This window comes from Mus caroli, unplaced genomic scaffold, assembly GCF_978045245.1.
Source record: "Mus caroli unplaced genomic scaffold, Mus_caroli_1 scaffold_18, whole genome shotgun sequence".
NCBI classification, from domain to species: domain Eukaryota; kingdom Metazoa; phylum Chordata; class Mammalia; order Rodentia; family Muridae; genus Mus; species Mus caroli.
Window position 1 is genome coordinate 20872922 of NW_028227273.1, and position 72089 is coordinate 20945010.

Genomic DNA, 72089 nt, shown 5'->3' on the forward strand with positions numbered 1-72089 from the left:
TCCCCTTCCCCTTCCCCTTCCCCTTCCCCTTCCCCTTCCCCTTCCCCTTCCCCTTCCCCTTCCCCTTCCCCTTCCCCTTCCCCTTCCCCTTCCCCTTCCCCTTCCCCTTCCCCTTCCCCTTCCCCTTCCCCTTCCCCTTCCCCTTCCCCTTCCCCTTCCCCTTCCCCTTCCCCTTCCCCTTCCCCTTCCCCTTCCCCTTCCCCTTCCCCTTCCCCTTCCCCTTCCCCTTCCCCTTCCCCTTCCCCTTCCCCTTCCCCTTCCCCTTCCCCTTCCCCTTCCCCTTCCCCTTCCCCTTCCCCTTCCCCCTCCCCTCCCCTCCCCTTCCCCTTCCTTCCTTCCTTCCTTCCTTCCTTCCTTCCTTCCTTCCTTCCTTCCTTCCTTCCTTCCCCCTCTCCCTCCCTCTCTTTCTTTCCTTCCTTTCTTTCTCTCTTGAGACATAGTCTCTCACTAGCTTGGAACTTTTTGAGTAGGCTAAGCTGGCTGGTCAGCCAGACCCAAGCATCTGGCTATCCCTAGAACCAGGATTACAGTTGTACACCACTGCACATGACTTCTTTAAAACACAAAACAAGCAAAGAAAGAAACAAAAACCATGCATTCTGGGAATTGAACTCAGATCCTTATGTTTGCAAAGCACACCTTTTACCATCTGAGCTCTCTCTCTAAGCCCACCATATATCTTTAAAATTACCTTTATTTATTTTTATTGTGTGGTTGGAGAGAGGGCACATGTGTGGAGGTCAGCAAGCAACTGTAGAGAGCCAGTTTTCTCTTTTCACCTTTGTGTGGGGCTTAGGGAACAGAATACAGCTGCCAGGCTTTACCCACTGAGCCTGACCAGCCATCTCTATCTCTATATAGATTCCATCCATCCTATCAAACATTGTTCATCCAATGCTTGGTAATTCATTTCAAAGCCCTTATAAGGAGTTCCTTGCCAGGCATCAAGCAAATGGGGAACACCGTAGGCTAATGTTCTACAGACAGGCAAGCTAGGACTAGCACAGAAAGAGTGTTCTACTTGGCCAGAAGTCGTTTGGGAAGCTCAGCTTAAGGACAAACTGGCTGTCATTCATTTCTCCACAGCTTTCCCAGTGATCTCTGAAGATACCATTTTGAACAGGGCTTACATCACTCACTGCCTTGGTAGGGTCATTTTTGTTCCACATGAGGAAAACTGTCTACAAGAGGTACATTGAGAGAGAGAGAGAGAGAGAGAGAGAGAGAGAGAGAGAGAGAGAGAGAGAGAGAGAGAGAGAGAGAGAGAGAGAGAGAGAGAGGTGTCTCTAACACAGTGGACTTTTGTGGCTCTTCCTACTTTCAGAGCAAACCCCGGGCATGGGGACAAGCAAGGACTGCAGTAGCTCAAAGCTATAGTACTCCAATCTCACGTCACCCTTTGGTGACACCAGACCTCAGAGGGACATGATGGTGTGTTTTCAGTTCCAAACATGTTCCCAGAGGCTGGACATAAGTCAGGATTTCTCATGGTTCATTTGTCACCAGGAAAACAAATGCGGGGGGCCAAAGCAGAGACAAGCCACAGCAAGTAAACAAAGCTCTAGAGAAGTATTCCACTGCAGCCCCACGAATCTGCATGTCTATCACACCCAGAGCCTGTATCCTGGGTCTCTGGACTCTCTAGGGATGTGCTGAAAGCCTGGCTGTTCTTCCAGAAGGGACAGAAGTGCCACTAGCAAGAAAATCACCTCACCTGTGGCTCTCTAGGCCCCTTTCCACATTGGAGAGTTTGAGAAATCCTGAGACCATGTCTGACTACAAAGTACCACTGTCTTGAGTTTGTAATGCTCTTTTCTCTGGATTGGTGCCAGGATCCACCTCTGGGGGTGGGGGGAGAGCAGTGCGAATTGTTTCCCAGAGAAACCGCGCTTGGTTTCTTCTCTGTGTTGGATTCTTCAGGGTGGAGATCACTCTGGCCATGCATATTCAGATAACATCAACAGTCCTTTACTCTTAAGAAGCCATGGAGACTCCTCTTGCTGATTAAGCCAGCTCAGCCTCCTGTGGATGCTATGGCCCTGGGCACTGAGCCCAGCATCTGAACTTGTTCCTGGAGCAGAGGTTTGAGATGTCCACTTCTGAGGCCATTTACTTCTTTGTGGGCCACCAGCTGTTGGCACCAGTCTACCAATTGTTCTTTCTAAAATGGGAAAGACTCTTCCTTATTTTATTGTTTTTCTACTCAAAAAAATGTCAAAATATCATCTATTCTATGGGGACATTACAATGACAAATAATTTTTTTTAATTTTTAAAAAAAATTTTTATTAGGTATTGTCTTCATTTACATTTACAATGCTATCCCAAAAGTCCCCCATACCCTCCCCCCACTCCCTACCCACCCACCCCCACTTCTTGGCCCTGGCGTTCCTCTGTACTGAGGCATATAAAGTTTGCAAGACCAATGGGCCTCCCTTTCCAATGATGGCCGACTAGGCCATCTTCTAATACATATGCAGCTATAGGCATGAGCTTTGGGGGAGGGGGGGTACTGGTTAGTTCATATTGTTATTCCACCTATAGGGTTACAGACCTCTTTAGCTCCTTGGGTACTTTCTCTAGCTCCTCCATTGGGGGCCCTGTGATTCATCCAATAGCTGACTGTGAGCATCCACTTATGTGTTTGCTAGGCCCCAGCATAGCCTCACAAGAGACAGCTATATCTGGGTCCTTTCAGCAAAATCTTGCTAGTGTATGCAATGGTGTCAGTGTTTGGGGGCTGATTATGAGATGGATCCCCGGGTATGGCAGTCTCTAGATGGTCCATCATTTCGTCTCAGCTCCAAACTTTGTCTCTGTAACTCCTTCCAGGTGTTTTGTTCTCAGTTCTAAGAAGGGGCAAAGTGTCCACACTTTGGTCTTCATTCTTCTTGAGTTTCATGTGTTTTGCAAATTGTATCTTGTATCTTGGGTATTCTAAGTATCTGGGCTAATATCCACTTATCAGTGAGTACATATCATGTGAGTTCTTTTGTGATTGGGTTACCTCACTCAGGATGATGCCCTCCAGGTCCATCCATTTGCCTAGGAATTTCATAAATTCATCCTTTTTAATAGCTGAGTAGTACTCCATTGTATAAATGTACCACATTTTCTGTATCTATTCCTCTGTTGAGGGGCATCTGGGTTCTTTCCAGCTTCTGGCTATTATAAATAAGGCTGCTATGAACATAGTGGAGCATGTGTTCTTCTTATCAGTTGGAACATCTTCTGGATATATGCCCAGGAGAGGTATTGCTGGATCTACCAGTAGTACTATGTCCAATTTTCTGAGGAACCGCCAAACTGATTTCCAGAGTGGTTGTACCAGCTTGCAATCCCACCAACAATGGAGGAGTGTTCCTCTTTCTCCACATCCTCACCAGCATCTGCAGTCACCTGAATTTGTGATCTTATCCATTCTGAATGGTATGAGGTGGAATCTCAGGGTTGTTTTGATTTGCATTTCCCTGATGATTAAGGATGCTGAACATTTTTTCAGGTGCTTCTCAGCCATTTGGTATTCTTCAGTTGAGAATTCTTTGTTTAGCTCTGAACCCCATTTTTAATGGGGTTATTTGATTTTATGGAGTCCACCTTCTTGAGTTCTTTATATATATTGGATATTAGTCCCCTATCCGATTTGGGATAGGTAAAGATCCTTTCCCAATCTGTTGGTGGCCTTTTTGTCTTATTGACGGTGTCTTTTGCCTTACAGAAGCTTTGCAATTTTATGAGGTCCCATTTGTCAATTCTCAATCTTACAGCACAAGCCTTTGCTGTTATATTCAGGAATTTTCCCCCTGTGCCCATATCTTCAAGGATTTTCCCGACTTTCTCCTCTATAAGTTTCACTGTATCTGGTTTTATGTGGAGTTCTTTGATCCACTTAGATTTGACCTTAGTACAAGGAGATAGGAATGGATCAATTTGCATTCTTCTACATGATAACTGCCAGTTTTACCAGCACCATTTGTTGAAAATGCTGTCTTTTTTCCACTGGATGGTTTTAGCTCTCTTGTCAAAGATCAAGTGACCATAGGTGTGTGGGTTCATTTCTGGGTCTTAAATTCTATTCCATTGGTCTATTTGTCTGTTGCTATACCAGTACCATGCATTTTTTTTTTTATCACAATTGCTCTATAGTACAACTTTAGGTCAGGCATGGTGATTCCACCAGAGGTTCTTTTATCATTGAGAAGAGTTTTTGCTATCTTAGGTTTTTTGTTATTCCAGATGAATTTTCAGATTGCCCTTTCTAATTCTGTGAAGAATTGAGTTGGAATTTTGATGTGGATTGCATTGAATCTGTAGATTGCTTTTGGCAAGATAGCCATTTTTACTATATTGATCCTGCCAATCCATGAGCATGGGAGATCATTCCATCTTCTGAGATCTTCTTTAATTTCTTTCTTCAGAGACTTGAAGTTCTTATCATACAGATCTTTCACTTCCTTAGTTAGAGTCATGCCAAGGTATTTTATATTATTTGTGATTATTGTGAAGGCTGTTGTTTCCCTAATTTCTTTCTCAGCCTGTTTATCCTTTGTGTAGAGAAAGGCCATTGCCTTGTTTGAGTTAATTTTATATCCAGCTACTTCACTGAAGCTGTTTATCAGGTTTAGGAGTTCTCTGGTGGAATTTTTAGGGTCACTTATATATACTATCATATCATCTGCAAATAGTGATATTTTGACTTCTTCCTTTCCAATTTGTATCCCCTTGATCTTCTTTTGTTGTCGAATTGCTCTGGCTAGGACTTCAAGTACAACGTTGAATAGGTAGGGAGAAAGTGGGCAGCCTTGTCTAGTCCCTGATTTTAGTAGGATTGCTTCCATCTTCTCACCATTTACTTTGATGTTGGCTACTGGTTTGCTGTAGATTGCTTTTATCATGTTTATGTATGGGCCTTGAATTCCTGATCTTTCCAAGACTTTTATCATGAATGGGTGTTGGATTTTGTCAAACGCTTTCTCTGCATCTAACGATATGATCATGTAGTTTTTGTCTTTGAGTTTGTTTATATAATGGATTACGTTGATGGATTTCCGTATATCAAACCATCCCTGCATCCCTGGAATGAAACCTACTTGGTCAGGATGGATGATTATTTTGATGTGTTCTTGGATTCAGTTAGCGAGAATTTTATTGAGGATTTTTGCATCAATATTCATAAGGGAAATTGGTCTGAAGTTCTCTATTTTTGTTGGGTCTTTATGTGGTTTAGGTATCAGAGTAATTGTGGCTTCATAGAATGAATTGGGTAGAGTACCTTCTGCTTCTATTTTGTAGAATAGTTTGTGAAGAACTAGAATTCGGTCTTCTTTGAAGGTGTGATAGAACTCTGCACTAAATCCATCTGGTCCTGGGCTTTTTTTGGCTGGGAGACTATTACTGACTGCTTCTATTTCTTTCAGGGATATAGGACTGTTTAGATTATTTACCTGATCCTGATTTAACTTTGGTACTTGGTATCTGTCTAGAAATGTGTCCATTTCATCCAGGTTTTCCAGTTTTGTTGAGTATAGCCTTTTTTTTTTTTTTTTTTAAAAGGATCTGATGGTGTTTTGGATTTCTTCAGGATCTGTTGTTATGTCTTCCCTTTCTTTTTTTTTTTCCTTCTTTTTTTTAATTTATTTTTTTATTAGGTATTTTCCTCGTTTACATTTTCAATGCTATCCCAAAAGTTCCCCATACCCACCCCCCCCAACCCCCTATCCACCCACTCCCCCTTTTTGGCCCTGGGGTTCCCCTGTACTGGGGCATATAAAGTTTGCAAGTCCAATGGGCCTCTATTTGCAGTGATGGCTGACTAGGCCATCTTTTGATACATATACAGCTTTTTTTTTTTTTTTTTTTTTAACTTTGGTACTTGGTATCTGTCTAGAAATTTGTCCATTTCATCCAGGTCCAGGTTTTCCAGTTTTGTTGAGTATAGCCTTTTTTTTTTTAAAGGATCTGATGGTGTTTTGGATTTCTTCAGGATCTGTTGTTATGTCTCCCTTTTCATTTCTGATTTTGTTAATTAGGATGCTGTCCCTGTGCCCTCTAGTGAGTCTTGCTAAGGGTTTATCTATCTTATTGATTTCCTCAAAAAACCAGCTCCACCTTTGGTTGATTATTTGAATAGTTCTTCTTGTTTCCATTTGGTTGATTTAGCCCCTGAGTTTGATTATTTCCTGCCATCTACTCCTCTTGGGTGAATTTGCTTCCTTTTATTCTAGAGCTTTTAGATGTGTTGTCAAGCTGCAGGTGTGTGCTCTCTCTAGTTTCTTTTTGGAGGCACTCAGAGCTATGAGTTTTCCTCTTAGAAATGCTTTCATTATGTCCCATAAGTTTGGGTATGTTGTGGATTCATTTTAATTAAACTCTAAAAAGTCTTTAATTTCTTTCTTCCTTCCTTGACCAAGGTATCATTGAGAAGAGTGTTGTTCAGTTTCCACGTGAGTGTTGACTTTCTATTATTTATGTTGTTATTGAAGATCAGCCTTAGTCCGTGGTGATCTGATAGGATGTATGGGGCCATTTCAATATATTTGTATCTGTTGAGGCATGTTTTGTGACTAATTATATGGTTAATTTTGGAGAAGGTACCACGAGGTGCTGAGAAGAAGGTATATCCTTTTGTTTTAGGATAAAATGTTCTGTAGATATCTGTTAAATCCATTTGTTTCATACCTTCTGTTAGTTTCACTGTGTCCCTGTTTAGTTTCTGTTTCCACAATCTGTCCATTGATTGAAAGTGGTGTGTTGAAGTCTCCCACTATTATTGTGTGAGGTGCAATGTGTGCTTTGAGCTTTACTAAAGTATCTTTAATGAATGTGGATGCCCTTGCATTTGGAGCATAGATATTCAGAATTGAGAGTTCCTCTTGGAAGATTTTACCTTCGATGAGTATGAAGTGTCCCTCCTTGTCTTTTTTGATAACTTTGGGTTGGAAGTCAATTTTATTAGATATTAGAATGGCTACTCCAGCTTGTTTCTTCAGACCATTTGCTTGGAAAATTGTTTTCCAGCCTTTCATTCTGAGGTAGTGTCTGTCTTTTTCCCTGAGATGGGTTTCCTGTAAGTAGCAAAATCCTGTCCTGTTTATGTAGCCAGTCTGTTAGTCTATGTCTTTTTATTGGGGAATTGAGTCCATTGATATTAAGAGATATTAAGGAAAAGTAATTGTTGCTTCCTATTATTTTTGTTGTTAGCGTTGGCATTCTGTTCTTGTGGCTGTCTTCTTTTAGGTTTGTTGAAGGATTACTTTCTTGCTTTTTCTAGGGCGTGGTTTCCGTCCTTGTATTTTTTTTTTTTTTTCTGTTGTTATCCTTTGAAAGGCTGGATTTGTGGAAGGATAATGTGTGAATTTGCTTTTGTCGTGGAAAACTTTGGTTTCTCCATCTATGGTAATTGAAAGTTTGGCTGGGTATAGTAGCCTGGGCTGGCATTTGTGTTCTCTTAGTGTCTGTATAACATCTGTCCAGGATCTTCTGGCTTTCATAGTCTCTGGTGAAAAGTCTGGTGTAATTCTGATAGGCCTGCCTTTATATGTTACTTGACCTTTTTCCCTTACTGCTTTTAATTTTCTATCTTCATTTAGTGCATTTGTTGTTCTGATTATTATGTGTCTGGAGGAATTTCTTTTCTGGTCCAGTCTATTTGGAGTTCTGTAGGCTTCTTGTATGTTCAAGGGCATCTCTTTCTTTAGGTTTGGGAAGTTTTCTTCTATATTTTTGTTGAGATATTTGCTGGCCCTTTAAGTTGAAAATCTTCATTCTCATCTACTCCTATTATCCATAGGTTTGGTCTTCTCATTGTGTCCTGTATTTCCTGGATGTTTTGAGTTAGGATCATTTTGCGTTTTGTATTTTCTTTGATTGTTGTGCCGTTGTTCTCTATGGAATCTTCTGCACCTGAGATTCTCTCTTCCATCTCTTGTATTCTGTTGCTGATGCTCGCATCTATGCTTCCTGATTTCTTTCCTAGGGTTTCTATCTCCAGTGTTGTCTCACTTTGGGTTTTCTTTATTGTTTCTACTTCCCTTTTTAGGTCTTGGATGGTTTTGTTCACTTCCATCCTCTGTTTGGATGTGTTTTCCTGTTTTTCTTTAAGGACTTCTACCTGTTTGGTTTGTTTTCCTGTTTTTCTTTAAGAACTTGTAACTCTTTAGCAGTGTTCTCCTGTATTTCTTTAAGTGAGTTATTAAAGTCCTTCATCACGAGATATGCTTTTAAATCTGGGTCTAGCTTTTTGGGTGTGTTGGGGTGTCCAGGACTGGATGAGTTGGGCGTGCTGTGTTCTGATGATGGTGAGTCGTCTTGGTTTCTGTTAGTAAGATTCTTAAGTTTGCCTTTTGCCATCTGGTAATCTCTGGAGTTAGTTGTTATAGTTGTTTCTGGTTAGAGCTTGTTCCTCTCGTGATTTTGTTAGCCTCTGTCAGCAGACCTGGGAGACTAGCTCTTTCCTGAGTTTCAGTGGTCAGAGCACTCACTGCAGGCAAGCTCTCCTCTTGCAGGGAAGGTTCACAGATACCTGGCGTTCGGACCTGCCTCCTGGCAGAAGATGAAGGCCCGAAACAGGGCCTGTCCCAGAAGCTGTTAGCTTCTGTATCACACTCTCACCTGTGCAGACTAGTCTCAGAGGGATCCAGAAAACAAGATGGCTCCCCCACGTGCTCCAGCAAAGCCCTCCCGGGTAGGGAGGACACCTCTCCTCTGGCAGGGAAGCTGCCCGGATGTCTGGAGCCCAAAACGGGGTCTGCCTCAGAAGCTGTCCTCTAGGGACCTTGGGTGTGTCCGCCAACTCCTCGCCCAAGGTGACCAGGTGCTGGTGCCTACCGGAAGGGACTTGTGACCCAAAAATATTTGTATCTACTTAACAAAGCAAAAGTTTGTAGCTCTTGGGTCCTCATCGTAAAAAAATTAAATTTAGTTGTGAAATTAAAAAAAAAATCTGTTAACCATTGTTTTTGTTATTCTAAGGGAAAATTAATCACTGAGACCCTGGATTAGGTGTTTCTAATTTTAATTGTAATTTCTTTATTTTAGAAGAGAGGAAGGCAAAGTTTATTGGTCATTGGAGCTCTTTGCTTCTAAACACTTTTTGTTCCCCATCCCTACATGCTGTGTTCTTTCCTGAAGCCTCATCTGGCCCAAGCCTTAACCCAGTTTCTTCATCATGCATCCTACTTTTTGAAAAACACCGTGAACTTGGCCCACGAGAACTGGGGTCTATGTCCACCTCTGTGGCTCACATACTTTGATGTTTACCCTTCTGTGTGACTAATGGCCAGTTCACTCTTCATGACACAGAAAGGGTTGTCACTTGTCTTTTCTTAATGATATTTTTGGATATTTTAGTTAGGAGGAAAGATTACATTTAAAACACGAATGTCTCATGGAGTAGATTCTAATTTGGTAACACGATTTGCAAGGTCTGTGCAACCCTCGAAGAGTCTTTTAGAATTATCTGCTACCTTGTCTTAAACCCTAACTCATTTTCTAATGCTCCTCCAGAAAAAAAATTAAACTTGGAAGTGGTAGAAAATTGGCTTAGGTTAATAGAACCCTGTAGCCCTATGATTATGAAAGACTTTATTTGATCGTCGTCTTATTTCTTATAACGTATCCTAGGGCCCTGGACTGGGTGGGTGCATTTTGATTCCATATGAAATAGTGTGAATGGTTATTAGGGTTGTCTTGTCTAACTCCTTGGGTTTCCATTCTGAGTAGAGTAGGTTGCTGACAAGATTTAGTATGTATGTAAGTGTTGTTGTCTCTCAAAGATAGGAAGGCTATGGGATATAAATAAGACAGCAGGGGCTAAAGGAAGGTATTGCATGCAAGCCATAAAATAAAGCTGTCCTGTTTCAGCATTTTATGGAGGGCTAAACGTCGGGATAGGCAATGGCTCTGCCCCTAACATCTGTGGAACTAGGTAGGTTCAACTCCTGATTTCCTATGTCTAGATATTTATAAATTATAAATAAAGCCAATGAAATATTATGTATAATGTGTTCTTTGCACTCAACTTGATAGCTATTTACCAGTCTACATCACCCGTGGATTTTATACTGTTGTATCTGACTACTTATCTTTATTCATTCATGACCATGGACAGAGTGTGGAAAGTTGAATTGCCTAAGTGTGTGCTTCCACCTTAGGCAACATGGTAGACTCTGCCTTTTTGCTTCAGATCTCTTACTCTTATAGACACTTTCTTTGTGTGGTCCTTTAAAAATATTTACTTACTTAATGTATGTGTGTGTGCCCAGATATATGTATGTATACCACATGCACATAGGGCTTGTGGAAGTCAGAAGGTGGCATCAAATCTCCTGGAACTGGAGTTACAGACAATCATGAGTCTTAATATGGATGGATGCTGGGAACTGAACACAGGTCCTTTGCAAGAGCAGTTAGATACTCTGAACTGAGAGCCATCTTTCTGGTGCTCCATATATATATGGAGACAGAACTAAAAAATGTATATTGAACTATAGTTTGTATCTGATTGGCACTTATCAAAATAGCAAAGCTCACCAGATATTGATTATATTGATTTGTGAACCCAGAAGCCTCCAGAGGTTCACAAAATGATACAGAGTATTGCCACTACTCTTGGCGGTGCGCAGAACTAGACAGTTAAAACTTATTAGTAAAGTCACCACACACGCTGGATTCAGGACACAGAGAAATCAAGCTGGAACTGAGCTGGCAGCCCCCTCCCTACTTACTAGTTCTGGAAAGTATTGAGGTTGCTGGTGGAGACAAGTCATTTACAGTGTCACCCAGCTTTGGATCTTGCATGTCAAACTACTGACCTGTCAGGCATAACATGCATAGTGGTGCAATCATTGCATGAATCTTCTGGAGCTAACCAACCGCTGTCTAATTGAGGCCGACTCTATAGAAAGGAATACATGCCTGGTATTTATAGCTGGACTTTCTTGGGCCTGGCAGTGGACATGGAGACTTACTGATTTTATCATAGCTTAGGTCTTATCTTAGGCTATCTCCCAGCTAGTTCATTGAACTTAATTAACTCAACTATTCTAGTCCTGCCATGTGGCCTTCACCTCTCTTTCACCCTGGGTACATCTGACCTCCTTCATGTCCCACTGGCAAATCTTCCTACCTCTGATTCTCCTCACAGAGACCCCTTCTCTCTCATCCTCCTTTCCTCCACTGCCTAACTATTGGCTGTCAGTTCTTTATTAAGCCAATCAAAACGTGAGAGAGGAAGAACATTTACAAAATATGATACTGGTGATGAGCCATCAGAATAACAATACCAAAGTTGGACAGTACTCAGCTTTCTGCAGGCATAGGATTAAAAATTGATTAATACAAAGACAACCTTCAAACAACAAGTAAATGTAGACCTGGTCAAAGACCTGATAGCAAGGGAGGTCACAGAAAATAGTAAACTAAGTAAAGTGTAATAGATTTGTTTAAATACTCTGAAAATACATGAGATAGTTGATAGAATATAAGTAACAGTAAGTACAGGGGAGACACAGTTAATGTAGTTTAAAAGATATATAAATTCTGTTTACTTAAAGTGTAAATATTTCCTTCACCTTTTACAGTCACTCAAAACAGTGTGCTTGATTGTTTTAATTATATGTTAATTATATATGATAATTAACATATAATTATATCTAATTATATGTTAATGCAAATTTTGCATTAGATACAAGATGGCTAATAGTTTTGATATTATCCATGAGTTCTAGGATGGATTTACCAGCTCTTCTTCTCTCCTGAAGACTGTTGTCCTGCCTATGCCCAGACCCATCTACATCAGATCTGACGTGTGAGTCTTCCAAACTATGAAGGACATATTATAATATTCAATAAACAATCTGTGGCCTCCATATGCACAGAATGTGATGCTGGGCAAACAGAGAGCTCTGAGCAAAAGTCCTAAGAAAGAAAGTCTTCTAATGGAAATGTCTGCAAGCCCGATTAACTGATTTGAACCTCAGTGACTATGAAGAGTTTGGAATGTTACAGGTCCAGGGTCTATTTACAATTCATCTTGGGTAATCTTTAGCTCTCTAAGTAGCCATTCTTTCCTTATATTGGTGTGAGCCTAACATTCTGTGCCTAACAGATTAAAAAGTCTTTTGGAATGTAGTAAATCTGTGGCTTCCACCAATTGAAAGACTGAGTGTCATCAGGTAGTACCTGAGCCCTACAGTCAATACTTCCCTGCATCTTTTCACTAATGTACCTGAAGACTGCTTTGATCTTTTTAGTTTTTTTGTTCTGTTACAATAAACTAATTCCACATTGGAACATGGAATTTGACACTACACCTGTGTTCCCAGGCTATGGTCACTCTTATTTGGTTCTGGAATAAATTGAAATGAGATGTGTGCTTCTGCATCAACATTAAATTTTGTGGTGATAACCATTACCCAAAGTGGTTCGCAAAAGGTTTTATCTTGGCTGGGCAAATCACAGTGGTGGGGGAGACAAGTCAAGGGATACTGGAGAAAGAAGCTGAGAGATTCCATCTTCAACCACATGCAGAAAGCAGAGTGTAAGGCCTGGAAATGGGGCCAGGCTATAACCCCCCAAAGCCCATCCACAGTTCTGCAAGGAAAACTTCCATCCATGACCTTGCCAGACAATGCTGGTCGCTGGGGACTGATGGTGAAGTCCATGAGTCAGTGGAGGAACATTTCTTGTTCAAACCATCACACCATATAAATTTGAGAGACACTAACATTAAATCTATAACATAAGAGTTAAAGAAGTCCTTCCTGTCTGGGCCAGTGCCCCAAGCAGACCTTGGGTACAAACTCCATAGCCAGTCCCACAACACCCAGAGGAAGTTCCACTCCCAAGAGCTCTAACACACCCAGGATCATAGGATCAGAGGTGAGGAGGACACACCGTCTGCCCCAACACAGGGAGTAACTGGGACCAGCGGGACCCAGACATCCAGGAACTCCACCCGACCACTGGCACAGGTTACTTCTTGTTTGAGTGGGTGCCCTGAGCAAACCTTGGGCAATAACCCTGCAGCCAGTCCCACAACACCCAGAAAAAACTCCACCCCCAGGTGTTCCAAAATTGACCATATAATTGGCCATAAAACAGGCCTTAACAGATATAAGAAGATTGAAATAATCACACGCAACCTATCAGATCACCACGGACTAAGGCTGGTCTTAAATACCAACAAAAACAACAGAAAGCACACATACACATGGAAGCTGAACAATGATCTACTCAATGATAACTTGGTCAAGGAAGAAATAAGAAAGAAATTAAAGGCTTTCTAGAATTTAATGAAAATGAAGACACATCATACTAAAACTTATGGGACACAATGAAGGCAGTGGTAAGAGGAAAACTCATAGCTCTAAGTGCCTCAAAAAAAAAAAAAAAAAAAAAACCGTGAAAAGAGCTTACACTAGCAGCTTAACAGTACACCTGAAAGCTTTAGAACAAAAAGAAGCAAATTCACTCAAGAGGAGTAGACAGCAGGAAATAATCAAACTCAGGGCTGAAATCAACCAAATAGAAACAAAAAGAATTATACAAAGAATCAACAAAACCAGGAGCTGGTTCTTTGAGAAAATCAACAAGATAGATAAACCCTTAGCCAGACTAACCAGAGGGCACAGAGACAGTATCCAAATTAATAAAATCAGAAATGAAAAGGGAAACATAATGTATTAAGATATATCTTAAAATATAAGACATTAATTTATAAGACATTATATTAAAGACAATTTATAAGATATTAAAATATAAGACATTATATTTAAGATATATCTTTTTTTTTTTTTTTTTTTTTGGTTTTTCGAGACAGGGTTTCTCTGTATAGCCCTGGCTGTCCTGGAACTCACTTTGTAGACCAGGCTGGCCTCGAACTCAGAAATCTGCCTGCCTCTGCCTCCCGAGTGCTGGGATTAAAGGCGTGCGCCACCACGCCCAGCTAAGATATATCTTAAAATAATTATTCTGTTTGTTGAATATTAACAGTTGAAAATATTAAAATCATGTTCTACAAAAAAAAAGAGTTAAAGAATAAGAATATTGTTGAGTATCATGGCTCATGCCTATAATCCTAGCCCATAGGAGGCAGAGGATCAATGCAAATTGGGGATTGCTTGTGTTAACTAGTAAATTCCAGGTCAGCTGAATCCACAGACCTGTCTCAATTTGTGTGTGTGTGTGTGTGCGCGCGCGCGTGCGCGCTGTAATTAGACATACATTCTGATGTGTTAGATTTCTTTTGAAGGCCACATTTTCATTAGACATCCATCTTTTAGCCAGAAAAATAATTCCTTACTACTTATTTTATTGTGGTCCTTAATTCTATTAGAACTTTATTTTAAAAAATATTTTGTCTCATTTATTGAGTAACATTTTTATTGAATATAGGAAGAATTATGGGGTGATACTTATTTGATCACTAAAGCACTCTTTTAAAAAAATTAAAAAAAATGTGTGCCTTCCTTCATGAGCTCATGTGAACCACCCTATGTGCAGGTGGCTGCAGAGACCAGAAGAAAGCCTCGGATCCCTTGGAACTGGAGTTACAGACAATTATGGACCACTCAGTGTAGGTGCTGAGAACAAACCACAGGTCCTCTGAAAAAGTAGCCAGTGGTCTAAACCACTGGGTGTAAGCCACCTGTAGCCGCCTGCAGCCACACTAACTGGGTTCCTGAGTGGGAGGCCGGAGCTGTATGGGAGAAATAATGTATGAGAGAAATAATGGAGGCCAAGACACGTTTCTGTTCAAGGCCCCCAAAGTTTACTAAAAGTCTGTGCTTATAAAGGGGGGAGGCCCATCCCCCGCCAATCCATTCTTGGTGCCTGTTGCCAGTCTGCTGGATGGCTGTCTCCAGAATATCTCCAGGGCCTCTCAGCAGGTAGCAGTGTCTTGGAGAAGAGCAGTGGCAGGTGACAGAACAATAGAGCCATCTAAGTCGGAAGGTTCCACCCCAGGTGCTCTCATTCTCAGTGGCTGCTAGGTCAAAGTCTGAATCTGCCTGCTTCAAGGCTGGGGGAGACTACAACTGGGCCATTTCCCCAGCTTCTCCTTGGGCATTTTCGAAAGTGTTTTGTTCTCTTTTATGCTGCAATTTTTTCTTTTTCTGAGAAGTTCTAGACTGTGGCTCTCCAGAGAAGATATTTTGCTGTTATAGCTTTTAAGATTTGCTGGCTGCTTCCAGCCTCTTATAAATTATATGTACTATGCCTCAGTGTGGAATGACTTGGGTTTTTGTTGTTGTGTGTTTGTTTATTCTCTGCTTGTTATTTTCATTAAGATGCTTGAATTTATGAAGATAAGCCCTTTGTCAACCTGGGGGGTATTTCAGTTATTATTGGTTTGCTTACTTTTAATGTTTTACCTCTGTTAATACCAATTTTATATACATTTGATTATTTGATTTCACCTCCATGTTCTCTCCTTTTTAAAAAAATGAATATTTTATTTATTTAAATTTCAAATGTTATCCCCTTTCTCGGTTTCCCCTCTGAGACCCCCCTATCCCATCCCCACTTACCCTGCTTCTATGAGGGTGCTCCCCTACCCACCCATCAACTTCCACCTCACTGCCCTAGCATTCCTCTACACTGGGGCATCAAGCCCTCACAGGACCAAGGGCCACTCCTCCTACTGATGCCAGATAAGGCCCCTTTAGCTCCTTCAGTCATTCTCCTAACTCCTGCATTTGAGTCCCTGTGCTCAGTCTGATGGTTGGCTGTGAGCATCCGCATCTGTACTGGTCAGGATCAGGCAGAGCCTCTCAGGAGACAGCTGTTTCAGGCTCATGTCAGTAAGCACTTCTTGGCATCAGTAATAGTGTCTGAATTTGGTGTCTGCAGGTTGGGCAGTCTCTGGATGGCCTTCCCTTCAGTCTCTGCTCCACTCTTTGTCCCTGTATTTCCTTTAGACAGAAGCAATTCTGGGTTAAAATTTTGGAGACGAGTGAATGGCCCCATCCCCCAAACTGGGAGGCAATGCTTGACCTCTGGATATGGTCTTGACAGGTTCTCCCTCCCCTTTATGGGGTAATTCAGCTAATGCCATCCCCATGGGGTCCTGGGAGGCTCTTGCTTTCCTGGTATCTGGGACTTTCTGGTTGCTACTCCCAGTTCCCTACCCCCCATTTCTACACACCTCTGTTCAATTTTCTGACCCTCTGTACATCTCCTCCATCTCCTACCATACCTGATTCTTCTCCTCTTTTCCCCTCCCCCTCTTCTCTTCCTCCCAAGTTCCTCCCACCCTCTACTTTCCTTGATTATTTTGTTCCCCCTTCTATGCATGACTGAAGCAGTCACTCTTTGGTCTTCCTTCCTTTTGAGCTTCATGTGGTCCATGAGTTGTATGGTGGGTATTCCACACTCTTTGCCTAATATCCACTTATCAGTGAGTATATACCATGGACCCCTCCTTAAAATATTTTTTTTATAACCTGCTGATACCAGCTAGTGCTGCCTGCTGGAACATTGGTCTTGTTGGCTTGATCCTGTGCAGGAAGCCATGTCTACCGTGTGTTCTTAAATTTGTGCAATGACCATGTCATGTTCAGACCACATCATGTTGCAGACAATAGTCACTCCCATCTTCCAGCTTTCACATTCTCTCCTTCCCATCTTATAGGATGTTTTCTTAATCTTTCGAGGGTTGATACAGATGTTCCTTTTAGGACTGAGCCAAGGCTAGTCTGGAACTCATCATGTATAGCCGGCTGGCTTTGAACTTACAAATATCTGCCTGCCTCTGTCTCCACAGTATTGTGATTTTTAATTTTTATTGAACACTGTGTTCCATTTTTGGTCTTTTTGTTTTTGAATGGTGAGAATGTGTCTTTCAGTTGTTTTTAAAAAAGAAATACATTTGTGTTCTGATATTGCCATGAGCCTTATAGGGCGAGGTAAAAAAAATTAAGATTTAGTGATGTTTATGTCAAGTTGAAAAGGGGTAGACTTGAGATTAATTTTCATTGTTAAGGTGACTGGATTTGGAATCATCTGGGTGACACACCCCTGGGCAAACCTATGACCACCCTGGATAGAGCCAGCACCAGAGTATGTGTGGCTTGGATCCAGGACTGGAAGATAGGAGACTGAAATTTAAGTATCAGTATTCATTTGTGTTTCCTAAGTGCCTTGCAGTTTGACCAGCCATCTCAGGGTCTTGCCACAATGTTTTCCCTGCCACCCCCGCCCCAGGCTCAGATTGTGAGATTAAATAAACTTTGTCTTTCTTATGTTAGTTACTTTTTTTGTCAGTTGGAAAGAATGTACTCTCTTAAGTGAATATTACACTTTGAGAACTAACAAGTCACAACTATTTGCAACAATGTGTAACACACACACACACACACACACACACACACACACAACTAATCATGTCCTGCTGACAAGGCAGGGATTTCACAACATAATTTCTCCGAAATTTTAAATGACTCTGGTATACCTTTATTAAGCAAGCCAAACCATCTTGCATTGGGTTTTCAAGTTCTGGCTACTATGTGTTATTTTAATTATCCCAGGGTCAAGAGATAGACAACCAGTGTTAGCCTCTTTACCACTGGACATAAAGTAGTCTTTCCTTATTCTGCCTCGTCTGTTTAGTCTTGATGCTTTCTGGTGGGCCCTGCTGTTTCTTAGATAGGCTTGTGTGGCTTGCTGTGTCTCTGGTTTCTAAGGATGTAAGAATATCAATGTTTCCCCTCATGGCTATTATTTCTCTGTCTGTGTGTCTGACAGTCAGTCACAGAGTAAAACAAATTCCAAGGACCATTAAAACACACACAAAAGCAAATACTGTCTGATCCCATTTAAATGAAGTTCAGAAGCAGGAAAAGCTAATTTATGGTACTCCAAGTTAGGGCAGTGGTTATTCGGTAAGGAGGTGGGAGGGGAGTCCCCAGAATGTTTTGAGTTTGTCTCTTGACCTAGGTACAGGTTATGAGAACATATTCCCTTTATGAGAACCAATCAAGCTTGACATTTGCAATTTGATCCTCTCTCTCTTTTGTGTATTTAATTCATTCAGTTGCCTTTTTAAATTCAATTCTCTCTTTATATCTCTTTGCCCTTTGCTGTGTAACTTTGCAATAAGTCTCCTACAGTGGGAATGAATCAGCCATGTGATTTTATTTGGCCAATTGGATGATTAGGAAGCAAGAGTAGGCTGGGTCTTGTGCTATTTCTTGTATTTTTGTAAAAGTTATTATTTCTATTGACATTACATAGAATGGTGGGTCTAGCCCACTCATTCCAGGATGAGAGCCTGGGCTAAGGATCTTTCCTGTTTAAAGCTGTGCTGAGGTAGTTCACAGAGCAATGTATCAACAAAGCCAAAGATCAGCTAGGTTTGGCTGGATCAGATAGTGTTGGCCAAGCCCCAGATACACAGGCTGGTGATGTTTTCATTGTAAGGTTGACTTTAAGTATGGGTTGTTAATTGGCAAACAGTTGCTATAGGAGTGGGAATACAAAGGAGAGTGAACATTCCAATTTGACAAAGCTATACAAAAGGACAGGAAGGAATTGAGATGGACACATTTCATTTTTTTTCACAGTTATTTCATTGAGTTGGTTAGAAAAGCTACACCAAGGTTCTGGTTATGACACCATGACTTCCATAGCTCTCTGAGCCAGCAAGCCAGCCTCCTAAGGTGACTATGGTTGCTGAAGGTAGAGAAGAGGTAGCAATCAAGACCCAGAGGGAGAATGTGGGTAAAGTGTAGGAGAAGGTGAATGGGTTAAATCGGAAGCCTTTGGAAGGCATCTGAGTGTTGAGTGCAGTTCTGACACTTGGGGTTTCTGCTGACAATCTAGATATGAGCATCTTTAAGGAACAGGTAGGAACTCAGAAGTTGGGGTCAAACTTATAGAAAACCTGTTTAAACTGCAGGGAGCTGCTGAGCTATCAACACCTGGCTATTTCCTGGAAAGTGCTCCAGTCAGCCTGAGTGTTTCCTGCGTGATGATCGGTTTCAAGAAAACATGATTGTTATTTTAGTTTTAATGCAGCAGGGCGATGGTTATTACTTCTTGGTCAGCAAGCAGAGGATGCCCTGGATCAATAATGAATTCCCATCTGTCAGAGGAAACTTCCCTAATCTGGAACAGACCGATATATGCATTGTTTCAACCAGTTCCAGGACTGGTTGGAGTGGATGGGGAAGTAAGAGCGATCCTACAATAGGCGAGCTGGAATTAAGGAGTGAGAAATAAGGGGACGGGTGGGGGTGGGGTGGAGGAGGCAGGGCAGAGAAAGCGTGGTGAGCTGTGCCCCCAACAGGGACCGGGGGTGGGGGGGACAGGTCCTAAGAAATCAAAGATGAGACAAGAAGATGGAAGACTGAAGGGAACAGCAGTATGGGAAGGGGCTGTGGGGTGAGAAGAGGTTAGGTCAAAATAGAGAGCAGAGGAAGGAGGGGAGTGGGGAAGAAGGAGCAGCTAAGGAGGGCTGTCTCGGAAGCAAAATAGAGATAGGGGAATGGAAGTGGGTTGGGGTGTCTGGAGGTTGGGGAAAGAGTGGGAAAAACGTAAGAGTGGGAAAAGAATCCCGACCGGTGTGCGGAATGCTGTGTGCTAGGCGCTTAGAGAGCATCCTCACCATTCTATAGAATCCAGCTCAAGAGCTTCCGAAAGTGGGAAAAGGTGTCTCTCTAGAGAATACCGAAACTTTAGGCAGAGTTTGTGCCAGCTTTGGAGGAGCCTGGGGATGGGGCGGGGTGTTCTATGAGTTCTCAGAATCGTTGCCACAGGGCTAACCAAAACATTTGAGGGACTAACTTTTCTCCAAGGCCGGCGACCCTGAGACCCAGGAGGAATTTGGGCGTTTACCCTAAAAGCTGGCTGGCACCTGCCTGAGAGGTGGACGGAAGGTCGTGGCCGGAGCTAGCAGGCGTGCAGAGTAACAGAGGAGAGGAGAGGAGATCCCAGTACATAGAGAGAATGGTGGGGTTTTTCAAAGTACCAGAATTCCAAGCCCAGGGCGGGAGGAAGGATCTGGCTTTGGATAGAAACTGAGGGGAGTGGAGAAGCATGGACAACTGCGGCAGGTGGGAAGTCCTGCCAGGGCGATCCATGGTGGGTGGGCACTGCCTGGCGACAGAGCTGAGGGTGTGCGTAAAGGATGGAGAAGCCCCGGTGTTTTGGTGAACGAGGATCAAGGCAACTTAGGGCCACATAGGGAGGACAAGAGCTAAAATCAAAGCAGACAGCGGGCACAGGTGGAGAGGGGAAGCCCCCCAAAACACTTTCTGTCTCTACAAAAGTTTCAGTTCTGTGTCCCAGCTGAAGTCAAAAGAACCAGACGGGAGAAATGGGCATTGCTGCTAAGCAGAGACAGGGCGGGCTGCGCCAAGGTGGGAAGCACGTGGAAGGGGGGTGGGGGGGTGGGGGAGAGGCTAGAATGGGGAGGGAACCCTGGTCCGAGGGGCGGACACGGGGTGGCGTCTGGCGCTCCATAAAGGGGCCCGCACTCTCCACCAGGCGGGCAGCAGCTACCAGCTGTGAACACAGGCGAGATGCCGATTGTGTGCCATCAGGTCCCGGTGCTGGCAGGTAGCGCCACATTGGCCACCATGGGGACCCTGATCCTGTGCTGTGGGAAACCCGCCAGTTACGGGAAACACAGCAAGAGTGTGTCGCCGGGAGTTCCCCTCCTGCCCGCACGCCTAGCCTGGTTCCTGCAGGAGCTGCCTTCCTTTGTGGTGTCAGTAGGGATGCTCGCTTGGCAGCCGCGCTCCCTCTTTGGACCTCCGGGGAATGTGCTGCTGGGTCTCTTCTCCGCGCATTACTTCCACAGGTTAGCGTTTTTCTCCACAGAGCATACCTCCCTGCTCGGCTCCAGCGCGTGGACTAACGTCGAGGGGTAGCGCGGAGTGGGGAGGAGCGCTGAGTAAGGCAGGTTTGGAGCTCCAGGCGGGGACTTCAGGCTGGAATCCCCAGGGTTGGGAAGCACCAGCGGCACAGGAGATGCCTTCGAAGTCTCCTGGGCGCCCCTCGGATGCTCTAGTAGCTGCGAGGATGGGTGGATGAAGCTGGGGAACTCAGTTTGGGCAGATGCCATTGGCCAGGGTCCTTCCCTTTCCAACTGTGCGCCTTGCTCTGTCTCGTAGACCTCACCTTTCTCTGATAATGCCACGTCCGGTTGGTTCAGGGACTCGGGGAGGTGATAAGCTCTGGAACTCTCAGGAGTTCTTCAGATCAGTTTGGTCTTTGTGTGACTGAGGAAGGAAGTGGGCAGAGTCCACCTCCCATCTATAGACGAGAAGAGGATAGATGGGGATTCTGTTTAGACAGGACCCCTAAGAAGCTGAGCTCACTGACGATTGATTTACTTTCCCAAGTCCTTCAGGACTTAAAAGTGAGCCAGGCAAAGCTGACCGAGAGCTCAAGCGTTCTAGATGAAAAACAAAAAACAAAAAACAAAAAAACTGAGTTCAGAAATGTGCCTTTTTGGTGTGGGAGGGAAAGACAGGAAAGCGATTAAAGAGATACCGAGAGTCCAAGGACTGTGCAATCTCCAGAAAGAGACCCCAGGGCAAGTAGGCGGACCGCTGAAGCACCTCTGTGACCTGTTAGCATCTGTCCTCTTGTTTGGGTTCACTGAAAAAGTGGGAGATGTCTTTGATATGCCCACTGGACAGTCAAAGAAACCAAGGCTCAGAAAGGTTATGTAATTGAAGGTGACACCCCTGATATCTGTCAGGATTACCAGCTAATTCCCAAGGAATACCTTCCGTTCCAGGCCCCCAGTCCTAGATAGATTCTTCACACAGGTAACTAACAGGGGAGGGATCGTGAGCAGCGAAGAGCTGCCAAAGGCTCACTGTGCCTTCTGGAGCAGAGAATTCCTCCCTCCGGTCGGAAGATCAGATCAATTTAGATAAGAAATTAGATTTAAAAGGAAAAGAAAAAAGTCTATGGGGACCTAAGGCAGAATTTTCTCTCCATTAACACATCATTTCTAGGAAAGGAGGAGCCAAAAGTACAAATTTCAACCTGCCTCTCTTAGCCCCCATCCTGAGGATCTTTATTGGTCAATATTTAGTAATTATGCAGTGTTAATATGGAATTCTCATTCGTTTAAAAAGGTAAGTATTGACAAGTAATAATACATTTATGTATTAGTTATCCAATAAATATTTACAAAAAGCCTCTTGTGTACAGAGACCCAGGGTAGTTATCATTTTATTTGATACAGATGTACAGAGAGAAGGATCCAGGTTGCAGGAGATAAAAAGGCAAGCATTTGATTTTGCTTGTTTGGAAATAGATATTGAACAAGAAAATGCGGTTTTATGGACATCTATTCTTTTTTTTAAGATTTATTTTATTTATATGAGTACACTGTAGCTGTCTTCAGACACACACCAGAAGACTGCACCAGATCTCATTACAGATGGTTGTGAGCCATCATGTAGTTGCTGGGAATTGCTCTGGAAGAGTAGTCAGCGCTCTTAACCACCGAGCCATCTCTCCAACCCCTGGACATCTATTCTTATCTCCAAATATACTACTGTCAGCTTTACAGACACTTTTGTTTTTAGCCAGGGTTTCACTATGTAGCCCTTATTAGCCTGGGCTTGATAAATAAGAACCTCCTGTCTCTGCCTCTATAGTGCTGGTATTAAAGGCATATGCCATCACAGCCTGGCTATAAAGTCTTTATAATGAGGCCATTTCATATAGAAAAATGATGCACGCTTTCTGAAAACCCTATGAACATAATTTTTAGATAAAAAAGGCTTTTTGTGCAACAAAAATATGACCAGTGCCCTTTAAAATAAACGAGGAAATAATTGTCCGTAAAACAAATATGTACACGTTGTCCCTCATCTTCAGAGGAACTTCTAAATGTCTTAGTGAAGACTTTGGGGCATGATTCTGTCTGAGACAGCTGTGGTTCCTGACTTACTTGTCTCTAACTCACCAGGACGGGATACTTGTGGACTTTTCCACCCATGTTTCTGCTCTTCTTCTGAGGCCCCTGAGAACTTCCTAGATATTAGACTCTGCAGCTAACAGTCCATGTGATGTAGGTATTGGTCCTTATACCAACCGGTTAGGTGGGGACTGCAGTCACCTCCATTCTGCAGATGGGACACTGGAACAAAAGGCAGGCTATGTTCAGTAAGCTGCCCCAGCCACACGGTAGTTTTGGAGACCCAGAGCTGACACTTGGGCTCTCACTACAGTGGCAGACTTTTTCTTGATTTTTAAAAGCCATAGGCTTCACACCATTCTTGGTTTAGTCACACAAGGCGGTGGATGCTTGCCCAAGCCAAGACTGGACATTCGAAGAGTAGAAGTACACTTTTAATATGTAAGTGCATTATTCATGTAAAAAAAAAACCATGTCCGTCATTCTTTATAGTTGTTAACATTATTTCACATAAGCTTCCTCTGTTGAAATATATAGTCCTGCCTGATTAACAGTTTGGTACTTTCAAAATGAATGGTGTGTGTGTTTCTTGCAAGGCATACTCCAGACTAGCTGGGCCAAGAACGTGTAGGAAATTCTGTCCCTACCTCATCTTAAGTTAGGGTTCTGAATTACAGATATTACTGCATTGGCTTTTTATGTGGGTTCATAAGACGCAAACTCAGGGTAATCAGATTTATGTCCTACTGACCCATCTTCAGAGACTTGCTAACATTTTACAATATATATCTCTCTACATTGTTACACATTCTTAGAGCATATTTTCCTAGTGTCTGTTTTGCATTTAACCTCAGCTAAAAGCCATGATTAACCTACCTACTCCCTGACAGCTGAACGACTAACTTGACTCCATTTGGAGATAGGTTAGATGAAAAAGCTGCACATTTTCCACCTAAATTCATTTCAGTAGCTAACTTAGTCAGTGAGCTCCGGCTTGGAATTTGTGAAGTTCTGAATTCAAATTGAAGCACCGAAGGAAAAATAAAAAATAATGACAATTAAAAAAAAAAGAATTCCAGAAGTTAGAACTCTGTGAAGAGTCTTTGGGCTCCTGGTACAAATATTCCTGGAGGATTCAGGATTCATCGGCTTGGGAACAAGAATGAAGTTCTTAGGAGGATGAAAGGTTTAGGTTTGGTTCAAGTTCTTTTGCAAAGTGTCCCTTGGGGACTGTTCAGTACCATAAGCTATTCTACGGCGTGGGTGTTAAAGCCCAGTCCACTTCCCTTAGTAGAAGGGTATCGCATTAGAATAAATCCCACGAGGACAGGCTCTTACTTTCCTTCTGTATCATTTCTTTGCACGCTGTGCTCCTGGGGCAAAGTGTTGGCACATAGCAGACACTGAATGGATGAATGAGCTCCTCTGACCGGCAGCAACACATGGCATTGTGGGAGTGCTGGCAATCACTGAGGAATCGTTATCGCTGAAGTTGCATAACCAGGTCACTTTATTTCAGTCTATTGTGGTGAGTGTTTAGCCACGTGGAAATGACTGCTGCCTAAGCATGCTGTCTGACCCCACTGGCAGAGCTGTCTCACCTCCTGCTGACCTCCATGCCAGCCTTGGAATGGCTCTTTGTCCAATTTCTTGTATTAGTATTCTCTTTCTCAAGAACACTTGGTCTCCTACACTGTAGCCTGTGCTATACTTAAGTACCTGTCATAGCTGGTACCCTTTTGAAGATTTGCAGGTAACCTCAATAGGAATAAAGTGACTGAAAAAGAGAAAAGAATTCCCCCCCCCCCACCCAAAAGGTTAGAAGGAGCCGGGTAAGATGGTGTCTGCCTTGAATCTTAGCATTTGGGAGGCAGAAGCAGGAAGCTCTCTTGGTGTTTAAGATCACTCTGGTTGAGGCCAGCCAGGGCTGCAGTGTTCTCAAAACAAAACAAAACAACAATAACCAAGGTTAGAACCTGTTGGGTTGTGACATGCACACATTAGAGTCTTTGGAATTCCAAGAGATTTGAGACTGTTTCCCCAGTCAGCTAAGTAATAAAATCTTTAATAAAGTCCTTGTTGCTTTTTCCACTGATTCCCCGGCAGTACAAATGTCTCTTTGATGAGAGACTCAGGCTAGGCATTATTTCTTCCAAGAAGTTGCACCTGAGCCACTATTTGCCTGTGAACCTATTCTGACTCTTCCCAAAGGCCCTTTGCACATGGATGAAAATCCATCCTAAGGGGCTGGTGAGATGGCTCAGTGGGTAAGAGCACCCGACTGCTCTTCCAAAGGTCCGGAGTTCAAATCCCAGCAACCACATGGTGGCTCACAATCATCCATAACGAGATCTGACGCCCTCTTCTGGCGTGTCTTAAGACAGCTACAGTGTACTCACATATAATAAATAAATAAATCTTTAAAAAAAAAAGTTAAAAAAATCCATCCTAAGAAGACTTAGTCCTCATCTCTCCAACTCTCATAACCGCCGCCTCTGCTTCCTAACATCTACGTTTTACAGCAGCCATGCACCAGGGGTTGAGCTGCCGAGCAGCAAAGTGAGGTTTTGACCCCAGTCTTCCTGGCTATGTCAGTGGGTCACTTGTCATCTGTGAGGTGTAGAGGGTCTCGGTGTTCAGAAGCAAGCAGCCTAAGGAGACTTTTCACCGGCTGAGAATCAGTGAAGATGAATGTCTATTGATGATGATAGACAAATCCCCGTTCTTCCAGATTAAAGAGATGTAAGTGAGATAAGCATGTTCATGGTTAGGTGCTGAGAAGATTTGTAACATGTAATATTTCCTAGTTAACATTCATTGAAGGAATATTTAGAATGAGAATCGGCAGACTTTATTTATGTTTTAATTCCTAATTTTTAGACAAAATCTTAAGGTGGCTCACACTCCTGCCTCAGCCTCTTGAGTGCTGTGAGTATTGCTGGCCCATCTCTGACCACAGCCAACTTGAAAGTCAGATTGTAATCAGTTTAGGTGTTGCAGCTGTTTGGTCCTTCTGTTACAATAGATGGCCCCCTGTTTGCAGTGTATCAAAAAGCAGCTGAGGTGGATATTCTGTGAGCAAATGAGTGTATGTGCTTGTATCCCAGTAAAACTTTGCAAAACCAGGTGGTGGTTCAGATTTGGCCTTTGGGCACGATTTAGCAACCCTTAAGTAAACAATGGGAGGTATAGGTTTCCATTCAGTGCCGTGGTAATTCTGTAGTAAAATTTGGTTGAATTCTATAGCAAAATGTTGGGTGAGTTTAAGAAAGTGCTTGCTACGTTTATTTAGAGACTTGGTAGTAAATGCCATTTTCTGAGAGTTATTGGCTCCGGGTCCTTTATGTGAATGCCCTCAGGAGAGACCAGAGTTCCTGGAATTTTCCTTTTAAAAGGGATGATATCATAAGCACATCCGAAGAAATATACAGCTATGTTTACCAAAATGTAAACAAGCCATGGAGTTCTTGATTCACTGGTACGCATGGCAGACCAACTCCTTGCTTGTGTTAAATCTAACTTAGGTCACTGAAAAAGAACAAGCAAAGATGGGCAACAGGGACCCAGATGCATCGAGGTGATGGGTACCAAGTTACATACATGACAAGGAAGGGAAGAACAGGGCTTGAACTCCTGTCATTTACCAGATCCTTGACTGTCCCTACACATGCTATGTCTTATGATAGTCAAAAAGAACTACAGTGCTGGGTGCTTACCTCCTGGAGAAAACCAGGTAAGGGCTCTGAGTGCATGCTTGCCACTACTTCTGGATGGAAACTTGGGTGGTAGCAATATCAATATGAAAGGGTCTGAGTTGGGGGACCTATGTTTGAATAGATTGTGGGTGTTTGAAGGGGGTCCCAAGCAGCTCCACTGTTGCCTACCGGACAGCAGTGGGAACTGAGCAATAAGAGATAGTTCATCACACTTCTTACTGACAAAGCAGGTTTAGGGGAAAGTGAGAAAATCGGAATCAGGTGAGTCTTCTAACTGTATCTTCAGAATGCTATAACAACCATGGCTGGACAACTGGGGGGTCTCCTCCAAGTCATATTTGCTCTGAGAAGATGGAAGGGCTCAAACTGTGCTTTGAGAGATCCTACCCTTACACTGAATAATTCAAAAGGAATAATAGGCCAAGGACAGTTGGAGAGGGAGGCATACATTTGTTTTGTTCTGTTGTTATTACACAGGATACATACATTTTCTATCTTAGGAGTTTGGTCAGGATGTGGCATCTTGCATCTGTATTAATGGGGTAGGGACGGGGTGGGGTAGGAGGGTGGAGCTTCAAGTCAAGACTCAAGGTTTTTCAAATGTTTCTGTTCTCAACCGAGGAGTCTCTAATGATACTCAGACCAACACAGGAGCTCTAAAATTTAAAAACCTCTGAATTAGGGCCAACAGTGCAATTTGCCTTCCATTTGGTTATGGAAGTGAGGTTGGGAGGAGGGGGGTGGAGAAGCCACTATTTATTGGGCTCTGGGTGTTCTGGGCATTATGTTAATGATTTACACAGGTCATCTCATTATTCTTTCTTATGCTACTCCTCAGTGAGTACATGGGGAGCAGTGGGGGAGCAGAGGGGCCCTGGACAGGCAAGTGCACAAACTGCTCTCTAAAGGATGCTCTGTCCAGATCTGTGGGTGGAAAGGTGATATTCTGTCAGGAAAGGGGCCCCATCTGGAGACCCTGGCTTAGGACCACCCTGCACTCTCTACACCCAGTCTTGGACAATCTTTCTACTTTTTAAATTCTAATTTAATTGTCTGTACCTATGACCTACTAGTTGGTTCAAGCCTCATGTCAGGCACGAGGCCATGTTCAAAACTCTTCCATTTTAAAAATTGTTCCATTACATATGATCCACATTGTCCAGGCTGGCCCTTTGTTACAAAACAGGGTACCTGGTTTTTTGAACTTCCTTGAAGAACCTCTAGATCCCTGTTTCCCACCACATTTTTAACAACAGGTAATTGTGTTTCTGTGCCTCCAAATTTGCCTATTCTGTGTGCCCATCTCTCAGGGAAGGCCCTCTGCCTGCCTAAAGTTACATATTTCATCAACAAATCTAAATAGTAGTCTATTCAATTGTTTTCTTGCTAAACTTTAAGGTTATTTATATATTCTGAACACAAATATCGTGCCAGGTAGGCACTAAGCAAGTATTTTTCTCCCAGTTTGTGGTTTTCTTTTCTAATTCTCGAGCTATCTTCTGAAAACATTAACATTTAACTTAGCCGCTCTAGTTTCCCCATTTGTCCATGAGCCTCAGCTGTTGTTTCTAAGAAGTCTTTGCCTAAGCTTCGGTAGCAAGGGTCCTCTCTTGTACTTCTTCCTAGATGATGTATAGTTTTGGGTTTTGCATTTAGGCCTATGATTCATTTTTGAGTGACTGATCTCTAGTGTTAGAAGTATGAATCAAAATTCCTTCTGAGTATGGACAGCCAGATGCTGTAGTGCTGCTTGCCGAAAACATGGTTCTCCTCTAATAATTGACTTCACACCTTACCTTTTTAAAATGGGAAAATTACATAGATACATATCTTACCCAAGAAAATAGCAGAAAGCCAAATAAGAACACAAAGAGATTCTCATCATGAAATAGCTAGAAAAATGAAAATTGAACCATGATATCATTAGGAAGCTACTAAGCGAGCTAAAAGAGCATGTAGCCATACTACTCACACACACATTGCTGGTTGAAATGTGAAATGATAAATATGTTTGAAAATAGTTTGACAGTGGTTGAAAAAAATTAAATGTTGAAAAAGTTTCAGAAAGTCAGTGCTTACATGCTTTTGGGTTCATGATATTTCATTTCTAGATATCCTCTGCCCTCAGTAAAAGCACGTACTCATAGGAAGACTTATGTGGAAATATTTGCAGTGTCTCCTTTGGGGGAATCTCTGAACTGGAAATAATTCAAATGTTGGTCAATCGGTGAAAGTAATAAACTGTGGTATAAATATATAATGAAGCATTACTCAAGAAATAAAAAGAATGGAATATTGGCACATGTTAGAGTGTGGAAAGGGGGTGAAATAATTCTAGGTAAAGGGAATCAAGCCCAAAAGAATGCATGCTTTATTATTTTATTTTTATAACGTCCAAATAGCACATGGTGATATAAGAGACACCCAGTGGTTTCCTGAAGATACAGAGGAACAAAAGATCTCTTGGCAGTGATGGATGTATTTGCTCTGATATGGTATCATAGATATGTGCACACCTGAAACATCAGATTGTGCAGTTTAAGTGCATGCATTCATATTAAATATACACACATGTCACTAAATGTTATTCAAGTTTTCTAGGAAAACAATCTGCTAATGTTTAACAGGATCTGAAAAGCAATTCATTTTGGGGGAAGGGGAGAGAGAGAGAGAGAGAGAGAGAGAGAGAGAGAGAGAGAGAGAGAGAGAGCGAGCACTTGAAAACTGATCTGAAGGGAAATGTTAAGAGGAGACACCCCAAAAGAAAAAAAAAGTTACATAGATACAAGACTTAAAAAAAAATCTAAAAAAAAAAAATCTGATCACTTAACTGTTCTACAATCAGAGCCAATTATAATTGGGCTGTTATCATCATCATCATCGTCGTTGTCGTCATCGTCGTCAATTTGATACAAGCTAGAATTTCCTGGGAAGAAGAAGAAGCCTCAACTGAGGAATTATCTCCATCTCATGGGTCTGTTGGTCAGCTGATAGAAGAGGGCCTGGCCCACTGTGGGCAATGCCTGGGTGGGATGGGCCTGGAGTGTAAAAGATAAGCAGCTGAGAAAGCCAGAATAAGCAAGCCAGCAAGCACATCCTTTTATGGTTTTTAGCCAAGTGGATCTGTTCCTTCCTAACTATAGTTTTCATCCATAGAAGTCTGAACTTACAAAAAAAGAGAAAACTTTCATGTCTTGGCTTAATTTTAAAAACATATGGAATGTAGTTACAATAGTCACTTTAATATCATTGTCTCCTATACTCTAATATCAATGTGGTGGTTTTGTTTTTGTTTTTATTTTTGTTTTTATTTTTAGTTTTCTTTTTTCTTCTTTCCCTTTTCTGTATGCATATGTGTGTGGAGGTCAGAAGACAACCTGTGGGAGTTGTTTCTTTCCTCTCCCATATGGATCCCAGGATGGGACTCAGGCCATCTGACTTGATGGTGAATGTCTTAATTCCCTGAAACAATTACCGACTCTTCCATATAATTTATTTATCACTTTTGATTGATTATTATTCCAGTTATGGACAATGTTTACTCACATTTTTTGCATGTGTTAGACCACATTTCGCATGTGTCAGAAATTGTAGCTTTTTAAAGTCAGATGGGATGGTTAATCACCATCATCCTATACTGAGGCAGGAAGATTATGAGTTTAAGCCTTAGCTACAGATGAAGATCCAGATCAGGGTGGAGTACATAACAAACCCAGCTTCTAAAAAAACAAAAACAAAAACAAAACAAAAAAACCCAGTAAGACAACAAAAGAAGAAATTATAGAGTTGAAGGCTAGGAATCTTTACATTTCTATAAATATTCTTTATCTTCATCCTAGATGTAGCTGAGCTATTTGGAAACAATTCAATCCTTTCAGACATTACATGGATTATGTGGTTCCAGAGAGAGCTGGGTCTAGCTAGGGCTAATTAATCTTCTTTAAAATAAGATCTTTTTGAGCATTCTAGCAGTGTCTCAGGGGTTATGAGTTTTGGTGAAAATGCACCCTATTCCTGGTCAAGTAGAAGTACTGGGTACTGTTCTTAAATTTGGGGGATGATTCTTTTCTTACACAAATTCACTAATTAACTGGCTACCTGAAGAAGACCCTCTTCAGTACTTTGTGTTTTTTTTTTTTTTCTCTTCAGTAATGTACTCTGTAATGAGAGTTATACACATCTTGATCTCATGACTCAAGAATCTTGGAGCATGGGCTGGAGAAATGGCTCAGTGGTTAAGAACACTGACTAATCTTCCGAAGGTCCTGAGTTCAAATCCCAGTAACTACATGGTGGCTCACAACCACCTGTAATGAGATCTGACGCCCTCTTCTGGTGTGTCTGAGAACAGCTACAGTGTACTTACATATAACAATAAATAAATCTTAAAAAAAAAAAAAAGAATCTTGTAACGTTAACTTAGAATCCCCTTCTTATTACTTCAGCCTAGACATTCTCTCAAAATAGCAATCTGGGTTAGTTTTAAAGTTCACACATTTTTTTTTTCTTGTTTCTCAGAGATCCCTGTATGTGATGGTTAGTGTTCATTGTCAGCTAAGAAAAATGTAGAATCACCTGTGAGATGGGCCTATGATATGTCAGTGGGGGGCGATCTTGATTATCTTAACTGAGATGAGAAGACCTGCCCCCTGTTGGTGGTGCTATTCCCTAGGCAGTGCACTCTGGACTGTATATGTCCATGGAGAAAATGACCTGAGCACTAGTGTGTGTATATTTATTGCTATCTGTCTCTATGGCTTCCCTGCTCTGGTGCACTATGACCTAGAACCAAGAACTCAATAACTCTGTCCTCCATTAAGGTGCTTTTGAGAGACTACTTTATTGCAGTAGTGGGAAAATAATCGAAGATACTGTCTTTCACTGTCTAATACTTTTTGTTTCATATAGTTTGTCTTGCTTATTTACAGTCTGGAAAATAAATCCAGTCCCCATTACTCCAAATTTACTGGAAGTATCTCCAGTAGAGTTTATAATTAATTCATCTTTGCTAATTTGTCCATCTCCACTACTGGTGGGTTTAAGTGGTTTCTGCTTATACTCACTCAATGTTACTCACTCATGTCACCATTGCTTGTATTTCTGAGCTGAGTATTCGTTTTCCCATGGTATCTATTATTTCCCCTTGTTTTCCTTCCCTTTATTTCTTTAAAAATCGTTTAGTGTGTGTGTGTGTGTATGTGTGTGTGTGTGTGTGTGTGTGCATGCCAAGTGTGTGCAGGTGCTCCCAGAAGCCACAAGGTGGCAGCAGATCTCCTGGTGCTGAGTTGTAGGTAGTCATAGGCCACCTGCTGTGGATGCAGGAAAGAACCCATATTGAGTCCTCTGGAAGAGCAGCAAGTGCTCTGAGAATTCTCTCCCGTGCCTTACCAGAATCCATCCTCGTGAGTCTTGTTTCTTCTGTTTAATGTGATCACCTCCAATGCATCCATTTTTCCTTCATGTCAGAAAGAAACGCCATCATGTATATGATGTACCACATTTTAAAAATTCTTTAATCATTGACAGACAGCAGAACTGGTCCCACAATGACTACTGCAAACAATGCTATGATATCCTGGGGTTATAGTATATGTGGTACTGTTCCTTAGCCTGCATTCCCAAGAGTGATGTAAATGGATCACTTAATAGTTCTATTATTATTATTATTATTATTATTATTATTATTATTATTATTTTAAGGACCTTCCATACTTATCCCCAGAGTGGCTTCAGCTCTTTGCACTCCCATCAGCAGTTAACGAGTCTTCTTCTTTCCCTGTGTGCTTGCTAGCAGTTGTTGTTTGTTTGTTTGATCTACTTATTGTTAATTTTATATGTATGACTGTTTTGCCTATGTGTATGCCTGTATGACGCTTGCACGTATTGTGTCTGCAGAGGCCGGAAGAGGGAATCTGATCCCTGAGAACTAGACTTACAGATGGTTGTGTGTCTCCATGTGGTGACTGTGAATCAAGCCTACATCCTCCGCAAGAGTAACTAACTAGTGTGCTTAACTACTGTCTTAGTTGGAGTTACCATTGCTGTGTCAAATCACCGTGACTGGAGCAACTCAGGGGGGAAAGGCTTTAGTTGACTTACACTTCCATATCACTGTCCATCATCGAAGGAAGTAAGGACAGAAGCTGAACAAGGGCAGGAACCTGGAGGCAGGAGCTGATGCAGAGGCCATGGTTGGATGCTGCTTACTGGCTTGCTCCCATGGCTTGCTTGACTTGCTTCCTTATAGAACTCGTGACCACCAGCCCAGGGATGGCACTACCCACATTGGGCTGGGCCCTTCCCCATCAATCACTACCTAAGAAAATATAGTATAGGCTTGCATACAGCCTGATCCTATGAATGTTTTTTCTTAACTGAGGCTCCCTCCTCTCAGGTGAGTAGCCCATGTCAGGATTTAGTATCAATATCTCGTCACACTGATCTAGCTAAGGATATGGGAGAGTCACCCCATTCCTGCCAGGTGTGGGCAGAAGGCCAGGTTATCTTAGTGTGAAGATTCCTCGTTACGGTTGCAGGGGGTGGGAGTTCTGGGTTCATACTTGCTCTCCACTGACCACTGCCTGCCTGGCACCTGTGTTTCCTTTCTCCTCCCAGGCAGTCTCTCCCAGCAATCCCTGTAGGAGTGAGCAGCCTCCACTCTCCACTCAGCCATCTCTAAATACCATCCAGACCAGGATAAGGACTAGGGTCAGGATGAACAGACTCCCCACAAGATCTCACCTTGCACAGAGAGAATATGGAAAACCTTAAAGTCCTGGCTTCCTTTTAGCTCTCTGACAACTGGACAAGGCTTCAAGTGCTTTTCCCAGCTCAGTGGTGGTGTGGGAGAATTTTCTCTGATTTTTTTTTTTGTTTGATAGGAGTGAGATTACATTTTCTTTTTCTTGGTCTCTGGGTGAGAAAAGGGGGGGCATTGTAGGGGAAGAGGGAGAGGGAAAGATTGAGGAAGGGAGGGAGAAAGGGCAGAGGGAGGGGGAGAAGGGAAGGGGGGAAGGGAGGAAGATATGAGGGAGAGAAAGGTGTGTTTCAGGGAAGGTGATGTGGTCCAGCTTAGGGCATAACTGGGTTTGCCACAGAGGGAGAAGAGACTGCAGTGGAAGCAGTGTGAGTGTCAAGTGCAAAGGATTTTGCAAACTTCTTCAGGAGGATTTTAGTGCTGATTTGAATTCAAGGGTTGTGGAGTGGGTGAGATATGGCTGAGTTTTGGAAGTAAGGTTCTACCATAGAGGTGATGGCATTTGCTAATCAATTTACCTGAGGTGGGGGGAGAGGTAGAGGGAGAGGGAGGGAGAGAGAAGAAAGGAAGGAGGATGATGGGAGGGAAGTAGAGAGGGAGAAAGAGAGGAAGGGAGGGGGAAGGGCGAGGGGGGAGAGGGAAGGAGAGAGGGATAGGGGGAGGGAGAGGGATGGGGGAGGGAGAGGGAGAGGGAGAGGGGGAGGGGGAGGGAGAGGGAGAGGGAGAGGGGGAGGGAGAGGGGGAGGGAGAGGGGGAGGGGGAGGGGAGGGAGAGGAAGAGAGATCCTTAGACTGGAATTGGGATGAGAAAGCCTTAAGGATGCCCAGGTTTGGGGAGAGTGGGGGATCAGGGATCTTGTTTGGGGTGTGTTAAGATGGAAATCTTCATGACATCCATGACATGAAGCATGTAGCATGAAACTACCAGTGAGTGGTCCATGAGTGAATGATGATCCATCAGGGTGGATGCCTGCCTCACTTTGCTCATGCTTCTAGGACAGCGCTTTGTAAGAGGTGTGAATTTAGCCCTCACCGTTCCTGAGGCTGGGGATTCAGTATCAAGGCGGTGGCATCTGGCAAGGACCTTCTTGTAGTGGTTCCACATATTAGAACTTAGAAAGGCAAGAACAAGCAGCCACCCCTGTAAACCCTTCCATAGAGGAGTCTGTCTGTCCACTAGGATAGAGCACTCAAAACCTAAACACATTCCTAAAGCCTAAAGCCTTCTCCAGTGCTATGCATGGAGACCAAGGGTGAACCACAATCAGACCACAGTGACCCTACTTCATATCATTTGAGGAGATGCCATCACACAGATGTCTGAGACATATGGGGCATCAATATTTGGAGGACAAAGGGTTGAGAATAACCCCACAAAGGAAAGGCAGGACAGACGAATGAAGCTGAAGAATCAAGGGAGTGTGGTGCCCAAGGGAGTGTGGTACCCAAGAGAGTGTGGTAAGTTTTCTGGCACTGTTTCCAGGAGGCGGGGATGGGTCTGTCCAGCCTGAAGAGGCCTGACTCTGACCTTGGTCTGGAAATATGACCTTGCCAGGACTTGCATCTGTGGGGACAGAGGCACTAGAGGAGAAAACAGCATAGAGATGGTAAGTGTGGGCTGCTCTGCAGAGGAGGTCTGTTGCAAAATGAACCAGAGATATGGGACAGTGACTGACAGAGGGCACGAGGTCACTATATAGAAGAGCCAAGTGCAACACAGGGAAGTTTTCTATGTATTTGCAGAACTTGAATTTATCTTGATTGACAATCAAGTCTCAAATTTCATATAGTGAAAAGTCTTCAATTGGCTTGATAATCTTAGCAATAGCACTTATATTTGAAGAAGATTTAGTTAAATATGAGTTGGTGACACAAGATGTGTTATTTCTAAAATTTTTCCCCTTTGGGTTTAATCTGGATCTGCAATTTCAGTTAACCCTTTCCAATGAGAGTGCCATCACCCCCTCCACCTCCCGGTGAACATTTACTTAGTGGTGACAGAAAGCCTCACATTTACAGAATACTTAGACTCTATCCGAATGAGCATAAAATATTTAAAATTGACATCAGCAGCACAGGAAGAAATTAAAGAGACATGGTTCCAGACCATGGACAAAGCCACAAAAGGTAGGTAGGGCATAGCATGCTATCTTCGTTTCTTCTCCTGTTGCTGTAGTAAAACTACTCAGGGTGGAGAGATGGCTCAGTGACTAAGAGCAATGGCTGTCCTTCAGGGGACCTGGGTTCAATTCCCAGCACCCACATGTCAGCTCACAACCATGTAAAACTCCACTTATAGGGGATCTAATGCCCTCTTCTGGCTTCTGTGGGCCATGCATGCAGGTAGTGCACATACATACATACATACATACATACATACATACATACACATACTGTGATGGTTTGTATATGACTGGCTCAGGAAGTGGTACTATTAGGAGGTGTGGCCTTATTGGAGTAGGCCAATAGGAGTGTTACTGTGGGCATGTGCTTAAAACCCTCATCCTAGCTGCCTGAAAGTCTTCTAGCAGCCTTCAGATGTAGATGTAGAACTCTCAGCAACTCCTGCACCATGCTTGCCTGGATGTTGCTATGCTCCCGTCTTGCTGATAATGGACTGAACCTCTGAACCTGTACCCCAGCCCCAATTAAATGTTGTCCTTATAGGCGTTGTCTTAGTCATAGTGTCTGTTCACAGCGGTAAAACCCTAAGCCATATACCCATACACACAAAATAATAATAAAAGTTTCAGATAAAATAATCTGACAAAGTAATTTAAGGGAGAAGGGCTTGATTTATTCTGCTCATCGTTCCAGGGTACAGTCAGTCACAGTGAAGTCGTCAAGGCAGTGGGAACTTGAAGTAGCTGGTCACTTCACACCCACAGTCAGGAAGCAGAGAAGAATAAATGCATCCATGCTAATGCCCAGTTTGGGTTCCCAGCTCAGGGAATGACAATTAAGATGGATCTTCCCACATCAATTTATGTAGTCAAGATAGTTTCTCACAGGCATGGTAAAGGCTCATTTTCTAGGGAATTCTAGATTCTTGTCAGGTTGATAAACAGCACCAACCATACAGAGCTGAAGGAGAAATTGTGTCCAAGTCCCTGGTTTTGATTTGCAGTCTTGTGAACCAACTAACTCTCTTACCCCTCTCTTCATCATTTTTTAATCTTTTTTTTTTCAACATGGAGACATAAACTGTTTTGAATTGCTTCCAGCTTTCCAAAGCAAAGCCATTTATGTCCTAAGAGCCATGTTTGTTCCCTAGGACTTCTGGCTCCTCACTGTTCTCCATGTTTACGGATTTCTTTCCCTTTTCCCTTCTGGTTGCATGGGGATGAAGGGACGAGGGTGGGAATAATATTCTCTATTCCGAAGACCCACAGAGTCTCAGTAAAATCCACAGAGCCATCCACATTCTCTTGTGTTTGCTCATCTACACACCTAAGACTCCTGGAAGAGTCTGGGTCCTGAATGGCTACACATCAGCCCGTCATGGCTGTACACCAGCTGTGCTGTGCATGAACAACTAAGGGGCGTCCAGCATCTCAGACCTCTGCCACTTTGTGGCTGCAGATAGCCTGCTCTGACACATCCCTTTGGTTAAGAAACAAGGATGATTGATGTAGGAGGCCGTAAGCTTGGATTGGGTTCATGGTTTACTTTGGAAGCCCCATAAGCTGAGTATTTGGTCTCATTTAGGGAACAAAGGTACACTGTCAAGAGGCAGTGATATCTGGAAATATCAATATGGATGGAGTGCCAGAAAAACAGCACTCTCTGAGGTCTAGGAGTAACAATTCACCAGCAGCAACAGGCAACCAGGCCTTCGTCCATCAATACCACTCCCCTCAGGAAGCCAGGGCATCATGAAGAAGTAGCTACTCACACATCAGAGGCAGGGAGGATGCAAGGGATGGCAAGGATCCTTTATTGTGTTGGAAAGTAAGGGAACAATTGAAGAGAAAGGGAGACAGGAGGTTGCCCAACTGCTCCACTAGACCTACTTGTGATAAACAGGGTGTGGAAAAGAATAATGGCTCTAGATGCTAGTGAATATTGGATAAACAAAGTTCTATAACTTCATATTAATTCATATATACATATATATACACACACATATATGTATGTGTATACACACACATATATATGTATACACACATATATGTATATATATATATATATATATATATATATATATATATATATACCTTTGTCACTAGAAGTTACTATTCCTTACTCTGATAAAATGTAACTAGAAGGACAACTAAGCATTTCTCCTACATCCTGTGCTTTGACTTGCCTTCTTGTGTGAGGTCTGTACCATAAAAGAAGGGGAAACAGGCAGTGCCCTCACTCACAATCCTGCCCGGAGGGATTCTTTTACTCTTTTGCACTTAGCAGCTCTTTTTAAAAAGTCATGGAAAGATGACTCAGCCTGTGGGTGATTTTGGAGTCCCTTGAACAATAATAGCCTTTCTGATGGTAGCAGTTACTTGTTGCTGTTTTATTGAGAAGAAGAGCTTTTGGTCATCAGTTGAAGACCCTTGCCATCCCTTGCATTCTCTCTGCCTCTGATGTGTGAGTAGCTACTTCTTCATGATGCCCTGGCTTCCTGAGGGGAGCGGTGTTGATGGACGAAGGCCTGGTTGCCTGTTGCTGCTGGTGAATTGTTACTCCTAGACCTCAGAGTGTGCTGTTTTTCTGGTGCTCCATCCATATTTTCAGACACCACTTTCCCCAGGAATACACCTGAGTGTTATAAAACTCCTGAGACCATCTCATTCCCTAGCTTTTCCTTGTAAACTTTCATATAGTTTATCTTTACCCCTGTGGTAAGGATCCCAGGGTCCCAAGCTGTGGAAACACTCAAAGCACTGTTCTCTAAATCATTCAGCATTGTGTGACCCATTGAGCAGAGCAGAGCTTTGCAGGTAGAGTAAAGGATTCTATTAGAGAGCGTGAAAGAGCCATGCCCCTCCTTACTCTCCACAACACTGGAACGTGAGCTATCAGCTTTAAGGCTGCAGAGAGCGTGAGTGTGGTAAATGGGTCTATCTAGGGTGAACTGATGTCACAGGGTTGGTTGCGTTTGATGTCACCCAGCCTTTCCTTTATCAGATTGCTGCAGGTTGCTGCAAACTTTTAGTTCATATTCAAATTTCTGAAAAAAGGCATAATCCTGACATGTTTGTGGAGCCAATTTTTATTCCCTCGATTTGTATGGGGGTGATAATTCTTTTAGTTGTCCCTCTGTCATCAGCTGCTAAATGGGGATGCTGTCTACCTTCTGTAAATAAAACAAGACACCAAATGGGTAGCTTCTATGCATTTTAACATTGTAAGACAAACAAACAAGTAAAAAAAACCAAAATGACAACAACCAAACCAAACCACCACCAGTAGAACAAAACAGAACACAAGCAAAAAAATCGTTCTTGATAGACACCTAGCTTATTTCAAGTCTTCTGGCAGTGAGATATTGAATATCTATCTATCTATCTATCTATCTATCTATCTATCTATCTATCTATCTATCTATCTATCTATCTATCTATTTATTTTTTTGAGACAGGATTTCTTTGTGTAACAGCCCTGGCTGTCCTTGAACTCACAGAGACCCACCTGACTTTGCCTCCCAAGTACTGGGATTAAAGGGGTACACTACTCACATCTAGCTGAGATATTGAAATCTTACGAGAATATAACCAAAAGTAGTGTGCTTGGAACATTTAAGAAATATATTTGTAGCCTTTTACAAAACTGCCATGCTGAACTAAATCACTAGCTATGGATTACACATGGAGGGACCTATGGCTCCAGCTGTATATGTAGCAGAGGATGGCCTTATCTGGCATCAATGGGAGAAGAGGCCCTTGGTCCCAGGAAGGCTCAGATGCCCCAGTGTAGGGCAATGCCAGGGCAGGGAGGCAAGAGTGGGTGGGTGGGTGGTGGAACACCCTCATAAAAACAGGGGGAGGGAGGATGGGTTAGGGGGTTTCTGGAGGAAAAAACGGGAAAGGGGATAACATTTGAAATGTAAATAAATAAAATGTCCAATAAAAATTTAAAAAAGAAATTTTCTGATTGTATGAAAAAAATTATGTAGAAACAGACAGTTACCTCCATTTAATGCACATCTTTGTGTACGCTGTGCTGGGCATACAAGGGCATGCCACCACGGCAGGCAAAAAAACAAAACAAAACCAAACAAAAAACAGAAAAGAAAAAGAAAAAGAAACAACAAAGACAAATTCCGATAGACTGTGAAATCAAACTCAGGTCCTCAAGGTTGCAAGCCAAACACGTTATTGACTGGGCCAAAATTAATGGGAGAGTGTTTGCAACTCGTAGTATCATTATCTCGTTGGACTATTTTGTGGTTTGCCCTCTCTCTCCCTGCTTGCTCCCGGCTCCCTCCCCTTCCCTTCTTTCTTTCCTCAGTAATGACTCTTAATCACTTTCTTCTTCCTAGGACATTTATTTACTCATTGCTCACCAGAGGAAGGCCTTTATCAGCGGTGATCTTTCTGAAAGCCACTGCCTTCTGCATAGGGAACGGACTCCTGCAAGCCTACTACCTGGTTTATTGCGCGGAATACCCCGAGGAGTGGTACACAGACATGCGGTTTAGCGTCGGTGAGTGACTGACTGTCTCCTATCCCTTCCCAGGTAACACCAGTCCCACCGGGTCAGTCACAGTTGTCTCTTCTCCGCCTCTTCACAATCTCTCTTCCCACTCATAACCCGACTCTGGTCTTTCCCTGTAAGGCAGCCCGGGAGATTGTTCAAACACTGCCATTTCCCGTCTCAAAAGGGTCCAATAGATTTCTACCATGCCCAAGAAGCAGGCTTCGCTGCTTATACAAACCAAATGTTCCCAGTCTTTTCAACTTAGCAGTTTTTCTTGCTCCCTTTATCCCTGCTTTCTGTGGTATCTCCAGAAACCTTGCTCCGGGGATTCCGTCACGCCTGTTCTGTCCAGGATGCTATGTATTCCTAGGATGTTCTGCCACTCTGAGCTTTGAGGCTTGCCCCTTTCCTTTGCTTCGTTCATCTCTCTACCAATTTACCCCTCCTCAAAGAGACCGTTCCAAAACACCTTATCTGAGATAATTGAAGAACTTGATAGTTAAAAATGTCCTCTATTTTCCGTGAAAGAGGATGTGGAAAGAGGGTAAGCACCAGAGGGGATGCAGACACTAAGAAACCAAAGTGCTCTAAATCAGCACGAGCTAAGCTCATATGAACTCTCAGAGATCGAAGCAGCAAGCACAGGGCCAACACGGGTCTGCACCAGGTCCTTTGTGCGTATTTTATGGCTTCCACGGATTCCTGAGTGTGTAAACAAGTGGGTCTCTGATTCCTGTGACTTCTCTTGGGTTCCTTACCTTCTGTTGGCTTGTCTCATCCAACTTCAGTGTGACAGTTTTTGCTTTATATTATACTATATAATATATTATATTAAATATATATATTTTATATTTTATATCTTATATATTTTGTCATATTTAAAATGAATGAATGAAGGAATGGATGAAAATCTAGCCACTAGGGTAAAGGTTAACAACTGAGCTGTCATTCATATCTGCTGGATGAGGGACAATTGGTTTCTCCAATGGAGTGACTCTAGGCATATCAACCACTCCAGGATAGGCCTCATGTTCAGGAGTAGTTGACCAACATATAATAGATACAACAGAGTCCACAGTTTTGTTTGTTTTTGTTTTTGTTTTGTCTGTGTATATGTGCTTTCATTTGGCTACAGCTTGGCATATTTCTTTGGGAGGTGTTTTTGTCTTGATTTTAGGAGGGGGTTGTAGTAAGTTTTTGTTTTTTTGAGAAAGAACTTAAAGTTGGGTGGGTAGAGAGGGGGAGAGGGTCTGGAGGAACTTGGAGGAGGGAAAGAATTTAATTAGAATATATTTAAATTTAAAAGTCATCTTGAATAAGAAAAGATATGATAAAAATGTCCCCCTACTTTATTTGTGTGTATGTGTGCATGTTTCTGTGTGTCTGTATGTGGGTGCACATGGAGGCTAGAGATGAATTGTGGGAGCTGTTCCTTGGGACAGCTATCTGCAGTGTTTTCTGAGACAAGGTCTCTTGCTAAAATTAGACTGGTTTATATGTCTACATATACGATGTATAATTATAATGTATGTGATATATAATGTATACTACATATAATATATGTAATTATATGTTTAGGGCAGGGAGTACCATGGATCTGCATCTATGTCCCCTTTGCTGGGTCTGCAAATGTGTGTCACCATGAGGGCTTTTGAAAGGAGGAAACTCAGGTCCTCATGCCTGTAAGCCACTTTACAGACAGAGCCATTTGTCTGGTACCCTCCCGTCCTGTTTGTAAGGAGAATCTAGGTCCAGGATGTTCAGGACATTGGAGCGCTTTGTTTAGTATCTTGGCTCATGATAAACAACAGTCCGTCACTAGAGCACAGGCTTGATCCTTATGAATGTCCCAAGTCACAGTCTGCCTAGTGGCTCACTACTCCTGGCTGTCTTTAGCACTAGTTCCTGCTGGACTCTCCTCTCCCTAGCTACACTACCTTTTGGCTTACACTAAGCTGTTAAGCCATAGTTATGTCTATGCTGGATGTCTGCAGTCAGTAACCCCTGCACTGAGAATCCGGCCCCAAAACTAAACTAAAACCCAAACCAAAATGAACCAAAAGAACAAAACAATAAAATATCCAAAACCCAAAACTAAACACAAAACCAACCAACCAACCAAACAAACAAAACCAACAACAATAACAAAACAGACAAACAAGTAAACAAATAACCCCCAACAACCTATCTTGTGTGATAAATACCAAGTTAAAACAAATCTTTTGACCTGCCTCCTTTTCCTCTTTGCCAAGGTGTCTTCCTCTTTATTCTGGGGATGGGGATCAACATCCACAGTGACTGCATGCTGCGCCAGCTCAGGAAGCCCGGAGAGGTCATCTACAGGATCCCACGAGGTAAGGCCTCCCCTGACACCAAGATTCCCGTTGTCCAATGGAGCCTGTCCCAGTGATTAACAAAGGGGGTGGGTCTGTGACAGCACAGCCATGCACTGGATACACTTTGGCTGCTGCCTGTCCTTCTCTGCATACTCTGTCCCATCTATGGAACCCAAGAAAGCTCCAAGAGGGCTGAGGCTGTCGCTGAGTCGGTAGAGTGCTTGCCTAGCATGCTTAAAACCCTGCGTTACGTCTCCAGGAACAGTTAACTCCAGGCATGGTGCACATGTCTATGACCCCAACACTTAGGAGGGGAGGTAGGAAGATCAGGGGTTTAAGGTTATTCTTTAGTATACAGTGAGTTCAGGGTTAGCCTTGTTACACACACACACACACACACACACACACACACACACACACACTCACAGAGGGAGAGACAGAGACCAAGAACCACAAGAGACTTCCCTCCCACCCAAGGAAAGAAGATCATAGTGCCCTCAAGGTGACAGAGGGCACTAGGCTTGCATATAAGCAATGAGGAATAGGTTACAGCCTAGGACTTAAGCCTATCCGTTTACCTCCCTGTGTTAGCAGCAAAGCTGAGGGTTTCATTGTTATGTAAGCATCACAGCCTTCTTACACAAACCTGCACTGGCAGCCTCCAGCACACCTAGGTTATAGAGTGCAGCCTATTCTGAAATTTTTGAATTACAAAAAACAGTCTTGCTAAAATCTAAAAGGCAAACCGATCTCAGCCGAGGCCTATATATGATTCCCGTCATCAACATTGTGTATTTTACCTTCCTGCCTACTGGAAGTTTCCCAGAGCAGCATGGGGTTGTCTTACGGTTCATTTTTTTCTAAGCAGAAGAATTATGTTGTAACAATGACTGGCATAATAAACCATAACACAGACACTTAATATAACTCTGTAATAATCAGAGATTAAATACTATATTCAATCATACGCTGTACTTTCTCCCTTAAAATTATTTTTTAAATTATGAATTTTGTCTTGCATGTATGTAGGTGCTTGCAAGTATCCACATGAGGCGAGTTTGAAGTCAGGTGTCGCCTTCAGTTTCACTTTTACCTTCTTTTGTTGATGTAGTCTCTCCCTGAACCTAGCACTTGCTGATCCAGCCAGGTGGCCACAGAGCCCCCAGGACCCCCCTGTTCCTGCTTCCTCAGCACTGTGAAAATAGGCATGCACCGCTGTGCCTGGCTTTAATGTGGGTACCGGGGATTGAACTTGTGTCCTCAGGCATGGTAATGACTGGGCCTGGGCTTTCACACCATGGACACCATGCGGTGTTGACACTGTGATAGCTGTGGTGTTCCTCAGTGGCGAATGTTCAAGGCCTGTTACAGTCTAAGTGGCTCGCCATGGTGTGTACAGTCTGCTGTTGACGGACATGCTACGTGCAGCACACAACTGTGCCGCTTTGGAGACCCAGAAAGCTTGCAGCTGTACCCAGTCCCAAGAAAGTAGGAGTGTGAGTCTGACCAATAACGTTTGACAAAGAATCAGACCAGGTGACCCACACACCAAGTGGACAGTGTTCCCATCCTTCCTTCTGGATGTAAACAGAGACCTTGCTTGCAGTAAAAATGATCTGGATTATTTGATGTTGGTGTAGACTGACAACTACTGATTAATGATGACAAAGCTTTTGTGATTAGTGGGTAATTATTATCTGAAAAATAATAATTGGTATCCGAAGAACTAAGTTAGACCGTTCGTGATATTCATGGCTAATCAGACCCTTTGCAATAGACAAGGGTCCTTCACACAGTCAAAGGTATCATGGGCAGAACGGTAGGGGAACAGGGTTATCTTTAAAAAAAGCAATAGAAAGAAGCTCGCTTCTTGTGCCAGCTTGCACACAGCTGGGACAAAGTTACTGGACAGAGTGACATCAGCTCACAGCGTCCAAGTGGGGAAGCTCAGGCGAGGAAGCCTTGTCATACTAGGGGAGTTCTTGTCATTGGTGGCAGGAACATGGGGTGACTTTCTTCAATCTCCATAGCAGCTAGAGAGTGGAGAACTTGGGCAGGAACCAGGCTGTCTTTCTCTTTCTATAGTCCATACCTGATAGCCTTCCACCTGCCAGCAAGGGCCCATGGCTGAAAGGTTCTATACCCCTCTGAAACATTTCACCAGCTGGGGACAAAGTGTCCACAAGAATCTGTGGGCAGCACTCACATTCTAACCACAGCAACACTTTAAAACTTCGGCTTAATAATTACGTAAAGATGAGCAGAGACAGTTCTTACAAAACCAGACTGCCAAGGTCAGTTTTTAACCGAGTTATGAGACCGAGATAGAATGACTTAAAAGCACAATGTAATGTAATTATAGAAGGAGAAAAGCCGTTTTGGTCACAACTTTCCTAGTTTAATATGGCTCATAAAGTTTGAGTGTGGGTATAATGGATGTCATTGGACATAGCTTGATTTCTAGATAGTTCTGAGAGAGGAAATATCTTGTGGGGTATCTCAGCAGCAGCTGAGTTTTCCCAACCCAAATATTCTCTGCTTTCAACTTGAACAGTGTATAGTGTAGGGGGGCCGGGTAGTGGACAATCAGAGGGTCAGACAAGAATCACATCACTCACACATGTTAAGTCTCACTTTGTGGGGCTGGAACGCACCATTAGCGGTTGACATTTGACCTTGCCAGGAAAGGCTTAGGAAGGAGCTGCCTGAAGAGGTCCTTTCATAGAATGAGACAAAAAGCAGGTCTTCGGCACCTCTTGCTTGTCTTGCTTGAAGCTGGTGGTCCGTTGTAAAGAAACCGGCAGGAAGCCCCTCGGGGAGATAGGGCCAGTCCTCAGGATTCCAGAACATTCTCCAGGCAAGGGGCTGTTTCCCCCACATCTCTGCAAAGCTTCCTCTGAATGCTGGCTGTGGAAGGAGCCTCCCGCTTATGTTCCTTTGCCTGTCTTTGTGAGTTGTGGAATAAGACACAGGGATGCAGTGTCACGGTATCGCTGTTCTGAGTGCCGTCTTTTTTTGATTCTTTTGCACACAGGTGGCTTGTTTACATATGTGTCTGGAGCCAATTTCCTGGGCGAGATAATTGAATGGATGGGCTACGCTTTGGCCACTTGGTCTGTTCCAGCCTTTGCTTTTGCATTTTTCACACTTTGTTTCCTGGGGATGCAAGCTTTTTACCACCACAGGTAAACCTTTAACAGAGAGGTCTGCCTTAGTTTTGTTTCCTGTTGATCTGTTAGTGTTTTACAACAAAACAACGTAAGAAAGAAAGGGCCCGTTTGGCTCCATCTTCCGGGCTATGCACGTCAAGGTGGCTGGAACTTGAAGCAGCCCGTCACATTGCCTTCACAGTCAAAAGTAGAAAGCAAAACAAATCAATGCATACATAACATATATGCTCTGTTTGCCCCTCTTCATTTAGACAGTCCAGGGTCCCTCATCAGGGAAATAAGTCTTGCCAAAATTAAGACGGGTCTTCCTACATCAATGGACTTAATCAGGACAACCCTTCACAGGAATTTCTCTGAGGCTATCCTTAATATAAACAGTCCCTCACAGGTATGACCAGACTACCTCCTAAGGGTAGTTGACAATTAATAGTGTCACAAGGTCGTTGCATCTACATAGTAGTATTCGTCTCCAAATAAGATTTATTACCACCTGGCTGGAAACTTCAGATAGTGGGTTAAGAGGTGAAAGAAATGTCACGTGTCAGTTCAGTTCTCTTCCATTGTATTTCTTGATGTGTCTGTTCTCCAGGGATGAGACCATTGCCAGCCATCACCAAGCAAGGAAAGCAGGTGAGCCCCGAGTGCTCCATCTGCTGGTCCATGTTGGAACTGCAGGCAGTTAAGGTCCCATTACGCCACACCCCTACCCTCACTCCGCCCCCTTGGAGGGTTGGTCTACAAATCGTTAATCCCTTAGCCAGGGGTAGAGAGGGGCTAGGGATCATTGAAACCCTGTCCCTCTCAAGGTAGGAGGTGATAGATAGGACATCATCTGCTTACTTTCAAGTAACTTTTGTAGAAAGATGAATGCCTAGAGACCAAGAAGGAACACATGGATTAAAGGACTGAGCTGAGCGCATCTTAATTTTTCTCCTCGGTGTTTCTGCCTCACCTCAGTGTTTTTGTCTGGCTAATGATTTTTCTAATAGCTTTTAGGATTAAATGAGGCACAAGCTCCTTTTGAATAGTAACTGAGACCAGTTTGGAAATAGGCAAAGCAGCGATTTCTCCTGTGACCTAATCCTACCACTTCCTGTCTCAAAAGGGACAGGGTTTCAAGGTTCACAGCCTTTGAGAGACATGGCAACAGCCCATTTCAGGAGAACCTGCTGCCCATCAGAGGCAGTAAACGAATGGCAGAAGTCAGGGCATTGCCTGGTACATGGAGCGTCTCTGAAGAGCATAGACAGAGTTCTCTGTCAATATTTCCACCAGAAGTTTCCAGCTGGTGCAATGTCAAAATCAAATTGAGGCCTTCTGGTTATATTCCTCCGGGAGGGAGAGCCAGGGGTGTCTCTTTTACTAGGACCAAGAGGGCTTTGTGACGGTGCTCCTGAAGCAATGGCAGGCGTTGGCGGGGGAGACGGAGCACACAGGGTCTTTTCAAGCCAAAGCAGGGCAGACCGGGCTCTTCTGGCACACATGATCGCTTTTGTCTTCCAGTTCAAACCCAAAGCACTTTAGCAGAGAGCATTTTGTCTTTATTATGCCTCAAGGGCCATTAGTTTCAACCAGTTAAGAGGACAACTTGGTCAGCATTAATTTCCTCAGGCTGTCACAGGAAAGGACCCCAGCTGCATGGTTTAGAGCAAGGGGGAAAAAAAAATATCTATCTTTTCAGAATTCTGGAGACCAGAGGTTTGGCCTTAAGGTATAGGCAGGGCTGTGCTCTCTGGAATGGCTTGCTTCCTTGCTTCTTTCTGTTCAGTTCTGGTGGAGACTAGCTGTTCTTGGTTCTCCATGGCTGGGGTAGACTCATTCCAATCTCTGCCAGTGTTTCTGTGACCTTCTCATCCCATATATCTCCTGCATGTCTCTTTTCAGATCTGTGGGATTAAGGGTCCACCCTGCATCAGTATGGGCTATTTCAGTTCATTACATATGCAATGACTGTATCTTCAGGTGTTGGGAGTTAGGACTGCAACCTACCTTTTAGAGGGCAAAATGAGATCCATCCTTGTAGTTGCATCCCCAAACTCCTGGAAAGGATATTTTCAAAAGATGCTGCAGATTCTCTGAAGTTAATGTTGTCCATGCTTTTTGTAAATTTTATTTGTTGTAAGCAGGTGTTTAGTTAGACACAATAATGAGCCTCGTGGCATTTTCATAATTTATAATGTGTTTTTATTATATGCGTCTTTTATTCCTATTTTGTTTTCCTCTTGCTCTTACATGTTTTTATCTTATTTTCAAAGGTATACTTTAATTTACATGTGGGGTGTGTGTGTGTTTGTATGCATATGTGTGTGTGCGGACACTCAGAAGACAGCATCAGATACTGGAGCTGAGTTACCGGCAAGGATTTACAAACCTCTGGACATGTGTGCTGGGAACCAAATTTGGGTTCTCTAGAAGTGCAACAGAGCTTTTGACTGCTGAGCCCTCCTGTTAGCCTTACTGACTTGACCTTTCATGACTGAGGGAGCCTCATTAGAGTTGGTTACAGGGTCCTTGGTAAGGAATTATTTACAAGAACATGGTGTCCTTACTGGTGGCCACACCACCGGAGGAAGAAGACATCTCTCCCTCCCCAGCAACTATTAGCTGCCTACAGGTCCTCAGGGAGGTGTTGTCCCTGTGAACTCCTTCCTTCTAGCTATGATTACCTGCCTGTAGGTCCTAGCGGGGAGGGTCTCAGCAGGACATTGACAGGTTTTATGTGACAGGTTTTAATCTTGTGCAGGTTTTATGTGCAGGTAGACTCAGGAGTGCGATGGTGATGTCATGTTCTATAGCCAGCTGTCTACTTCACTGCATTCCGTCTCTCACATCCCTCCTGTCCCAGTTTCTGTGGTGCTCCTGAGCCTTGGAGAGGGTGATCCACTCATGGCAGGGGGCTTAGCAGTTCCTGATTCTCAGTCCTGTGACTCATTATGAGTCTTTGCCGTTATTGCTGCCCATTGCAAAAAGGAGCTTCTCTGGGCAAAGCTGACAGTAGCACTGATCTGTGTGTATAAACAGAGTCATTAGACAGCGCTTTGATGGGCACAGCTTCTCCATTTAGCAAAAACAGTTGCAGTAACTTCCCCACTCAGGCTGTGACCTTCCCAGCTATGGGTTTTTGCACCGGTTTTTAGAGTTGCAGATGTGGGCCTCCTCCTGTCGAGCAGCCCTCAGGTCCACCCGGAGAGAGATTGGTTATCTTTATTACCGACTTTTGCCGCTATTACACCAGTTGGCCAAAGTTTTTGGGAGGCTTTGACTTCCTGTAGTTTTCAGCAAAGTGAGCTCAAAGGAGTACTTTCTTTTTGTGTATTAGAAAATCTGGTGAACTATACATATCATAAAATCTACCACTTTAACAGTTTTTAAATGTAAACTTGAGTGTTAGCAAGTATGTTCGTAAAATTGTATAACCGTCACCTCTGGATATAATTTTGTATTTATCTGCACACAAATTACCAACGTTGACAAGGAACAGACTGGAGGAAGTGGGTGGATGCTAGGCGCGGGGTCCCCAGGAATGATCAGCTGCTAAGTAACTGAGTTGACTTGTGTTGGTTATGTTGGTCACTACGCTGTTGCACTTATAATGATTCCTTCCTTTCTTGTCTTCTCAGGTTCTACCTCAAGATGTTTAAGGATTACCCCAAATCTAGGAAAGCCCTCATTCCATTCATCTTTTAAAGAACCCTAACTTTAAGGAACAAAGCTTCTATGGAGAAACTGCCCAGCTGCTGAAACTATAAACTGTAAACTATAACTGAACAGTGTCTTGCTTGCGTATATATATCTGATGATGTATGTGTTAATAGGTCTCCTGTTATTCCAGTTGCTTGAGGCATGCACAGTCATGGCTGTTCAGCCTATACTCCTGTCTGCCCAGAGAGCTCTAACCTAATTTCCTTTCGGAGACTCATAGGGGCCATTTTATTCTTAGCTATCCCATCTAGAAGCTTCCCTGTTCTCTATTTTTTTTCCAATGTCAGATCTGAAGATAGGACTTTTTTCTTATTCTTTGTCACTTTGGGGAAGTTCTGCAGTCAAAACCTTTGGGCTGACAAAATGAAAAATGAAATGATAACATTTTCAGGAAAGTGGGCAGAACTGGAAATTATTATATTAAGCAACCTAATCCTGACTCAGAAAGACAAATACTGCATGATTTTTTTCATATGCAGGTTCTAGATTTTAATGTGTATATATGTATCTGCATCTGTTCATATGTGTATGTTGAGGGTCATATAGTTCATTGATTTAGAAAGGAGATCATTAGGAGGGGAAAAGAGGTCTTGTGGAGAAGGAAGAAGAGGGAAATAAACTTTGTGTGGCATGAAAGCAGAGAGGGAGGAAGGGACGCAGCAGGGGAAATGTAGGCGAGCAGGGGAGGAGGATTGGCAAAAATAAAATATGCATGAAAATGCCATAATAAAACCAATTACTTTGTATGTTTGTTTTAAACAACCAACCAACCAACCAACCAACCAACTTATCAACTAACTAATCAATCAGCAAGCCAGCCAACCAATCAACCAACCAATCAACCAACCAACCAAAAATGAATGTCTGGGCTGAGGGCAGTGCTTAAAGAAGTAATTAAAAGAATACCTTTTGTATGCCTACAGAGTGGCAAAGATTTACAAGTTTAAGCACCATAGACCCCAGAGCATGCTTAAATGAAAGACTGGTCCCGGCTTCCTCTGCATTAGTTAATTAGGAATATATATATATATATATATATATATATATATATATATATAAGCTTTAATAATGGAATTCCCTTTTTGGACCTAAGTCCAAATGTACAGCGTCTCAGCCAGTGATCACCGGGTATTCTAGGAGGTTTCACAATTAGAGCTACCATAACTTCATTCACAACACTGCTATGGATTTTCTTGATTGTCAGGTTTTATGGAGTACAAAGAAAAAGATACAGCCATGAGTGGCTCCTGAGAGAATAAAGAATTGTGTTGCAACAGACAGTGTGAACACCTATCAGGAACACTTCTAAGTATGAGAAGTTCATGTGTAAGACAGTAGACCATTCAAATTGAAGAGCTGTGTGCAATGATGTGAAGGAGAAGCTCTGAGCAAGTTTCTTCTGGAATTTCTTCCTTATGATCCTTGAGACATATTTTAGAAGATGTGTCCCAGTGGTAGGTTGAACATCAGCTCTCAGTCCCAATGGCAGATGCAAGATCTGCATGATCTGCCCAGATAGATGCTCATCTGGGTAGAAAACCCCTTTCATCCAGTTCAGACGGGTTTCACACTTAGTTTTATTTTACTTTATCTTACACTTCAAGCTTCAAATTGTAAAAATTAGGAGGTTTCTACATAAACTGAAGCCCTGGTGTTCTTTTAAAATGGTTACTCTCCATCTTCCTAACAGGGAGTTCCTCATGTTGTGGTGATTCCAACCATAAAATTACCTTTGTTGCTACTTCATAACTGCAATTTTGCTACTATTATGAACCATAAAGTAAATATCTGTGTTTTCCAATGGTCTTAGGTAGCCCCTTGGGAAAATATCATATGCCACCCAAAGGGGTCATGACCCACAGGTTGAGAACCCAGGCCTTTAAAAGTTGGGAGGAGAGACATAAGAGACAGAAGATAATGGGAGGGTGAATATAATCAAAGTGCTATACCCAAATCAGAAGGTTTAGTGAGATGATGAATGCAGGTCACTGGTTCTCCACCTTCCTAACGCTGTGACCCTTTAATCCAGTTCCTCATATTCTGGTGACCCCCCAACCATAGAAGTATTTTGTTGTTACTTCATGGCTATAATTTGGCTATTGTTAAAAATTGTAATGTAAATATCTTATCTGCAGGAAATATGATATCTGACCACCAAAAGGGTCAAGAGCCCCAGGCTGAGAACTGCTGGTATATGCTGACCTCAGCATTCTGAGCCTGGTTCCTGTGTGAGCGAGCCCGAGAACTGGGTTGTACATGAACACTTAGGTGTTCAGCCTCCGGGGAATGGATGGCTTCCGCAAAGAGGCTGCAACGCGGGTTCTGTGAGGGAGGGACTGAGCACCCTGAATCAAAGTGGTTGAATACTTATCTCCTCCGCCCCAGGTGGGTGGGTGGGTTCAACACCATTTGCAAACATGCTTGAGAAACCGAGCTCCAGTTTTATCATTTGGTCCATAAACCGACTCGACTGTTAGTTGACACAGGGGTCATAAGAGATCTGAAGTAGGATACATAATGAAGACCCAGACTATAGTGTTACAAGCAAGTGTTCCTCCTTGTTTGCCAAATGCCTCTCGAGTCATGACCACCACCATTGCTTGAATAAAAAATGACCCAGATCTTCTGTGGCATTTACAATGTATCTATTGAGTGGTGTGATGTGGGGAGCGGGGAGCGGGTGTGGCGGCAGTCCCAAAGGCGCCAGGGACTGAAGCTAAGTTGTATGAGTTGTACCTGACTTCCTCATATAAACCACAAACATCGTGAGAGCTGCGCAGGTGTACCAGGATACTGGCGAAGCCATTTTGGTGGAGATATGCCCCTGCTGCCCTGATTAGCTGAGGCTGTGTACCTGGTGAGGTGGCGTGGCCTGCTGTGAGTGGATGGGAACTGATAGTATATAAGAGTGAGAGGCCCAGGGCTCGGGGTCTTTCGCCTACACAGTCAATGCTCTCCCAATAAACGTGTGCAGAAGGATCCTATTGTGGTGTCTTTCTTGCTGGCGAGACGGGCGCTCACAGTGTCTTTACCCCCCCCCCCTTTCCTCCCTCCATCTTAGTTTCTGGTCCTGCTGTTTTCTTTCTTGTTATCTTCCTTCATTTTGCCAGTCTGCAATTAGGGTCTGTGAACAGGGAATGATGGATGACTGACAGCTTCGAAATTACAGTTCAGAATCCCAGGAGGTATAAGGAAGGTGCGGGATGACACACCAAGGTCAGTTGTGTCCCACATGATTTCAGTGATACCCAGAAGGAAGAATACAGTGTCAAGGAGCCTTTACTAAAACAAATAACTGGAAAAAATAATCTTATAGAGAGAAAAGGTTTAATTTTGGCTCATAGTCCAGGAACGTTTGGTCCAATTGCTTTGGGTCTGTAGCAGGCAGCACATTGTGGTGGGAGCATAGAGTGGAACATGCTAAACACATATGTTTACCTCCTAGCCAAGAGAGGGAGGAAAGACAGCCAGAGTCCCTCTTTGAGGGCATGCCTCCTCTCCTCAGTGACCCAAAGACATCCCACTAGGCCCCACCCACAAAGTTCTCCCACCTCCTACTGGTGCCAAGCTGGGAACTAAACCTAAGGTTCAGGCCTTTGGGGAACTCCCAAGATGTAGACTAGGTAAGCTGTCACACACGTGGTGAATTCTCCTGTAAGAAAAGACTTTTAGGGCTCTCTGTGATTGAAGATGACTTTCCTCATATCCTTTCTTTTAGAGCTGGAGATCAAGCTCAGTAGACTGCTTGCCTACTGTGTGTGAGACCCTGGATCCCACATGCAGCACATGGTAGTGCTTACCCCGGCACTTGAGTTCCAGTAGAAAGATCAGAAGTGCAATGCCATCTTCTGCTACATAGGGAGGTATTTAGAGGCCAGATTAAGACACATAAGACTTTGTATTAAAATATTGTTTAAAAATTAGATTTTTAGATTTTTTAAAATTTGATTTACATGAAAAGAGCCTAGGGCAATCCTTTAAATGTGAAAAATGCTCAATAAATGACTGCCACCATTTGGCTTAATCTGACAAAACTGCCATTCAGCAATTGCATGTTTTTGCCACAAGAGGGCACTATCTAGAATTTTATTCAGGTGACTTCTGATTTAGTCAATTTACCAACGTGGAATTTTTTTTTAATCCCACAAAAACCTTATTACTACTTCAAATTAGTTTAATTAGCCACAAACTTTCATTTAAAAAGTTTTAGACTTTATTATTATTGAGTGTGTGTGAGTGCATCTGGAGGTCAGAGAACAACTCCTGAGAGTTCTTTCCTTCCGTCGTGGGTTCTGGGTAGCCAACACTGGTTATCACCTTTGTGTGGCAAGTGGTTTTACCCACTAAGACAGCTTGCATCCTGATCACAGGCACTCTTAATTTAAATAAGTTATTTGCCTATAATATGAGTTCTTCCCTTAACATGTGAGGGATTCTCAGTTATCTAAAGCCATTGTTTTAAACTCGGTGTTCTTGTTTAAGGCATACACACACACACACATATATATATATATAACTATATTATATATAATCATATCACATATCATTTATGACATATTACATAACAATATTATTTTATATTATACAATATGTTTATATGACTTATATATTACAGTAAATATATTATAATATATAATTATTATATACTATTTATATACCACATATAATTATAATCTATATTATATATAATATGTGATAGATATGTTATTACACACAGATATCTTTATTATCACATATAATGTATATAATAAAATAAATATAATTGTCTTAGTCAGGGTTTCTATTCCTGCACAAACATCATGACAAAGAAGCAAGTTGGGGAGGAAAGGGTTTATTCGGCTTACACTTCCATACTGCTGTTCATCACCAAAGGAAGTCAGGACAGGAACTCAAGCAGGTCAGGAATCAGGAGCTGATGCAGAGGCCATGGAGGCATGTTACTTATTGGTTTGCTTCCCGTGGCTTGCTCAGCCTGCTCTCTTATAGAAACCAAGACTACCAGCCCAGAGATGGTACCACCCACAAGGGGCCTTTCCCCTTGATCACTAATTGAGAAAATGCCTTACAGCTGGATCTCGTGGAGGCATTTCCCCAACTGAAGCTCCTTTCTCTGTGATAACTCCAGCCTGTGTCAAGTTGACACACAAAACCAGCCAGTACAATAATATATTACTATATATTATATATTAAATACATTAAAATATATTATGTGTACATTTGCTATAATATAATGTATATAATATGTACACATATAAAAATAGATACATAATAAAATAAAATTCTGAATGTTCCCCCCCACACACAGATTCCCTATTTATTTCTATTTTTCCTAAAAACAGAGTGCAAGAAAATCAAGTGACTGGGGCAAAGGCTTCTGAGTGGTTCTTATTAGAACACCTTGCTGGTGATTAGCTGCCAAGATGAACTTTCTTGCCCTTGCCCAAGAACCTTTCACAGAGGGAACGTTCCCTGCTGGCCTGGAGAAAGTGTGCTTGATTTGATTTTCAGAGTCTAGATTGGAAATGTGTAAGCTGACATTGGACATAGGCCTGTCACATGACTTCATATTATAGGTAGAAATCTCAGGGAGTAACATGCTTCCTCAAGGTGCCTGGCTAATCTGAGCATCGTTTTGTCCCTTCGAGGGTCAGAAGTCTTTTTCACAGCAGACTTCTACAGGAAGACCCCGCAGAATTTCACACACCGGAAGGGTGTGCTAATTACATTTCTCAGACCACGGGGAGGGAGGAGGCAGGGGGCACAGAGCATTGGCCATCTGCTGGTGGGGGAGGCCCAGAGCATGTAGACAGGGCAGAACGCCCATTGGCCACCTATAGACCAGGGAGGTCCTTGCCACTAATCCCTAAAGACCAATCAGTTTAAAAGTCACACTCTTCTGCCAGTCACATTGTGCCTAATGTCTGCTGCTCTGAAAACTGTATAAAAACTCGACAAATGGGCTGCGTAGGGTCGCCGTCTCCTTCGGGTGCAGGATGCTGGAACAATCAATTCCTCTTGCTTTTGCACGGATGCATGGCTCTGTGTTGTTCACTTGGGGGTCCCCAGTAAGCTAAGGCTCATCAGAGTCTTACATTACTAACCACACAAAAAATTAGTAGTGGGTTCTGGAGATTGAAGCCAGGCTCCATCGAGCACGCTAAATGCATGTGCCACGGAAGCCATCCCCACAACCCTGAGAATATTGCTGGATTAGCCAAGACCCTTGCCCACCAGGAACCACCCTGTGGGTTTATGTAGAACTCACAAAGGAGAGAACTGTCTAGATCCAGGTTCCGGGCCCTGATTCACACATACACGTGCTCTTTTTGCATGTCTGTGGGTCATCTGCTTTGCTTACTCCATGAGGATCAGCGTTTACATTTGTCACGAATCCATTTAACACTGAAGGGTCTATCCTGCCTTAGTATAGTAGAGATGACCTCTTCATTTGATGGGGAGAAACTTTCCATTCAGGAACCCCCATCCCAAGGTTTACCTTCACAAAGAGTGGTCCCGCTGTCAAAAAGGCAGACTGAGCTCCGAGGAGACACTTGCAACCAAGCATTGATGGAGACATCTTACACCCTTCCAAGCACAGATAAGTCAGCCCATGATTCCACAACTGTCTGAACTTCGAGTGGTTACCTCGTGGCAGTCATCCTGATAAGCAAGTGAGTGGCTCTTGGCACAGCCCTGAGCCTGACGAGTCATTTCTTCTCTGGCCTAACCATTGGTTCTCAAACAGCCCATGGCCAGGGGCACAGGGAGGCTAATGAGCAGGGTATGAAGCCAACCTTCCTGCCCGATGAGTTTATAGCAGGGACACTGTTTTGTGATGAACGAAAGAGAGGTACGAATCCAAGGGTCAGTATGGTGCTTGGATGATTTAATGACCCACTGAGTAGAGTGGATTTCTGAGGACGATGTGTTTATTCTGTTAATCCACAGATCAGAGATATTATATGTTCCTGTGATCTCTGTATGGTCTCTTGTTTCTTCCCACAAACTTAGTTTGGGAGTTGGATGGTTGAAAGGTGGCAATGTGCATCTAGCTGTGTTTGTTCTTTTGTCCTGAGCTGGTCCGGTTCTGAGTTTGTTCCGGCTGAGTACCATCTGAGCCTAGATGGAGGACATTCAGCACCCTTTCTCATTTGACTAGGAGCTGGGAGGTGGGGAGGAAGAGGCAGAAAAAAAATGGAAGGACGTGGGGAATTCTATGCAAGGTTAGGGAAGGCTGATGTGGAAACAGGGTAAGGACCCCGGGCAGGAAGGCTCCCCTGGTACAGTGGCCTCTTCCCTCTCATTGTCTGATGCCTTCCAGATGCTCCTGGGGAAAGAATCCTCCGGGGGTTTGGATGGGCCCTTCTTGCAACTCTGCTTTCATAAGGGGAGAAGGCACATTTGCTTAAACAGAAACCATATGCATGTGCCTCACAAGAAATAACACAGACATGTTTCTGTCTGCTCACCTCATAAAGGTGGCATTTGATCTGAACCCACGGGTGGGAGAGGGATGAGGCGTGATTCTGAGACATGTGGTTGCATTCATTCAATGTCATGTTGTAGGCAGGCAGAGAGGAACATCCAGTCTGTTTGTGGGCTTCACTTTCTTCTGCTACAGAACCTAGACCAAACCAAACCAAACCAAACCAAACCAAACCAAACCAAGCCAAGCCAAGCCAAGCCAAGCCAAGCCAAGCCAAGCCAAGCCAAGCCAAGCCAAGCTAAGCCAAGCCAAGCCAAACCAAACCAAACTAAGCCAAGCCAAGCCAAGCCAAGCCAAGCCAAACCAAACCAAACCAAACCAAACCAAACCAAACCAAACCAAGCCAGACCAGACCAGACCAGACCAGACCAGACCAAGCCAAGCCAAACCAAACCAATCCAGACCAGACCAGACCAGACCAGACCAAATCAAACCAAGCCAAGCCAAACCAAGCCAAACCAAGCCAAACCAAGCCAAACCAAACCAAACCAAATCAAACCAAGCCAAGCCAAGCCAATCCAAACCAAACCAAACCAAGCCAAACCAAACCAAGCCAGACCAGACCAGACCAGACCAGACCAGACCAAATCAAGCCAAGCCAAACTAAACCAAACCAGACCAGACCAGACCAGACCAAACCAAACCAAACCAAACTAAACCAAACCAAACCAAACCAAACTGCTGACCTTTTCTTATAGAGATGTATGTATCTGCCCTCCCATACTGAATAGATAGTGAATATCAATTCAATTGCATAATCTGTTAATTAATGCTTTCTTTTTCATGAACTGGGTTTTAGATACTATCTCATTGAAATGTTCTTTGTGATAGTCTTGAGTTGCTGTTCTTCCCTTCCTCTATTTTTCTTTTATTGAAAAATTTTTTTTTCACACAGCTATGGTTTTCCCTTCCCCATTTATTCCAAGATCCTCCCATCCCCCATCCGAATCCCCACCTTCTCTGTCTCTCCTTAGAAAACAGGCTTCTTAATAATAATGATGGAATAATCTGATAAAACAAATCAGAATAGGACGGAAAATAAAACAACAAAAACAAACAAACAATCCAGAAGAGCCAATGAAAAAGCCCAAAAAACACATATAAACACAGAGACACACGTTTGTATACACAGCAGTCCCATAAAAACACAAAACCAGAAGCCATAGTTTATACACAAAAGATCTAAAAGGTTAAAAAAAAAAAGCCTTGACAGAACATTTTGAGACAAGGATCCTTCAAAGATACTGTTGAGTTTGTTTTGTGTTGGCCATCTACTGCTGGGCATGGGGCCTGCACTTAAAAATGGGCTGTCACTAATGAGACTCTGTTTGGGAAAACTGATTTTTCATCTGTGAGTGGTGATCAGTCAGAGAAAACTTCTGGGTTAGGGTAAGGGCTTGTGTCCAATTCTTCTTTTATTGCTGGAACCCCATCTGGTTCAGACCTGTGTATGCTGCCACAGTCTGTGAGTTTGTGTGTGCACTGGTCTGCTGGGAATTTGTTCCCTTGGTGTCTTCTATCCCCTCTGATTCTTCCCGTTCCTTCCTCAGGGTTGCCTGAGCTCTGAAGGGATGGACTTGGTGGAGACACCCCACTTAGGACTGATTGTTCCAAGGTTTGCGCTCTCCGCACATTGTCTGGCTGTGAAACGCTGCTCTTTATTTGTTCCCATCTACTGAAGGAGGAAACTTCTCTGATGATGGCTGAGCAAGGCACTGGTCTGTGAGTATAGCAGAACGACGTTGGTGTCAATTTATTTATTTTTCCATTCTTTTATCAGAACAGTAGTTGGCTTTCCTCTGGATCCCCGGCCTACTCTGCTTTCAGATTCTTAGCCGCTTAAGCAGTGCTGTGGATGAGACCCAGCTCATGAAGTGGACCTTAAATCCAACCAGATAATTGGTTGGTGACTCCCACAATAGCACTGGCACATCTTGCAGGCAGGTCATCATTGTAGACTGAGGGTTTGTAGTTGGGTTGGTGTTTGCCTCTTTTCTTTTCAGGGAACCCCGAGGAAGAGATCCACATCCATTTTCCCTCTGGATCCTTCCAAAGCATCTCCCCCAACATCATGCCTTTTTCCTTCTTTTCATTTTAAAAAATAACCTCTTGAGTCTGGTTAATGCTGTGTGTGTACGCATGTGCAAGTGTGTGTAATGCTGTGTGTGTATGCATGTGCATGTGTGTGTTCCTGTGTGTTGGGGGAATCCACTAGAGTACGATAACCAATCAACTTTGTGAGTCTCTTTTACACTTATGCAGGAATTTTGACTGGCTCAGCCTCATTACAGTCACAGCAGCTATGATCTCATGAATGAAATGACCATGTCATGTCTAGAAGACACTATGTCACAACACATATCTCAGCCCTTGCATTATTTCTTTCTTTTCCACAAAGTTCCCTGAGTTGTGTGTGTGTGTTCATATAGATGTCCCATTTAGGGCTGAATACACTACAGACATGTTATGCCCATAGCAGTCATGTTACACCTATAACAGTCCTGTTAAATCCACAACAGTCATGTTACACCCCTAACAGTCATGTTACATCCATAGCAGTCATGTTATGCCCACAACAGTCATACCACTCTTCTACCATTGAGCACTTCTTTTTTTTTTTTTAATATTTTTATTAGGTATTTTCCTCAATTACATTTCCAATGCTATCCCAAAAGTCCCCCATACCCTCCCCCCACTCCTCTACCCACCCACTGCCACTTTTTGGCCCTGGCGTTCCCCTGTACTGGGGCATATAAAGTTTGCATGTCCAATGGGCCTCTCTTTCCAGTGATGGCCGACTGGGTCATCTTCTGATACATATGCAGCTAGAGTCAAGAGCTCTGGGGTACTGGTTAGTTCATAATGTTGTTCCACCTATAGGGTTGCAGATCCCTTTAGCTCCTTCAATACTTTCTCTAGCTCTTCCATTGGGGGCCCCACTGAGCACTTCTTGTCTGGTAGGTTGATATTGTAAATTTAGGGCCCAGTGCTGACTAAGGCCAATGATGTGTTTTCTTCCCTCAGTAGTTTGTCTAGTTCCTTCTGGACTGTGAAAACTGACTAACAGAAAAGAAGTTTCTCATCAGTTCCGGACTGATTTCTTTATGTCCTGCAATCAAAATGTACAATGTCCTTCCTCAGCAATACAATGTCTTACCATATAGTTAGGCTGGACAAGCAAGAGGATGGCAGTAGTCTGTGTTGTATTGAGGATTCTGGAATCCCCTCCCAAACCAATAGCTCACAGGGAGCTATCACATTGCCTAGCACTGAAATTTTGAAATCACCCACGTCTTCTGGGAGCAGCATGTATGGTAGCTCTCAAACTTCTTTTTGAAAAATTATGAACATATGAATTTTATTATATTTTATGTACTTATTTGTATGTACATACCATAATCATTCTGATTCTACCTCCTAAGGAGTGATATTATAAGCATATACCACCATCCTTGTTTTATGTGATGTTGTGGAAGCAAACCTAGGGCTTTCTGCATGCTAGGCAAGCACTCCGCCAACCAAGGTACATCTCTAGATCTCAACATCATTATTATTTTTTCTGAAATATTATTTTATTGACTATTTGGAAATTTCACACCATGCACTCACTTTCCAGTCTTCATAGGTCTGCTTCCCCACCCTGACCCTTTAAAAAGAAGAAGAGGGGGAGGAGGAAGAGGAGGAAGAGGAGGAAAAGGAGGAGGAAGGAGAAGAAAAAGAAGGAGGAGGAGGAGGAGGAGGAGGAGTAGGAGGAGGAGAAGGAAAGAAGAAAGTTCAATTTGTGTTTCCCATTTACCCCCTAGAATATGGTCAAACTCTCAGTGACTAGACCCTTAAATAAAACTGAGACCTTCCCCACCCCTTCCCCACCCTCACTCCCACCAGAAGCCATTAATTGTGGAGAGCTAGGCTTCGGCCTCCTTATCACAATTTCCAAGATCAACTGTGTTATTAATGGCTTATTTAAAAAATACATTGGGAGCAAAAACGGAACATTTTCAGACCTGTCGAAGCTGTCTAGAGTTTTCAGAGACAGAGCTCGTGTGATTTTCTTCACAGTATTTTCTAACTCAAAGGTGGTTCATGATGAAAAATAAGTGAGGAGACGAATTTGTGAGAGTGTGTTTTAAAAGAGTGTACTGTGAACCAGGTGCATGCACATAATCCTAGCACTTGAGAGTCAGAGGAGGCAGGAGGACCAGCAGCTCTAGGTTATCTTGGGATAGAAAACAAGTTGGGGGATGAGGGATTACATAGAAAAGGCATCTGGATATGTTGCAATTTATCAGTCTAATAAGAGCACAGTGATGGGGGCTCTGTTTATACTTGTGAAATAGAAATAACTGCACAAGTTCCTTTATACATTCTCTTTACTAAAATTGAATGCCATAGATTGGGAAATTTATGAAGAAGAGAGGGTTATGTAGTTGACTGTTCTGGAAGTCGACTGTTCTGGTGATGTAGCATTTGGTAAGACCTTCCTTCTTGTGAGCGCCCGTCTCGCCAGCAAGAACAACGCCACAATAGGATCCTTCTGCACACGTTTATTGGGAGAGCATTGATTGCATAGGTGAAAGACCCTGAGCCCAGAAATGGTGCTGCTTATATAGGCCTAGGAGTGACGTGTCGATACCTGATTGGTTATGCTACCAGTACCTCATTAATATGCGTCGGGCCAGGCAGTGACTCAGCAAAAACCTCTTATGCACATGCGCACATTGGTTGTTTACCCATAATCATGGGCAGTGGCCAGTGGTAGCCAGCGCCACTCTGCAACGGCACATGTGGCTTCCCACACCTTCTGGTTAGGACTCTCTGTTGAGCCTCAGGTGGTCCAGGACATCATACCATGAGTCACTGCAAGCTTTCTAGACAATTCTTGCTTCCATCACAAAGCTATTCCCCATAATCCATTAGCATAATGTACTGGCTGGTTTTGTGTGTCAACTTGACACAGCTGGAGTTATCACAGAGAAAGGAGCTTCAGTTGAGGAAATGCCTCCATGAGATCCAACTGTAAGGCATTTTCTCAATTAGTGATCAAGGGGGAAAGGCCCCTTGTGGGTGGGACCATCCCTGGGCTGGTAGTCTTGGGTTCTATAAGAGAGTAGGCTGAGCAAGCCAGGAGAGGCAAGCCAGTAAAGAACATCCCTCCATGGCCTCTGTATCAGCTCCTGCTCCCTGACCTGTCTGAGTTCCAGTCCTGACTTCCTTTGGTGATGAACAGCAGCATGGAAGTGTAAGCTGAATAAACCCTTTCCTCCCCAACTTGCTTCTTGGTCATGATGTTTGTGCAGGAATAGAAACCCTGACTAAGACACATAACAAACCACAAATAAAATAACATTGAGGACCCAGTCACCTCCTGAGTTCTCATCTCTGAGGTACCATTAGCGTATGACTTTAGTAATTATGTCTTATTTGGATGTTCCAGTCCCTGAAATTTGGGCTATACACTTAAACCCTATCATTCAAATGGTAAATACTAAAGTTTTGGAGTAAGATGACCTGGGTCCAGGTACTAGTTGGGTTGTTTCTTAGCTATAAGTGTTGAGTAAGTAATTTATTATATTTTCATCTGTGAGATAATGATGTCACCTTTTCCTTGCAGTGGTAGTAAGGTCAACGTGACATCATGCATGACTACTGTCTAGCATTTCTGTCACTACATGGAAATTGACCATAGCTTTATTGTATAAAAAAGTAGGTGTTTGGTGGACCTACAGAGCAGCTATAAGTGTGAATTCTGTGAGAAGGATGGACACTTCTTTGAAATCTGAGTTGGCTTCTTGTGCAGTAGCTCATTTGGAGGATGTTTCTTCATTTTGGCAGATATATATGGAAAAGACCCTGCCATGGAGGTCTCTGAAGTTGAAGCCTAGAACTGGAGAGATACTTCATGTTCTCCAGTGGGCTGTCCTGAGAAGCAACAGCTAGCTATTTGAAATGACAATGATCTTCGTTGCTGTCTTAGTTAGGGTTTTATGGCTGTGAACAGACACCATGATCAAGGCAGATTTTATAAGGATGACATTTAATTGGAGCTGGCTTACAAGTTCCGAGGTTCAGTCCATTATCATCATAGGGGAAGCAAGGCATTGTCCAGGCAGGCATGGCAGTAGAAGATCCAAGGGTTCTACATATTGTTCCAAAGGCAAACAAGAGAAGACTGGCTTCCAGGCAGATAAGATGAGGGTATTAAAGTTCATGTCCACAGTGACACACCTACTCCAACAAGGCCATAACTACACCAACAAGGCCACACCTCCAACTGCTGACCAATCTCTTGAGCTCCAGAGACGTCTGCTTGCCACCTCCCTGCTTGTAACTTCTGGGTGCTGGTTTTCAGCCTTGCACAGCCTGCTAGGAGGGCTTTAAGGAAAAGGAAGTCAAGTTCCCTTTGAATGAAAGCAAGAGTGTTTTGGAATTTGGGGTCACCACGTTCAGTTTCTTGCTGTTGTTAATTACTGATATGGAAAACAAAGGCATTGAATAACTGAACGTTTTCTGCCTGGACACATGTTTAGAAGGAGAACTTAAAATTATTTGGCCTAAGGACCTGTCTTGGTTAGTTTTATATCAATTTGACACAAGCTAAATCACATGAAAAGAGAAAATGTCACCTCAATTGAGAAAAAAAAAAAAAAACAACAAACCTTTATAAGATCTGGCTGTAAGGCCTTTTCTTAATTAGTTATTGATGGGAGGGCCCAGCCATTGTGGGTGGTGCTATTTCTGGTCTGGTGGCCCGGGGTTTTATAAGAAATCAGGTTGAATAAGCCACACGGAGCACGCTAGAATCGACACCGCTCATGGCCTCTGCATCAGCTCCTGCCTCCTGGTTCCAGTCCTATTTGAATTCCTGTCCTGACTTCTTTCAGTGATGAACTACAATGCAGAAGTTTAGGCCTAATAAACCCTTTCCTCTCCAAATAGCTTTGTGGCATGGTGCTTCATCACAGCTAATAGTAACCCTGACTAAGACAGGACCATAGAGAGACACTCATTGAATTCAGTAATAGAGTTATCAAGTTTGCATAGCGATTTCTGTTCTTTTTGCCCCAGCTCATTTATTTTAGTTGGGTTGTTGCTAAATACAACTTCCCAGGTCACCAGTTGTTTTTAATTTTTTAAAAATGTATTTATTGATTGATTTATTTATCGGTGGTGATGATGCCAGGGCAAGCGTGGGAGTTAATCCTCTCCTTCTGCTGTGTGGACTCTAGAAACCAAACTTGGGTCATCAGGCTTGGCAGCAAATGCCAGCATTACTCACTGAGCCATCTTGTCAGCCCTACTCACCTAGTTTTGGTGTGTCGACTTTTCTACACCATGAACTCATTCCAGTGGGAGAAGGGCCTCCTCTTCCCTTGGGCTGTGCCTCCAGGTGGGAAGTGCTGCTTTACGGCTGAGTAGCCTCAGAACCAGAGCCACAAAGCCAGAGGCCAAAGATGGTTTCCTCATCAACAAAACAGAACATCATTTTTGAAAACCTCAGACAAAGGATGCATTCTCTCTAAAGCGTGTAGGAAACCATCATCAAATCTAACAGCAGTAAGTGGCAGAAGGCTATTTAGTCTGCTGCATCTCCCTGATAACATTTTGCATGTGTAGTCAGTCATCAGGGCCCAGTTCTGATAGAAATGTCCGACAAATCATGCCAGCAACCTGCTCAGCCTGTAATTTGCTGGTTGTTATTTATGATCATATTTTTCCACATAAAGAGATTTCCAGGAACCTAATAGCTTAGAGGTCTTTATTCCCCTACAAAGGTTTGCTGTCTGTTCCCCATGTCCCTATCGTAAAATGGGCAAGTGTGGTATCAGAGTAGGTTTCTTTTAGGAGGTCTGCATACAGCATTCCTCTCACCCCCACTAATCTAAGCATTGTTACATAAATAAAGATATGGCATGAGCCAAACACTCTTATGTTTCAACAAAATAGTTTCTCTGTGGGCACTGAGATTTAAGTATCCTATCAAATGAAACCAGTTCCACACTGAATTCTCCTCTCAGAGCCTATATATTTCAGAGATCTCATTACTCTTGGACACAGAAGAAATTGGTCATTCATACATAAATCCAGGCTGGAAAGCAGGTCTTTTCTATTCAAGAGAAGCCAAAGAACAGAGTCAATATCAATGACACCCTTTTCTGTCCTAACTTGAGTGTCTTTGCTTAGGACATTCAGAATGGGGGTTGGGAATGTCTAAGCCTCCTGCTACTGCTTCATTTTTCCACTTTATTTTGCCAAGACATCCATTGGCTGACCCGTACAAAGCTAACGATTGATTCCAGAAGAAAGATACACTAAAGAAAGAAGAAGAGGGGGGGGGGTGAAGAGATACTGGGGAGTATGTGAAGGAACCAGGAGACATCTATCAAGACCCTGGAATAATGAGGATTTCTGTATATTTTGCCATATTTGATGTCCTAAAACTCCATTAAGCAACACACACACACACACACACACACTTTTTAAAGGGCCGAGAATAAAATGCAAGGTCCAAGGACATCTGCTAAACTTTGTGAACTCTAGGCTTGTGTCTTGACGGTTTTGGAGAGCTCTGAAGGATTTTCTGGTTCCTCAGTTGAATCTAATGCAAATGTTGAGTCATAGAGAAGGCAATATATTTTCAAGAGAAGATGGGGAACAGGCAGATGCTATACAAGATCTGCGATATGTATTGATAGAATGGTGATTCTTGCTGTGTGAAGATAGGTTATCGAGGATCAAATGAAGAACAAAGGAAACGTTGGGAATGGGGCCATGATCCGAGGGAGGTAGGGTGCGGATAAGAGTGGGGCCATGGGGATGGGAATAGTGACAATGGGAGGGGTTTATGGGACATTTAAGATAAAGCTCTAAGGTGTGGCTGACGACTTGGATACAATGTGGGAGAGAAAGCAAGCAAGCAAGGAACCCATGGAGGCAATGCTGCTCTTGTCGCCTAGAGCTCTCTGGATGACTCTCAGCTAGCTGGGGAGGGGGAGGAGCAAAGGATGAAAAGGGTTGAAAGGGAGAGGACAGACGTTCCCTTGGGATTGAAGGATCTTGTTCCGGTTAACTCTTCAATTGGTTCAATTGGGTGAACCACAGCTGGATAGTCAAGATCAGGATACTAATTTGGATATCAGGACCAGAGCACAGCATATCCAATCAGTAAGACCACTGAAGGACTGAATAGAACAAGATAAGAAAAGGTGCAGGGGCCAAGGGTCTGTTGTTTAGGTATGTGTCAAGAGGGACTCTTAATTGAGACAGGCCTTCATGAGATTGGCATGTAGGCAACTCTGCAGGTCATTTTCTTGATTAATGAATAGTGTGGGAGGGTCCTGTTCACGTGGGTGGTGCCACCCTCAGCAGGTGGTCCTGAGTTGTAGACAAAGCAGAGGAGCAAGCCAGTGAGCAGCAGGGCTCCTCCAGGCTTCTGCTTCAGTCCCTGCCTTCAGGTTCCTGCCCTGCTTGAGTTCCTCCTGCTTGACTTCCCTTGATGATGGATGGTTATGTGAAGGTTAAAGAAGAAATAAACCCTTTCCCCCTCATGTAACTTCTAGTCAGTGTTTTATTTCAGCAATAAAACCTAACTACACAAAAGGCCACTCTAACTTTTGTGCTAAGAGTTGCCTGAACTGTCTCAGCGTCATCTCAGGTTTTTTTTGTTTTTTTAAACATCAATGTATTAGCCAGGCCCAAGGTTTAAATGCACCAGCAAAAGGGGAAGTGCCTTTTAGCAGGAAGGGTGGGGCAGTAGAATTGCACAAGCAAAAGGGGAAGTACATGTAGTTATCAGCGGGAGGGGTGGGACAATAGAAATTTTTCTTTTGGCGACTACAGTCATCTCAGTTTTTATCTTATTGAACTCCATATCTAATTTATCAATAAATTTCTGTTACGGTGACTGCTTTGATTCCAGTTATCACAATCCATCACTTGGATGATTGCAACATGCTTCAACATTGACTGTCTACCTCCCATTATCAGCACAAAAGCCATTATTCCTTTTTTTTTAAAAAGTTTTTATTGATTCTTTGTGAATTTTACATCCCCTCACCCTCTCATATCTGCTCTTCACTCTTGCAACCTTCCCCTAAAATAAACACACACACACACACACACACTCACTCACACAGAAAAATCTCATCATGGAAATTGTAGTATGTCAGTGTGTCCCACAGTGTATCCCTGGGTCCACACATCTTCACTTGCAAATGTTCATTGCAATGAGTCATTGGTCTACTTTGAGATCTCTGGCTTCTGTGACACCATCTATATTGGATCCTCATCAAGATTTCTCTCAGATATCCTGTTGTTGCCCTGTATCATGGAGATTCTGGAGCTTTGGAACAGCAAGACAGACCCTTTCATGTACTCCAACAGTTTGCAGATGAGGTAGATGTTGGGGTGGGCCAACTCAGAGCCCTGGGTGGTAGTTGAGCTGGGAAGTGTACCAGCTCTCCCTTATCTGCACCACCAGGGTGATCTCTCCAGCAATGCTCCAGCTAGGCCACCCAATGCCACCACTGGCAGGAGGCAGGGTCAACTCTCTTGCTCTCGTGCCCTTCAGGTCTGTCCACCTGCACCATGCCTACAGAGCCAGCTCCACTGTGCATCCCAGTCAAAGTGCCAGGCCCACTCTCCCAAGTGCTGCAGCCTGTGAGGGGCTGGGCCAGCTTTCCTGCTCTCAAACCCTTGTGGCTAACTCTATTGTACTGCCCAGGTGAGGTGCAAGGCCCAGTCTTCTGAATGCTGAAGTAGGTGAGAGGTAGGGACAGCTCATCTGCTCTCATGACTGCAGGTGGTAAGGGGTCACAGTGGGAGGGCCACACATGGTCACCCATGCCACCTCACAGCAGAGTAATGGCAGGGCCAGCTCTTCCTGGTTCACACCCTCAGGGCTGTCTCACTTGTGTTCCTGCCACTAGGGCTAGCTCTACTGTGCTCTCCAGACGAAGTACAAGGCCCAGTCTTTTAAATGCTTCAGCTGGCTAGTTATAGGGTCAGTTCTCCATACTGGTGGTCCACAGGTCTCTGTCTGTTTTCCTCTTCCCTTGCTCTGCTGTGTGGTGGTAGGTGGGGCTCTGTGGGTCTATGTCCTGCCTATGCTATGGAGTGGAGGGCAGGTCTGTGAGCATCTTTCCCTGCCTGCATAGTGTGGCATGGTGAAAGGCATGTTTCTGTGTGACCCGTCCAGCAGGTCCAGTTATTCGAGGGTCTCCAGGGGACCTTCTCCTAAGAACCAAATTGGGGGGTAGAGAGAGACGAGGGCCTTGTGCGAATAATGACACGGAAACGTTCTGAGTTGAATCAAGGCCACAGTGTATTAGCCAGGCCCAAGGTTTAAATGCACAAGCAAAAGGGGAAGTGCCTTTCAGCAGGAAGGATGGGGCAGTAGAATTGTACAAGCAAAAGGGGAAGTACAGGTACTTATCAGCGGGAGGGGTGGGGTAATAGAATTGCACATTCTTTAGGCAGTTACACGGGGAAGCAGGAACTTGGTGGTATCAGGGTATCTTGAGGTCAGGACATGCGGCGCTGACTTAGGGCTGGAACAATCTGTGGTTGTTCTCGGAGGGGTGTGTTGGTGGCCCGCTTTTGACCCTCTTTTCTTCTCTGGGGGAGAGGCCCAATTCAGAGATAGCATTGTCTTAATAGCTCCCAACATCTGTGTGCCTTCCTCCTCCTGTGCTGCACTGCCTGGATTTGATTTTTATGTGTCCTAGGCATAAAACAGGTTTGGTCACCAAGCCAGGTGTCAAGCTAGGGTGAACAAAGGGCTGCCATCTGCTCTGTCCCTGATTGATACAAGAATAACACCAACAACAGAAATCCCTTTGCCCACTACCAGGAACTAGGGAAGGGAGTGTTTCTTCCAAACTGTAAGATCATGTCACTATTGGTAAACTCTCCAGTGACTTGTCATTGAGTGGGAAACAAATAAACAAACAGAAAAGAAATTCTTCACTACAGTGGCTTTAACACAGAGGTTATATTTTGGTTAGTCTGTGATATTTGATTTTATGTTTATCTGTTTATAATTGTTAGTAGCATTACCTCCTTCATTCTTAAAGTGTTCTGGATTATATAATAAATTATATGTCATCTGATTTAGGTCTTGTGGTCTGGTCCCTCAGTATCTCTCTGTTTTCTTAATCTGTCACTGTATTTTGTCCATTTTATTTCTGGATAGTTTTATGTCAGTTTGTCCAAGCTGAAGTTGTCTGAAAGGACAACTTAAGAAAATACCCCCATCAGATGGGGCTGCAGGCAAGCCTGTAGGGTATTTTCTTAATTAGTGATTGATGGGGGAGGGCTCATCCCACTGTGGGTAATGATCTCTTTGCTGGTGGTCCTGGATTCTATGAGAAAGCAGGCTGAGCAAGCCATGGGGGGCAATCCAGTAAGCAGCACCCTTCCATGATAGTCGCATTACCTCTTGCCTCCAGGTTCCTAGACTGCTTGAGTTCCTGTCCTGACTTCCTTTAGCTATGGACTACAATGTGGAAGTATAAGTCAAATTAACTTTTTTCTCCCCATCTTGCTTTTGGTCATGATGCTTTTACATTAAATAGTAGCCATAGCTAAGACAGGGGGTCCAACTGGATCCTACTGCAGAACCCTGCAACTGCTGCTCAGGTCGTGATTGCTTTACGAGACTTGTACAGCTTACCCCTGTGTTCCTTCAAACATCTGCTCAAATGCAATAACTGTTGGCTCTTTGGTCTCCAGATACCTTCCATGTTTTTCCTAGGTTTCAGGGCCTGGAAGCCAGTTTTGTTATCTGTAGAGATGCAGCTGGGTTGTACTAGCAGAGGCACTCACACTGGGTGGAGTAAGAAGAAAGAGAGAGGCTATTCTATTTCTGGTGGCAATGTCATCGCCAGCAGAGCATGTTTGGTTCTAACATGCCACAGGTGGTGATGACACAGGAATGTTAACTCTGGGTACCTTAAGGACTCCTATGGCTAGGGCATGGTGGCAGGGAATAGAGGAGCAGGATAGAGGTGAATGTGGATTCTAGAAGCCTTTGCCAGTCGTGTAGGTCTTGACATGGCAAAGGACTGCCACAGGCCCCTTGTAGGAGTAGGTAGGTTGTGAAACAGATCGTCCAAGTGGGTGGGCTTCTTCATGGGATGCCCTAGATAGCTTCGGTTGTCAACTCAACACAGCTGAGAGCCATCTGAGTGGAAAGTCTCCATTGAGAAACCACCTGTGTCAGACTGGCCTGTGGGAAAGTCTGTGTATATTGTTTTAATTGTTAACTGACATGGGAGGGCCCAGCCCACTGAGGGCAGTGTCATTCTCTAGGCAGGTGTCCTGGCCTGTATAAGAAAGTTAGTCTATGCATGAACCTGAAAGTGAGCCAGCAAGCAGCATCCCTCCATGGTTCCTGCTATACCTCCTTGGCTGTAAGCTTCCTGTTTGGAGATGATTGTGCATGTAATGGAAAGCAGTCTTGCCTTCAGGGTCCTGTCTTGAGTCTCTGTTCCAACTTCCCTCAGTGATGGACGGCCAACCTGGAAGTAAAAGACAAAATAATCTCTTTCTTCCCCAAGTTGCTTTTTGTCAGATTTTTTTTTTTTCACAATAGAAAGAAAGTGACAACAGGGGTTGTGGGCTGAATTGCAGTTTCCCCAAATTTACATGCTCAAGTCCCCTTGGTACTTCGGAACGTGACTGTGTTTGGAGACTTTGGGGTCTTTAGAGGTCATTAGATTTGCCCCTAGCTTAATGTAACTGGTGTCTTTAGGAGAAAACTCAGATACAATCAAGTAGAGAGAAGTCTGTGCAGACACACAGGGAAAAAAATTATGTGTTGACTTGACTCAGTTGCAGGGTGCTCAGATAGCTCATTAGACATTATTCTGGGCATATCCGTGGATGAGATTAACACCCAAATCACCAGGCTAAGGGAAGCTCACTGCCATTCTGCCATTCTGCCATTCTGCCATTCTGCCATTCTGCCATTCTGCCATTCTGCCATTCTGCCATTCTGCATGTGGGATGAGTCTCATCCAATTTCCTGGACAGAACAAAGGATGGGCAGAAGGAGCATCCACTCTGCCGTATTTGACCTGGGATATGAATCCTCTACTTTTGGAGACAGACTCAGATTGGAATATACACAGTGTAGGTTTATGATTCTCTGTCAATACTGAGTTGTATATTTCAAAATAAATCTTTTCTATTGGATATTTTCTTCATTTACATTTCAAATGCTATCCCAGAAGTCCCCTATACCCTCCCTCCTCCCCCGCCCTGCTCCCCTACCCACTCACTCCCACTTCTTGGCCCTGGCTTTCCCCTGTACTGGGGCATATAAAGTTTGCAAGACCAAGGGGCCTCTCTTCCCAATGATGGCCAATTAGGCCATCTTCTGCTACATATGCAGCTAGAGACACGAGCTCTCCCCAGAGATGAGTACTGATGAGTTCATATTGTTGTTCCATCTATAGGGTTGCAAACCCCTTCAGCTCTTGGGTACTTTCTCAAGCTCCTCCATTGGGGCCCTGTGTTCCATCCTATAAATGACTGTGAGCATCCACTTCTGTATTTGCCAGGCACTGGCAAAGCCTCACAGGAGACAGCTATATCAGGGTCCTTTCAGCAAAATCTTGCTGGTGTATGCAATAGTGTCTGCGTTTGGTGGCTGATTATGGGATGGACCCCTGGGTGGGGCAGTCTCTGGATGGTCCATCCTTTCGTCTTAGCTCTAAACTTTGTCTCTGCAACTCCTTCCGTGGATATTTTATTCCCTATTCTAGGGAGGAATGAAGTATCCACACATTGGTCTTCCTTCTTGACTTTCTTGTGTTTTGAAGTTGTATCTTGGGTATTCTAGGTTTCTGGGCTAATATCCACTTATCAGTGAGTGCATATCAAGTGACTTTTTTGTGATTGGGTTAACTCACTCAGGATGATATCCTCCAGATACATCCATTTGCCCAAGAATTTCATAAATTCATTGTTTTTAATAGCTGAGTAGTACTCCATTGTGTAAATGTACCACATTTTCTGTATCCATTCCTCTGTTGAGTGACATCTGCATTCTTTCCAGCTTCTGGCTATTATAAATAGGGCTGCTATGAACATAGTGGAGCATGTGTCCTTATTACCAGTTGGAACATCTTCTGGGTATATGCCCAGCAGAGGTATTGCTGGATCTACCAGTAGTACTATGTCCAATTTTCTGAGGAACGGCCAGACTGATTTCCAGAGTGGTTGTACAAGCTTGCAATCCCATCAGCAATGGAGGAGTGTTCCTCTTTCTCCACATCCTCACCAGCATCTGCTGCTACCTGAATTTTTGATCTTAGCCATTCTGACAGGTTTGAGGTAGAATCTCAGGGTTGTTTTTTTTTTTTTAACTTTATTTATTTATTTATTTATTTAATATTTTTAT

At 43.3% G+C, this 72089-nt stretch overlaps 1 protein-coding gene and 1 non-coding gene across 2 annotated transcripts; one reads left to right on the plus strand and one right to left on the minus strand.

Annotated features, from left to right (window-relative positions):
• Positions 1-20518: 20518 nt before the first annotated feature.
• On the plus strand, positions 20519-49185 carry Srd5a2 (steroid 5 alpha-reductase 2). Its single transcript, XM_021150037.2, has 5 exons — positions 20519-20799; positions 39835-39998; positions 42245-42346; positions 45363-45513; positions 49119-49185. The coding sequence occupies exons 1-5, from the start codon at positions 20519-20521 to the stop codon at positions 49183-49185; spliced, it is 765 nt and encodes a 254-aa protein (XP_021005696.1).
• A 19211-nt stretch (positions 49186-68396) lies between these two features.
• Positions 68397-68539, minus strand: LOC115029781 (small nucleolar RNA SNORA48). The gene has a single exon (XR_003835347.1). It is a non-coding gene; the product is annotated as a small nucleolar RNA SNORA48 (small nucleolar RNA).
• Between the last annotated feature and the right edge of the window lie 3550 nt (positions 68540-72089).

What these genes read in the sequence shown, in the direction of transcription:
- Srd5a2 (XM_021150037.2), top strand. Translation starts at nt 20,519, where the DNA reads ATGCCGATTGTGTGCCATCAGGTCCCGGTGCTGGCAGGTAGCGCCACA. An exon ending in AGACATGCGGTTTAGCGTCG is followed by an intron (nt 39,999 to 42,244) that starts GTGAGTGACTGA and finishes CTCTTTGCCAAG; the next exon opens with GTGTCTTCCTCTTTATTCTG. An exon ending in CAAGCTTTTTACCACCACAG is followed by an intron (nt 45,514 to 49,118) that starts GTAAACCTTTAA and finishes TTGTCTTCTCAG; the next exon opens with GTTCTACCTCAAGATGTTTA.